Source organism: Rosa rugosa, chromosome 1 (genome assembly GCF_958449725.1).
Source record: "Rosa rugosa chromosome 1, drRosRugo1.1, whole genome shotgun sequence".
NCBI lineage: Eukaryota > Viridiplantae > Streptophyta > Magnoliopsida > Rosales > Rosaceae > Rosa > Rosa rugosa.
The window spans coordinates 61,467,917-61,540,005 of NC_084820.1; the positions used below are offsets into that span (position 1 = coordinate 61,467,917).

Consider the following 72,089-nt stretch of genomic DNA (forward strand, 5'->3'; position numbering starts at 1 on the left):
TTCTTGATAATCTACTTTATTCCTCATGTCATTTTCAGTCTGTATGAAAAGTTGGGAACACAAATGGTGAGATAATTGGAGTGCTAGCTTTGCATTTCAAAACCGTGTTTATTAAGCAAAAGATAAGATAAATTTTAAAGGGGATGGAAAGTGAAAAAACTAACATTAGTTTGATGGTTATTAACGATGGTATCTTTCATAGCATTATTATTGTCGGAGGATGTCATTCAAAACACTTCACTTCTTACTATTCCATAAAATGCCTCAAACACCATGTAAAAAAAAAAAAAAAGATAATGTGACGGCATCTTTACGTGGCTTTTATAGAGATAAACTTTAACTCTATATTAATTCTTTTTTTTATATTTGAATTCTAGCTCACCTACTGTTAATGGTTTTTACTATCTTGCTATTTTCTTTGTAAATTGAATTGACTTTCTAAAAACATTGTGTTTATATCAATTGTTCCAAATAAATAAAGAAAAAAAACAACTTAATAAGCAGTACTTGCTTGTCTTACTTGTCTTGAAACACTTTCTTGAACATTTGTACGGAATTTAATAAGTATGTATTTCTACGTACCTGGACAGCTAATTAGTTGCACGGAAAATAATCTTGCACCAATGATTCGAGTTATACTAACTAAATTGTACGTTCGTGGCAATCACCACCACCAAATAGCTAGCTAGTAGACATAATTTCCCATTAAAGCCCAGCAAATTTGTAAAAGTTGTACCAGTTGACTCTATCCTTGTTTCCCACTAATTATGGTCAAAAACCTAGCCACATACACATCGTAAACTCTCTTTGTTTGTTAACCTTATGATTTCTTCAGCGTCAAAACTTGGATGTGGATGGCACACACATAATTGTCGACACATGCTAATTCTTGGTATGGTAGGTCAATGTTTTATGTGGTTTCTATCAAGCTGTACGTAGGTGCTTAGTTAAAGTAGATAAACATTGGAATTTATTCTCATATATATATATGATTACAAGTTTGATGAGTTGGCCTAAGTTTCATGCTTTTCGCCTACTTGTTAGCTAGGATTGTATATCAAGCTAGCTACTAGCTAGTATTCCTTTTAGTTCTCTTCTTTCTTCCAATGGAAAATGATCTCAAATAATTTTTTTTTTTTTGTCATTTGTGCATTTGGATAATATGAACTCGAATGGTCTTATTAACTTCGATGTAGGGAAAAAAACACCATTGATGGGTGCAAATAATTTAAACTTCAATCTTAAAGTTTTTAACTTCACTCTCATCACATTATTTTGTCTGTCTACTCCGTCTTTATTTGTCTAGATTTAGTGTAGACCTTATTTAAAATTTTAAATGAATCAGAATGTAAGAGCACCCACTACCTAGGATCTAGGTCCTGGGTTCGAGTCACCATAGGGGTAGGAGTGAAATTCTTTGATCATCTTTTTAAAAAAAAAATGTGGTAGCTAATCCTACTTTTTGTTATAGAAACCTTTTTCTTATTAAATACTATCGTTATAGAAACATTTTTCTTATTAAATACTATGGAGAGGGAGTGCGTTCGATCAATAACTAAGTGATCAAAATTCCTTGTTTTGTCCAAAAGATGATAATTAATTAGATAGATAGAATTTTACAAAAGCCACGGTATTTTTGTCGTGCAAGTTAATTAACAAGAAAATTGCTCCTATTTGATTAAAAAAACACATAGCTTAGTTGATTCACTTGATTGCCGAAGTTTCAATATATGCAGATATGCTTATTTCTCCACAAAAGGCCTACGTAGAAATATAGGCAGAGCATGCAAAAGATGGAGGACTTTGATGTTTTAGAATCTCTTCAGACACACAACCAAAAAAAATTCATTAGACTAGAAATTAATTTGCAGAAGTCAATTTTTTTTTTATTATTAGAATAAATATACTCCCCTCCCCCTCTTTTTTTTTCCTCTCTTTTTCAATTTTCTGATCTCAATTTTCAAATTATTATACTAGAAGGAGGATGATCCCTCCTTCTCTCCTCCACAACCAGCATTCATTGTATATGAAAAAACAGTACAGCACAAAGTACCAGACAACAAAGTGCATAGCTTTTATCTATTTCTTTAAATATTAATTTTAACGAATATAAATTGTCGCCATTTTTTCAAGAAAATTCCAAACAAACTTATCGTGCATTATTTTTATAATCAGACCATTGAAACCAGAATTCAAAAAGTTTATTAGCATCTTAAATAAGGACGGAGACAGCCACACCAAACCTCACTCGCCAACTAGATATTACGTCACAGTAATGTAGGTGGGAGATCGGTCTCACTCTCTAACCAGTAAACCGGATCATGGACTTAGTTAGCTAGGAAATAAGGTCAGTGGCCATACATGGAATTTGTATGCTCGACATTCATACATGATATAGGAGAAGTCAAGACTATTACATGAATCACCATCTATTTATAAAAAAAAAGGTATATATGTTTGCCGATCCATGCAAGTAGTAGAACTGCTGCAAAACCAGGACACTCCAATACCATCGATACATTTCATTATAATTTTACATCAAGATGGCATAGCGCATGCTGTCACTTACCATTAGATGATTCATCTCCGTTATCTGAGCAAAATCACCCGACGCCCAAACCCCGTCAGCGCCATGAACATGAGGCTGAGAGAAGCAAGAAAGAACTGAAAATGGCAGGACACTACTAGAATTTTGTTCATAGACATCGGTTCTGGACCGATGTTAAACTAATTTTCGACCGATGTCTTAGTGGGTGTAGAGAAAAGTATAGACATCAGTATAAGCGCGTTTTCAACCGATGTCCCAGACAACAACCAACATCGATTCTAAAAAACAAATCGATGTATAATCGTTATAATCATCATATTTTTGTATGTTAGGTATGTCTAATTCTTCATATTTTCACATTTTATGCTTAAAAAAGTATATGTCGAACAATACCTACTTGAACATTTGCATCGATTTCTATTCCAGAAGTGATGTCCAGTACACTTGTAGACATCAGTTCCCATGAGTATTGTTTGTTCGTAAAACCGATGTTCACCTTTTGACCACACATCGGTTTGCTCCATTGTAGGTGATTTGTATGTTCATAATAGATTACGGTTTGGTGATTAGAAATCGATGTGCAGTAGTTTTGATTACATCGGTTTTGAGTTACAATTCGATATATTGATAATCATAGGACATCGATTTCATTTTTGATACTGATTTCTAATCTCTCAACTGACTTCGTTTTCCTTGGCATTACTGTTTTATTATGCTTTAATATACTTCACTTCATTTTGACAAGCATGATGTGAAAAGTTTGCATTTAGCTATTGCTGGGAAAAAAAGTGCATTTCTCATCATCCAAAATTAGGGGCTTTCCATTAATTTTCTTTCCAAATTCATGATTCAACATAATTCAGAAAATAAACCCCTAAACTTACAAAAGCTAGCTTGGAAACATATGAGCAACAATGTACAAAAGTTCCACACCAAGGTTTGCTTCAAAGCCAAAACTAGCTAGCCTTACTCAAAAAACATCTTGGCAGTCACAGTCCTACATCAAACTCTGTATATAATCAGCCACTTCAATGCACACCTCGTCAATTTGATTTTGGCTATATGATTTCCGCGTCTTTACCGCCCACTAGAAATATATAAACATGCAACACATAAGGCACAGTGATTGGGTAAACAAGCTAATGAAGATAATTAGTGTGGAAACCCTATGGACTATCTATAGAGGCCAACACTGGCAATATAAAGACTTGGAAGTAACTGGAACGTAAAACAGAAACAGAAACAAAATAATACCTTTTTTCAAATGCTTCTATAACATCAGAGACAGATTGGAGATTCTCCAAGGGTTCCCATGTATTAGCTATCTCTGGCCAGCCACGCCCGCACAAGCACAACACCAACAGGTTGATTCTTCGGATATTACTCTGACTCCTTTGTTAACTAATGTTGCTTCCACCTGATCAGCAGACTGACAGCTAGTTGACTCTAACGTTCTGCATACAAATTGCAGAAACAAGGTCATGTGTCACTTATCTGCAGCATACATCAAAATCCTACAAATGTAGATATTATTGATGAGCATCTGAACACAATCTAGACTGAAATCTGTCCAGCAACACTTGATAAAATAAGTACTCAAATAATCTGAAAATCATGTAGAATTTCCAATAAAAGGATCACATATAAACCTGGATAACAGGTGTTCAGCTTCCAACTCCGTCATAAATGCACTAATAAGTGCAAAGTTTGAAACTTTGATCTGTCAAGTTCAAGCAAAATAAACATTTACAAACCCTCAGACAAATATCAAGCAAAACCAAAAAAGAAAAAAGAGGCATTCAAAGCATAGCATAGCAGCACTGAGAACCATTGCTAAAGGCAAAAGCCTTATTATCATATACTTTAAATCTATCCCACTGACACGAGTGGCATTGTATAACATCCCTAATAGAAATGCATTTATAATACTATATGTTAGGTTACAACTGAATATACAGACACTATATAATGACAGGTGCGAGAACAGCAATGGAATCTTGTTCTTATGAATTGAAATCTAAGTTTCTGGATTTAATCAAGCAGATATTTGCCAACGTTTATTTCAAAGGAACAACACCTGCAAGGCTTTCTCTCAACAATATGATAGAGACGGCCAGGTGCATACAGCCTCCTTGGATCTTTAAGCATCTTCTTATCAGGTATACATGTGTCCCGCATACATCTTAGGCATAGTAGACACGGCAAACTGTAAAATAAATCCAACTTTCATAATACAGTGAAAATCTAGATACGTAAGGGCAGAAAAATGATGTCATCACTTAATTAAGTCTTGTTATACTAGTCTGCCCACTCCTAAAATTAAAGTCTCCATTAACCCCTTTCTCAGATTGAACAGTTTGATGGTGCAGTGACTAGTGATATATATTAGCAACACAAAATGATATTGTAAAGGGCATTTTAATTAGTTTCTATCTTGTTCTGCACTCTAGTATTATCTTTACTATCCATCAGCTCAAAGAAACAGTTGAAGACAGAGTATATATATATATATATATATATATATATATATATATATATATATATATATATATATATATATATATATATAGAGAGAGAGAGAGAGAGAGAGAGAGAGAGAGTATCAGGGAGATAAACTGAATAAAACAACTATGGAAATTCATTATATAGAAAAGAAATAATGATGATCCTCTGAAAACTTAATAATACGACAACATATTTTGATTGTTTTAGATGCATGCAAGTAACTTGGCTATAAAAGTATAAAAATTAGAAACGATCAAATTCTACAAGAAAGATATGCAGTACGTATTCTATTCTAAGGAAAAACATAAAGATACCAACCTTGCTCCTTTTGATCCGCTTGCATAGATCGCACAACAGTGCCAATAATTCTTTTAAAGAAAATTCTAGCCTTTAATTTCTGCAACATATAAATTTAATGAGGCAAAACCAGGACTTGGGGTTTATAAACAATGCTAGTGACTAGAAAGTTATAGCATATACTAGTAGAAATTGAACCAAGGGACACAAGTACTAGAACTGTTGAACCAGAGGATAAAACATCCAGTCATAAACAAACAGTCCAATTAGTCTATGATTCGTGGTGCCTGAATACAAATCCTGACCAGAAGTGAATGCCAGAAAAAAAAAAACGATCGGAGTATCTAAAAATTCTTTCTATAAATTCATTACCATGATTTGTAAAATACAAGAACAGAAACTGAATAGCTAAAAATGAGTATCATACAACTAACATACCAATCTTCTCTGCTTGCCGCCACCATTTGACGCAAGTAGTCCGTCCACATGAGGATGATTATATGATCATTTCTGTCTCATTGTTTTGTATCTCACCTTTGTTTCTGTAGTTAATCAATGAATGATACATGAGCTACTTTAAAGCCAAATACCAACACTAAGGATTGAAACAAATTGGGAGGTGGCTAATAAACCCTCTGTCTATACAACACATGGATGAGATAAATAGATAAATTAAGTCTTTTGCCTTTTTTGCTTATGGTTGTCACTGCCATCTTTTCTTTCCCATCTTCCTTTCTTGGGTCCCTAGCATTAGATTATAACAAATCAATTAGCAACTTCTGGTCTCTGCCTACCAACATGAAGTATAATCATGAAGAAATAAGTACAAAAAGGAAGCTAAAGTATACCTGAGCACTGAGAGACTTAAGGCGGTCCTTATCTTTCTTGAATCCACGGCAACCAGGGTTGTTGTTACCCATTGCAGCTCTCGCAAGCTTAACTCTCTTGTTGGCTTCTTTAGTTGTTGCATCCAACAGATAATCAGCCACAACTCGCAGGTGAGGAGTAGGGGGCTTCTTGCTCAGAACCTTGTCACTTTTTAGAGGTGAGAATTTCATTCCTCAAATCCTGAGCTCGGGATTCTCTCACGGCAAGTTTTGTCACACTCTTTGAGACATCCTGCATAATTCACATTTTAGCATTAATGACCGTCCACCCTATCTTTCTATCATCCAATGCAATGTCAGAATTAGGAATCACAAGAGTGCAACTTAAACAAGGTGATTAAGACAATTAAAAAATAGTACAGGGGTTCAGAGCCAGCAGAAAATCCCAACTTCCGGACACCCAAATACACCCAGTCACCAGATCTCAAACAAAACACCTAAAACCCATCAACCCAACTATAAATCCATCCTTCACTCACTACCCAAAACCTAATTAAGCAAAATTCCATCAATTTTCTTCAACAATATTCCAAATAAACCAACAAAAACACATCAAAATCGCACCTTGATGAGGATTGTGTCGCCCCTAAAGAGCTAGCTAGAGCTTCTCCATGGTCTCAGGGTGGACAGTGACGACGGAGTTGTCATCGTTGATGGCTTCATCGACGACAAGGAGATTTACTGCCTTCTTCTGTTCGAGAATCGCAGTGCTGAAATCCCTCTTGGTCCCCATATTGCAACAATTTTAAAAGCAATCGCATCATAAATCAAAATCCCTAAAAAATAAAAATTTCAGAAAACCAAAAAAGTTAGGTCAAAATCGAAAAGAAGAGGAATTGGATCTGAGGGATATGAAAAGTAGAAAACTGGATTGAAGCAACAATAAATATAAAACAAATCCAAATTCAAAATTCAAATAGGAATGAGGCAAATTGACTCACACTGGCTTTTGGGAGGAGGAGCAATGATGGGCTTCTTCGCTTGGGCAACCTGGAAAGTCGGAAACAAAGTTAGAAAAGAGAGATTTGCCAATCGGAAAGAAATTACCAAATCACGGGAAGAGTTGAATAGGGTTTCGGGCGGAAGCAAAATCAACTTGAATCCCTCAACTAGAAGAAATCAAATTCGAAACCGGACCTGTTTAACAGCGGGCTCACCGGAGCAGTGTCATATTAGAAGAGAGACAAAATCAGTAATGGTGGTGGAGAGAAGAGAGAGAACATACGCTGGTGGTGGTCGGAGAAAAGGCTTGAGGTGGCTTTGGTCGGAGAATGAGCTCGAGGTCAGGACGAAGAACGAGCTCCAGGCTCTGAGCTGAGGTCGGGGCCCCGGGTCAGGTCGGAGAAGGAGCTGTGGTCGGGGGCGCGGGTCAGGTTAATTGGAGAAGGAGCTGAGGTCGGGAACGCGAAGAAGGAGGCAGTGAGAGTTTATCAATTAGGGTTCGAAAGTTTCAGACAAAATGACTAAGTGTTGGAGGAATTAAAATTTTGGACCCCGCGTTTCTCAAACTTTTTAACTTAGTCCCTCCGTGTTTTTTTCAAAATTTTTGAACGAAAGTTTACACATCGGTTAATTTAACGACCGATGTTTATAACCACAATAGAAATCGATATTTCATAAGCCGATGTTTATATGTTTTTTTTACATCGCGGGCAATTCCGACCGATTTAATAGTGGTGATGTAAATGAACAGATTTCTAGTAGTGGGATCACAAGGCTAACTATAACCGAAAATCCCTTCCAACCGCGAGATGATGATCTTCTTATAATTGGCAATTCTTCTGCCAAGTTCCCGCCTCCTATGTTAACCATGCTCTCATCTGCTACTCTGGGGCTTTTCCTCATGTTTTGGAGATTTTGCCTTATTGCATGTGGCTAGCATATGCCACATCTTTGTTCGACCGAGGACCAGATGGAGCTGTCTTGCCTGAATAAATGGAAAACTGATCAATCAATGGGTTTTGGTTTTGGAAGGGGAAGAAGTTAAAAGATTTGGAACTAGCTAGTTAGGCCAACTATTCTATGTGGCTTTCGATAATGGCATATGCTGGTGGTGGTGGACCAGCTAGTGAAGGTGTTTATCACAATGGTTTATGAGTGCCTTTTAAAGACCTCCAGTTCACTACTTATATACAAACTTATGTGGTGTGTGGGGTAATATCAATGCCAACATTCCAACAAATTAATCTGCCTAAATTAAATTTCAATCAAAAAGTATACACAAATATTTTAAGCCATACAGGTCCGATCCTGTTGTGGGTTGAACTAGTACGACATAAATTTAGCATATAACATAAAAGTTATACTTTTGTTGTGAACACACCTTTACAGTTGTAATGTACAAGCACTAAGAGGGACATATGTATCTTATGTAATTATGTATGAAACTCAATTAGTCGGCAGAAGAGAGAAAAAAAAAAAGGCAAGTAGCAGATAGTATCAAATCAGACAATGGAAGACCAATCATTTTTATGATGGAGAGAATTTCAAGTTTTTCAACCTTTTGATAACTACTTAACTTGACCTATAAATATTATTTCTGGGATTCTTATAGCAAAAAATTATCACAATCGATGATGTATAATTGAGGAAGTCATCTCCTAGCTATCAGCTCAGGGTCCCAGATTTGGACAGTGTTGGAGAATCAAATACTACAAATTCTATAGTGTGATCAAAATTTTATTAAAGATATCAAAACTGAAAAATTACAACTCTGCCTGAACTAGTGTAAAAATTTGAAACCCCCGATTTTGACTCATTGTCAGAGTTTGACAGATAATAGACTTAAAACAGTTGAAATTGCTCATTTAAGTGACCTGATTGAGATTTCCAATAATAATTCCTTATGCTTTTTCGGACACTCTGCATAAATATTAATTTGAGTGTGTTTTATTGTCACATCTATTTTTACTACTTTTAAGGCAATTGTATGCATGTCATACGTTAACACATTGTAGAATTTTTCAAGTAAATGTATGTTTTTTTATTTTCTTAACTTTACCCCCTTTTTTCTTTACTCTTTCACATCCTTCGAAGAAATAATTTTTTCTCTTTTATCGATCATGAAACCCCATCTTATCCTCCACCATAGATATCAATGAGATGAGCATTAATAGTGTCATCGCTCTTGATCTGCCATTTACTTGTCTTTAATTAATTAAGCTGCCCATAGTTTAGTTCTAGGTACCTCCATGAAGATTCAAAACCAGGGACTTCCGCATTAATAAAGAAATTAAAAAATGAATAAAGTGGAAGAAACTGAAAAGTAATAAATTAGGTCCAAACTGAAGGAAAAAAAAGTGATAGACATTAAGTCAAGTCCATGAACCTGGATGAGGCTGGTGTGGTGCTTTCAAGTTTAAAATATCAAAGATGATGTCCTCTTTTTCTCTCCTTCGAGTTATTCTAGGGTTTCTTGCTGTGGTGACTCATGGCGGCTCTGAAATTTCGACCAGCATGGGCGGACATCCCTTCCCTTCTGGTTGCATTGACGATGGCGGCGTAGGAGCAATCCCTCACCTTCTCGTCTCGACTCTCGCAAGGGAGATCTCTCGACGGCAATTAACTTTAGTTGATGGTGGTCTTGTACCTTGGAATCGGAAGGGCGAGGGTGCTCTCCCTTCTACTCCTCTTCTTGGCGGCGACTGGTATGGCAGCGCTGATGGTGATGATGGTCGTTCTTGTGTCTTAGGGTCAAGATTCGAGGTGTGGAGCTGGGTTGTGGAGGGAGGCTCTTCTATTGGAGGCGGTGGTGCATCCAGACCGGGCTTCCTTCTCCATGATGTCGCTGTGGTGGGTGACCATTTCCTGAGGAAGACGATGGAGCTACATCCATGGATGAATGGGCGTCGGCGCTGGGTTTTGGTCTTTCGATCGGTGGTCAAGGTCTGGTCCCTTCCGGAGGCTATGATGGCTTTGCTCTGATACGGTCTTGTACTTCTCCGTACAAGGACCATGGTGGCTATGGTGTTCTCGCTGGCGGCGGCCTTGCTGGCTACAGCGACGGTGGTGGGATGGAGGCCACTAGAAGGATTCTTGGTGGCTTTGGGCTTTTGCTAGGGTTTCTCGTAATTGGGCCGGTTGGGTTAGCATGGGCTGGATTAACTTGGGCTCATAGCATGTTTAGGTTTATTGTTTTTATTTTAGCTTTGGGTTATTATCATTTTTCACGAAATGATGATGGCCCTATTATCTTCTTTATTTGAGTGGGGAAGATCGACAAGTAACAAGTAGCCTCGTAGGTAGTTTATTGATTTCGGGGTTACTTTGTTTTCTTGTTTTTGCGCTTAATAAAAAAAAGGTGGGTGTGCTAGGGGTATGTTATATAGTATGCTCGTGTGAGGGGTGTGCTAGAGTTGTGTGCTCTATGTAATGACTTCTACTGACTGCCCTCTGGGCAAGTCATTATTGTACTGCTTGCTGAAATGCTGAATGAGATTGACCTTTTCACCTCAAAAAAAAAAAGTCCATGAACCTGCATAACTAGTCAAATTTACAATTATATAACCTACCGGATAACTAGAGACCCTCTTTGTTCTTTCGGTATCTTGGTCCTGCTCAAGCTTTCGCATCAAAGCATTTATAGTATCCGGTGACATTCCAACCGAGTACACAGACAAGGTTGCAGTCTCAGGCCTAGTTATTAGGTCGACATGTAGTTCTTATTGACTTGTTAGAGAATGGAATGGCACATCGAAAATTTAAGAGAAAATTTTACAAACAGTATCCCAAATAAAAGTCTGTTCATTACTTATTTGGTACATCACATTTGAAAACTATCACATTGGTACCTCAACATTTAAACATGATACTATTGTCAAACCTTCTTAATAACAATGTCAAGTCTATTGCCACGTAAACTATTTCATGAGTAATTTCGTCTTTTCAGTTTCTCTATTTTTTTTTTCCTTTTCTTTCCCTTTTAATCACAAAATTCTCTCTCTACTGGATTGAATAGAGTTCAAGTTTGAGTCTTCTCTCACACAGTGCGAGGGGGGAGAGAGAGAGAGAGAGAGAGAGAGAGAGAGAGAGAGAGCTAGTTCTTATCTTAAGGCCTTATTTAGATCACGTCTTTTCTACACTCGTAATCTTAAGTTATGTGAAGTTTTGAGCTTTTTTTGTTTGCCCACCTGCTATTGGCTTATCTGATTGCACTATGCCAAAAAAGCTATCAGACAACAGAGTTCAGACGACAGAATAGTCATTTTCTGTCGTCTGAGTGTTTCAGACTAAACTCAGACGACACATAAATTAAATGTGTTGTCTGAATACAATGAGAAACCATGCTTGTTTCATTTTGAAGATATGGTCAGACTCAAACGACACTTAAATGTCGTCTGAAAAGATGAAAATTTTCTTTGCAGAAAGTTTAGATTTCCCTCCAACAAGATTAAAGATTTTCCCTCCCAAATGCCCAAACCCTATCGGTGACTAGTGAATGTAAAACTATTCAGACAACAGAGATAAGAAATTCTGTTGTTTGAAGAAGGTGAGTTTGACTTTTTTTATTTGAAGTCTCTTTTGACATAACACAAAACCTAGCTTCGTGTTTTTCATTCCCACAAACATTACCTCTGTCTAAAACTCTCTTACCAACCAGAAACTCGGTACCTCATAGCATCTGGAGGAAAACTTAGCCATCTATACCTCTCAAAAATCGGCCATCTCTCAAATCTTATCTCTCCTTACCCAAAACTAATCTCTCCTTCAACCCCGACATCCTTACTGTTTGCATTCAAGTCCGGCTTAATGGAGTTCTCCACCAGCGACTCAAGAGATTAGAAGAAGCTGGACTATTCTATTTTCGATTGGGTTATTGGTAAGAATTTTGCTTCATTTAGTTTAGGGGTTTCGATTGGGTTCAGTGTTCCATTTTAGGGTTTTTCTGGAAATTGGTTTGGGGTTTTTCATCGCAAATTCATTGTAGTTGTTAGGTCTTTGTTCGATTGAGTTTCGATTTTGCTTCATTTAGTTTACGGTCAATATTCAAAACGAGGAATAAAGAGACTTCGTCTCTCATTCTTTAAACGGAAAGTCTGATACCCAGTCATCTCTCAATCCCCTTGATTCAAAACTAAAAATCCGACCTCTCACAATCCTTTCTAAAACCCAGTCCTCTCTCACCCAGATTTCTCTCCTAATCTCCTTGACAAATCGATGATCGACGACGGTTGCATGACGGGCAGCGACACATCTCTTCTCTCGGTCTCTCCTCGAATGACGGTCTTCATCTCTCTCTCCACATCACTCGATATCTCAGTCTTTAATTCAAAATTTTGATCAGTTTACTAGGTGGGTTTTGATTACTAGGATTGGTTTTGATTGATTGCTCTGAATCTGGAACTGATTAAACCCAGTTCTTGGCTTATTCTATTGTTCTGTTTATAAATATGATTATATGAATTATGAGAAGTGATGTTATTTTGTTAATCTGTTATTCTCAAAGGGAAGTGATGTTATTACAGAAGCCAGGCAGGGAGTGTTATTCTGTTTTGAACTTTTGATGGGCTTTGAATTGAATCAATCGATTACTCTTGTTGGTTTTCCAGTCCATTATCCACTTAGTCATTAATTCTTCTTCCTTGCTTCTACGTTGTGAGTCCTGAAATAGTTTTCATGTTGTAATTGCAGGAAACAAAGGAAATGCAGTTTTGGAGAAGGAAAACCTAGAAGCGAGGGATTTAGCCACAAGGGAGGTAAGGGTGATGTGCTTCATTATGTTTCCTATTGTTTGGAATAACTGAATTGGTATTCTGTCATATTCTTCAATCGTGCTTCTTCTAGTCACTTTGCTATTATCATTCAATTTGGAGAACTTGCTTGTTTACTGACTTATTTCTTTAGCTTCTTTAAATCTTATATCTGTTAGAATGCCAACACATGTTAATGTGTTAGTTGTTTTGCATTGCGTCATATCTGAAATACATGTGCAATATATATGTGCCGAAACATTGAAGGTATTACACTCAATTTGTTTATATGGTGTGAAACCAAGTATTGTGAGTATGATCATAGTGTTTATTTGATTTGTTTGTGCCACTTGATTGATCTTTTTGATGTGGGTGTCAGTGTTTGGATTGAAAGACCAGTAATATTCATAGGATCAGAAATTTTGTGTGATTGTCAAGGAAAGTAATGCGACTATAACTTCAATGGGATAGAGGAAAGGTGAATGAGGAAAATGGTGAATAACAGTGCAAGAAAATAAATTAAGCATTCCATGCTTGGTACCTTCATATATTCAGCACAAGTAACAAGCAACAAGAAATCTCATCACTTTTGTTCTTGCTTTTTCCATTTTTTGCTGATACTCAGTAATCCAGGGTTTTTCCACCTATACTGATTTGAAGTGCAATTTTGTTTTCATTCAAGACCTTGGTTCACAAAAAAAAAAAAAAACCTTTACTTTACTAAGATCTTTGTTATTTGTGACTATATAGATTAGATTGCAGCAGAAAATAATTAGAATGCCACAAAAAGAGCTAATCAATTGATACTCCTCGAGCATAGCTTAAAGTATTGGGTGCATTTTAGTTTAGTTTTGTGTATGATCAGCATGATGCCACTGCAAGTAAGGGTACGATCACATTTGAATTGTGTGTTTGCTTTTGTAAAAATTTTGGTACTACTAGATTTGTTATTCTCTATTGCACGTAACTTTTAATACCATTCTATCGTTGTCACTATACTGTGTAAAAGTATGATAGCTGAATTGGTTTCAAAGTATTATTTCTTTTATAACATATTCAGCACCTGTTTCCTCTTCCTTTTTTTTTATTTTTATTTTTTTTTTTTTTTTTTTTGCGTTCTCTAATAACTACTTACTTGCATTTTATTCATTATTGACAGGTGATACCCACAATGGCAATCGTTTGAATACGAGATATCCAGCCTTTACAGACTGACCTACAAATCAAAGGGCGAGTCTGCAGGGTGTGGAGAGTGAAGAAATACAGACCTGTTCCTAGAAACAATGGTCTTCAGTTTGTTTTAGTTAATGAAAAGGTAATAGCTACCATTCCCTTCACAATCTAATTATAGCAGCAACTCATTATCATACCTCAACAATTACCATCATTCAGCTAATAGATACTTTTTATGTCCCATTTCTCTTACACAGAACGAGGCAATCCAAGGATCTTTTCTAGAAGCATACTACACCACAATAAGGACTGGTATAATAATCTGAAGTTTACTTTATCTATTCGAAATGAGATGGTACTTACTGTTTCAATCGGTTTCTAATATAAATAAAACTATATGATTAATTTCTCGCGTGATTCTCAGGTCCGATTGCAGCTGTCTCCGAATATTGTCTGGGTTTTCTTTAAAGCTCTGATCTGTGGATGGAAGTTGAGGGTTTCGGGGTTGTGTGTTTTTGATTGTGTTGTTTTTTGGTCAAATTAAGTTTTGGGTATGGTTTGTTTCATGTTTGATTGTGTAGTTTTGATTTTTTTAAGTGATAAATTTATTGTGTGTATTTGCAGCTATAGTCAAAAGATTGAATCGGTTTTTGTCATCAGAACGAACGAACTTGGTAATTTTTTTTTTTTTTTAATTCATGTAGAAACTGGTTGTTTAAATAGAGGTAAAAGATTGGAATGATGCGGACATCATTCATATGGTTATGGAAAGGACCGATCAAATAAATAAAGCATGTTAAACATTAGAAATCAACTATATAATCTGTAAACTGAGGTTAGATGTGGTCTACATATAAGCCATAGTTCTTTGTGTTCTTCTCTGTGTCCATTAATTTTATATATGAGAGCTTTAGGTGATATGAGTTGATGTTTCTCTATAGATAGGTGCTGCTCAATTTTTGCAAATTTCATGTTTTAATCTCTATAATGATCTGTAATTGTCATTACATTGTACTTCTTCTGTGCAAATAGAAGTCCTAAATAACACTCTTTAAATCTTAGTAAATTATAGTGACAGTATTTATTAATCTCTTCTAAAGTATCTATTTGTATTATTGTAGCTGCATTTTGGTTCAAAGAAAAAAAAGATTTACATGCTGCTTTTCTATTATGAAATCTGATTTTTGATTTGGTAAAGCTGTAATATTTTTTCCAGATATAAGCTTAAGCTATTAGGGAATGACTCAACTATATTTAACCTTACAATATCATGCCATTTTTGTTTCAGGTATGTCAATGTTCCTCAAGAAATCAACAGGCTGAGGTGCAGGGTGAACTATCACGCTCTTAAATTTCTTCCCGAGATAGAGCAGATGGCTGATTTATTGGCATCAAGGATGAGAAACCGCACTGGAAGTTCCAATCCTTATATGTATGTACATTCTTACATTTTAGCTTCTTAAGGAATAAGAAATCAATGTTTCGACACTGTACTTTTTCTTTTTGAAACATGGTTAAAGAACGTAATGGCTTGGTATATTGGAAGGTGAATTTGGTGTATTGGTGATATATCATAATAGTATTAGAATGGTTCTACAAGCAAATGATTGTTAACTTTTCTTTAATTAAAGGTAATAACTTTTGCTCTTCCAAGTGATAGCTTTTCTCTGATGATTTTCATGTATAATGTGGATAATTGTTTGCTTTTCAAAGGTGTTACTCTGTTTTTAAACATTGATTTCATCTTTGTATCTTTTTTATTTGATTTTTATGTTTCCTTAATCTGAGTTTCAAGCTTTTGATTTTTTTTTTTTGGTTTTTTTTTTGCTTTTATGATCATACTGGTATGTGTTTTTCATAATGACATACATTTTTGATTCATGAACTGCTCTTTAGTATACTATAATGATGAAGTTTTAATTTTTTTTTTTTCTTTTCATTCATAAAACATGCAGTAGAGTTTGTTATTAGGTCTCTGGTTTCAGTCTCTACTTCTCACCATTTAACAAATCTATTAATCTCTTTATGTTCCATTATTGTTTTCCAAAGTATCCTATAAGTCTCTCTCTGACAGGTTATGGAGGTCATGAAGATATTGGAGATTGACCTTGAAAGTGGATGGATTTTGCCCAAGTTATTTCAGGTAATTGATAATAACTTTTACTTGGTCAAATTAAAAGCATGCCTCCAGAGTTTTTGTTGTATCTTTAGGATTATTTGTGATAAATAAAGACAGCAATGTATGAAGTGCTTAAAGCTGTTGACTATGAGTATGCATATAAACTTTGTTAATTTTCGCTTCTTTTACTTGCTACCTATTTACCAATTTCTTTCTCTCTCGATCTGTTGGTATCATATGCCAAAGCTATTCATGTGTTATTTGATGTGCAGATGTTTGAGTTCTGTACTTCTGTATATATGTTTTTTTTTTGGGTCCAGGGCATAAATGAAATAAATCTAAGAGAAGATTTGCATTTGTTTCTTTAAAGCGGTTTCCCTTAACATGATCTCTCCTTCAAAAGAGAAGAACAGAGTGAAACTAATCCATATTAATAGTCTGTGAACTCTATGTAGCATGTTTTAGTGAAATGATCAATTTTGATTAAACATTAAAACTAATATATACATTAATAGTCTCTTTGAATCTGCACTACCGGTCACAAATTTAGACCGACTGTTTCTGGTTACAAATTTAGACCGACTGTTTTTGTATCCAGAATTAATTAAAGTTATGGTTCATCTACTGTTTGTTCACTTTGAAGAATCAACTTTGTTTTAAAGTGACAGGCAAGCAGAAAAACATGGAACTACATCATCATCATCAGCACCATTGTCAGCTGCTAAAACACAAAAACAATTGAATTGAAATAGCTATGTTATAGCTTTTGCTAGACTAATCAATTTCGTGCAGCTGCAACTACAACTCCAATCGGAGCCGTCACTTTTTTTAACCAACACCAACATTTTACAAAGCTGCAACTGAAACAACCAACTGGAGTACTTTGTCTCCTTAAATACACTCCAGCAGCTCCTTTTGATAGATTAACCTATCTCTTATATCCTTTTTGTAAAGCTGCAACTAGAATAGCTAGCCTTTTTATGCAGCTAGCATGTTTGCATCATCTCCTTTCGAATAGACTGCAGCTAAAATCTAAGATGTATGAAAACTGTTTTCACTATTTGAATGAAATGTGATGATTTTCCTTTTGTATGTTATTTTTCTAATTTACTCACAAGAACAAATTCCGCAGCAAAGCGCGGGTAGTATTTCTAGTATATATATATAAATATCAACTCCTTCCAATTCTGATTACTGTTGTGAAACATATCCATTTACATTAACTTGTATTTTTTTTTTTTAATACTTGCAGTGGGAAAGGAAAGCAAATCACTTCTACACACAAAAAGACATTGATCAGGTCCGGGCCGAGTGGGCAAAGTATGTCAGCCAATTTCAACAAAGCTAGTGTGTCGAGAAGATTCTAATTTTGGACATGCATCATCTATAACCCATATTAACTAGTTATGCAGTTGGTCTAAGTATCTATTTTTGGCCTGCAAGTACAGTTTATGATCAGTAGTATGAGATATCAGTGTTTTTTGGGTTACATTTGTTGATCATGCCAACTGCTATGGGTTATTGAACTGATGTTTATTAAGTTTAGCTCCATGATGGATGTATGTATAGCTGCAGGAACAGATTGATCAAATATTGGTATTTTTGTGAATGAATTTCATATTTGATGAATGCATTGTGTTGTTCCCAGATTTACATGATTATGGCACAACAGGGATACGAGTATGACATCTGGAATAGAAAGCAACAACAAAATGATGTTGTTGGACGCGTCAAAGAACAACAGAAACAAGAAAAAATGTGTTCATATTTGGGCACTCAAACAACAGATAATTGTCGTCTTCATGTCAAAACAAAGACAGAGTTGAAAATGAAACAACATTTAACTGTCGCTCAAATTAGCTTCAAGCAACAAATAATTGTCCTGTCTGTGCTCTTCAACCTTCAGTTAATTGTTGTAGAGTATAAACCACAACAATAGATAAATGTAACCATAACAACTTTTAAACCACACTTAATTGTAATTCCAAGTTATATGCCACAACAGATAACTATTACTATAAGTTAATAAAAACCACAGACAACTGTTATTTATATTCCCTTTAAACGTCATTTAACTGTCATCTGTGACTAAACTCAAACGGTAAATAAATGTAGTATTAACTAAGTTCAATGTACACTTATCTGTGACTATAATGCATATAAAACAACATATAAATGTTATCGTAGGCGACTAAAGACGATAGATAATTGTATTCTAAACTGAATAAGAATGACAGTTAACTGTTATTGAACTGGAATAAAACAACACTTAACTGTTATTATAAGTCCATTCAGACCACAGAAATTCTAAGGAACTGTTATTTGTTTCTAGATCACACGACATTTATCTGTCGTTTGAATTCACTAACCTCATGTCTCGATTTCATCAGACAACAGAAGACCTAACAAATTTCTGTCGTCTGATAAATAAGACGACAGAGGAAATCTGTCGTCTGATTCCCCAAGAGACGGCACCGTACTAGACAACAGAAATTTTTTTAATCAGACGACAGATCTCCTCTGTCGTCTGATAGCTTTTTTGGCATAGTGTTGGTTCAAAAGGATCTTGCATTTAAGTTGTAAGATGAGATATATTATCCCACAATATCCCATTAATGTTTTAAAGTTATAATTAAAAATGTTTAGTGATGGAATTTGGAAGGTCCAAGTCAATGTTCATCCAATTCAAGTCAAGTGCCATACTGCCATTGTTTATATTAAGAATCAAATAAGATAACCTACGGCTTTGCCTACTAATCCGTAATTACGTACCTGAAGATACTCATCTGTCTTCACTATTTTCTTTTCAAGTTTTGGTATTGGACTAAATGCGCTAAGTAGGTCTAGATTAGTAGTAGTTGCATACTCATATTAGTTCCACTTTTGACCCATGTTCAATCAGTTCAACGCCTAGAAATTCTTCTTAACCACTTCAAACCGAGGAATTAAATACTGCATATTAATTCTTTCTCATATTGACGGTTAGGGATCATTGTTCAGGATCATAATGCCTCATTCATTTAGAAGATCTCCATATATCCATCATGTTAGTTCATATGACTAACTTTACCGTCGAGGGCTTGGCTAGTTTTGACCACTCTCATCGGTTGTCGATGTTCTCCCGGTCAGTTAATCCTAGTCAACCTTGGAAATCTAATGTTGGAAAACAATATTTTTAAATTGAAGTTGTTCAATTTTTCATCCCTAAATCTTCATGGTGGTGGTAGATCAAATTTTTCATAGTTTGACTGGAAGAACATCATTCTTGGGGGATTGTGTGGTTACTGTGGAGGCTATGAAGAGGTTAATTATGGGCCATGTTCAGGCTGCTAGTAAGCTAGCCACAGGGAGTATGTATAATTCTGTGGTTGATCGAACTTCAAATGATTTTTTGGGGTTGGTTGTCATCCTCATCGGACTCCAAGGATCGTTGAAGTTAATTGGATTCCTCCAATTATTGGCTGGGTGAAGATTAATACCGATGGTGCATGGCAACGTGTTTCTGGAAGAGCAGGCTACGGTGGAGTGTTTAGGGACTATCAGGGTTCTTTTATGGGTGCTTTTGCTTCTAATCTTGAGATTCCTAGTTTTGTCGATGCGGAGATCATGGCGGTTATTCAGGCAATTGAGCTTGTTTGGGTTAAGGAGTGAAAGCATATTTGGCTTGAAGTTGATTCAACTATGGTACTTAATTTCCTTCGTGCACCCCGGCCATCTTGTTCCATGGAGACTCCGTGTTGCTTGGGATCAATAATTGTTTGCACCGTATCTCGCAAATGCAGTTTAAATCTTCTCATATTTTCAGAGAGGGAAATCCAGTAGCAGATGCGCTTGCTAATGTTGGTTTGTCATCATCAGGTTTGGTTTGGTGGAATGATGCTCCTCTTTTTCTTCTGGATCTTTGTCGATGAGACTCACTTGGTCTTCCAAATTTCCAATTTATTTGAGTTGTAGTTTTTTTGTCTCTTTTATTCTGCTAGACTAGATGTTATAGTACCTCTTTAGTTCTTCTGTTTTTGGCTAGGGCCATGGGCATTGTCCTCCCTTCTTCTGTTTTTAATATCTATCTCTTTTAATAAATCAGGTTGGGAGGCTCTGCTCTCTCCAATCATATTTTAGCCAAAAAAAAAAAAATCATTAAAAAAAAAAACATCATTCTTGGGGGATCGTGGGCTTCCTTTGAACGCCTACCTTGGGCACCACGTAAGCTTTCTATATACGAGGTTGGATCCATCCCGCATAATTGAATTTTGTAGCCGTGTGGTGTTAAACAATAACTGCTTAACGATCAACAGTAACGAGACTTGATTACAAAAGCCTTAACAACAATGGTGAGATCCCTACGTTATAATAGACCGGAAAAGGAGAAGGGAGAACCCACTAAATATGATCAAATTAGAACAGATGGAAATAACTCCCAACGAGGGTAATGAAAAAAAAACTTTGTTACGACTACAAATGGTAAATAATAACAATTCAATCAAATCTCTGAATATCTTTTGATCTTCATCCTCCAAATCGTGATTTCGAGATACAGTTGAAATGCATTCGTATGTGAGCATTTTGTGATTTAAAGTAAGCCAACAGACCAACAAAAGGTGCATTGATGTATGTGGTTGGCTCCGATTGTCCAACATTATAACGAGAATCTTCGAACCTAGCTATCATCTTCAACTGGTCCTCCCACTATTGCACCTATTAGCAGGTTTTGATTCGGAGCTTTAGTTGCGAAAAAGGGATTTCCTTCATGGCAATGAATGTGTTAACGGTGCTTGTTAATCGAAGGCAGGACTGAACCGCGGTGATGAATTCTCTGTGGAAACTTTTTCCTATATCCCACCATGTACGACATGCCTAAAGGGTTGTTCCCCGAGAAACGTCGCTACCTAAATTATGTATGTTGTGTTTGACATAGCTCCTGTAGTAAGGTCTCTTTGTTGCCTTCTACAACCACGTAGCTCCCCAAACCAACTCATCCATGTATCCATTGTAGTCGCAATAAAACGGGCACGCTCCATTGGGAATGCTATTGTTATAAGATTCTCTATACTTGTCTGCAAACTCGAAAACCTCTATGGCTCGGTTAAGAAGCAAAGCCGAGTACCTGTTGTCCGAGCCTCTAAACACCATGGAAGAAGGTGCAAGGGCGGCTGCAGTTTCGGCCGAGACTTCAGAGCCTGGCTTTTGTTTTGTTACTATGTAGGACTTTCGAGGAGTGTCCATGTCTTCGGGTCTTTCCCAACAAGTGTAGTCGCCATTTGGGTTACCAACAACGCCTATCACGGAAACAGGAACGTTTGTGGATTTAAGAAAGTATCCGTCCCCCATTCCTTAGCATGCTGGAGTTCCAAACCTAAAGATTGCCAGAACTCCAACACGCTCCATGACCACATTGTTGTTGTGAAGGCCATGGGAAAGTTGAACTTCACATTGTTTCCGGCATCATAGTAACTCCCTGTGAGATCCCTATGAACTTGAAACCGTCACGCAGGGCAGAATTTTTCCTCCAAGTCACTCGTTGGGTAGGCAGTAACCTTCCGACCTCTGTCCTTCGGAAAACAAAATACTCTTCGACAAAGCATCCGCGTAGTTTTGCGAATGCCCTTCAGAGCTTGTGAATGTTGCCATTGCCAACATCCCTAGTGATGCTACTATCAACAAGCTTAATATACTCATCATGACGATCTAGCTTGCTCGAAGTAACTCTCAGGCTAGGTACAAGAAAGTTAGATCTAATCTCAACTATATAATTAGCCTAGGCTTCCTAGCTAGCTAAGTTACGGAAATAGCTAGTGTCTGATTAGCAGAAGATCGATATGGCCCTTAACATGTAATATGTTGGATGATTATTAATTCTAGATTCTAAACAGTTACGAGCATAAAAAGTAAAGTGTTTTACACTTTTACATTTTTCCTTAACTTTTACATTTAAGGAAGGTCAATCAACAGTGTTTTAAGTTTTTATGATCATTTTAAGGCCATTCTTCATTTCTGCTCAGACCAAAAAAAAAAAAACGGGTTAGGCACATCGGAACAACCAGCCCAATAATCTTAAAGGTCAGGCCCTACAGTTAAACATTTATCTAACAGGTCAGGCCCAATAGATATCCAAAAAGAACACTGCAACTACAGTGTATGCACGCAAGTGTTTGATACTAACTTGTGAAATGTGAATAATCCGGAGAAGACGAAGGACTCTCCCACTGATCACTGAGGAGCCAACGGCATCTCATCGCTGCCTTCTCCCTGAAACCAACGTCGGAGCATCTCTGAATCCATTTTCCAGCATCTGACACGTCCTCTCTTAGATCTATCTTGATAAGTTTGATCACCTAATCTAATCCTCTAAATGAGATATTAGAATAGAAATCTTAGGCCAGCAAGACGAGCAAGGTTAGCGCCTATGAAACTATCCAAGTTTATGATGACAAATAATAACTAGTAAAAACAGTAATTAGTAGAACAAAAAAACCTCAAGATGAACAAAGGATCAGGTCCCAATTCAGAGAAGTAATAATTTAAGTCCATGCAAGAATTAATGGGCATTAATTTCGCTGTGAAACAAAAGGGGTAAAAGAAAAAGAATCAATTTCATGTGTACTATTGTGATATGAAAATTAGATTATCCATATCTACAATGTAAACTAAACTAACAGGCCACTTAAACTCAATTTTACGGAAATTGATGTAGGACGAGAATGAGCCAGGTTTAGCCGAAAAACTAGAAAAATAAAGAAGCGGCGTGGAATCAAGAAGAGTGATTGGAAAATAGGTAATTCACGCATAATGAGGTTACTAGCCGCTGCAATATCCAAGAAAATTAGGTTTTGGACTTTTCAGGTTTCTTGTGCGAAAAGTCAGGTCTTAATTGTGAATCAGATTTGATCAACTTTTAGCCAGAATGTCCATTTGAGACGCATGATACCTTTCCAGAATGGGAACGACGAGATCTTCAAGATACTAACCTGAGTTTACAAGCAATAAACCCTAAAAAGCAATAAACTCAGGTTAATATCTTGAAGATCTTGTCGTTCCCATTCTGGAAATGTATCATGCGTCTCAAACGGACATTCTGGCCAAAAGTTGATCAAATCTGATTCACAATTAAGACCTGACTTTTCGCACGAGAAACCTGAAAAGTCCAAAACCTAATTTTCTTGGATATTGCAGCGGCTAGTAACCTCATTATGCGTGAATTACCTATTTTCCAATCACTCTTCTTGATTCCACGCCGCTTCTTTATTTTTCTAGTTTTCCGGCTAAATCAGGCCCATTCTCGTCCTATATCAGAAATATGGACTTAAAGTAAGCCAAAACATCAACAAAAGGTGCATTGATGTATGTGTTTGGCTCCGACTGTGTACATTGTACACATTGTACCGAGAGTCTTTGAAAGAATCGTTCTCAGCAGGTCCTCCCACAATCGCGCCTATTAGCAAGTTCTGATTTGGAGCTTGAGTCTCGAAATATGGCGTTCCTGCGTGACATTCAATGTTGCCCGCTGCTGATCCATAGAAGGTAGCACCGAAGCGCGGTGGTGTATTCTCTTTGGAAACTTTGAACCATATCCCACCATGTATGACATTCCCAATGGGTTGCTTCATAGTATATAGTCAACCTGTCCTTTGGTGAAGTCGATCATCCTAGACGCAATGATCACGACGTTGTTGCCGCAGTTAACAACTTTATTGGCAGCTTTCAGCTAGTCAGCATAAACTGTAAGAAGAAGCGATAAGGAAGTTGCATGTTGCAGGTTACTTCCTCCGGGTTTGAACAATAGCCCACCGGGTGAGAATGTGACGGATTTCGAAGCAGGTGATTCGGGTAGAATCGAGCATACAAGTTGGTCCGAATTTGAAATAAAGGGACTGTACATACTAGGGGAGTCTCAACTAAGTTTGGCACTATCGGCTGGGCCCCATCGGTACTCCCAGGTACTATGCCATGGGCCGGGTTCACGACCCACCATGGCGGGGCTCATATGGGATACCACCCCGGGCACCCAGGGCCCGGGACAGGCCAGCACAGCCCAACGATTTACACAATAGGAGGGCTGATATGGCATCAGAAGGGCAACCTGCGTCCCACATAGAAGATAGGGGAGATTCCTTTCCCATGCTCGAGTATAAATGCATTAGCTCAACCACCTTTTACGGGTAATAACTCCCTTATCCACTATTTACTTATTACACATCTATAGTAGTTTCTCACTCAGGCATCGGAGAGGCGTAAACCGTCCGGTACGGTTTACCCCTCTAAGCGTGTGTTCTTGGTACAGGATTTAGGAGTTGGATCGGTACCCCAGACGGTATAGCATTCTGTGTGAGGTACCCGGAGAAAGCCACCAGAAACAGGGACTATTATCATCAGTCGTTACCAACTGAGATACAAGTATGATGATCCCAGCTTGCTTTCCATCCCATCCGAATTCAGTGACAGAACCACCTAGATTAGGCATGTTCTGTTTGACATAGCTAGTTCAAATAATAGGGATCCTTTGTAGCCTTGTACAACCATGAAGCACTCCAAATCAACTCATCCATGTAGCCATTGAAATCGCAGTAAAACGGGCACGCCACTTCCCCAATGTTGTCGTTATAAGATCCTCTGTACTTATCTGCAAACTCGAAAACCTCATTGGCTCGGTCAAGTAGCAAACCAGAGTACCAGTCGTCCGAACCTGTAAAACCATGGAAGAAGCTGCAAGGGCAGCTGCAGTTTCAGCGTTTCGGCAGATACTTCTTTGCCTGGCTTTTCTCTGGTTACTATGTAGGATGTTCGAGGAGTGTCCATATCTTCGGGTCTTTCCCAACAAGTGTGGTCGCCTACGGGGTCTCCAACAAAGCCGGCAACAGAACCAGAAGCATCTGTGGATTTAAGCAAGTAATCAGTGCCCCATCTTATAGCTTCCGAAGCATATGGAAGTTCTGAGCCCATTGATTCACCAAACTCTAGAACACTCCAAGACAACATTGCTGTTGTGAATGCCATGGGAAAGTTGAACTTCACGTTGTCTCCAGCATCATAGTAACCCCCTACCAGATCCATATGAACGTCATTGCCGTCATGGAGAGCTGAATCTTTCCTCCAAGTCACTCGTTGGGTACGCGGTAACGATCCCGACCTCTGCCCTTCAAAAAACAAAATACTCTTGGACAAAGCGTATATCGATCCGCGTAGTTGTGGGAAGGCGTGGCAGACCTTGCTAGTGCTGCTAGTATCAACAACTTTAATTGAAGCTGGGAATTGATAGGAGACATGACTAATTTACTCGCCATGAAGATTATTGTCTGAGTACTTCTTAGCTCTCAAATATCAAGTTTCAAGAGAATTAGACCAACTCCCAACTATATATAGCCTACCTAGGCTTTACTAGCTAACTTAGGAGATCACGTACCCTAGTGTGATTAGGAGAGGGTTATATTTGAGCAAGTAAATAAGTAATAGATTACGTACACATTTTTTTGTTTTTGTTTTTGGGTACATTGAAAGGAAATCAAACCCCTAATCTAGCCTACTCCTAACCAAATTCCCAACCCCCCCCCCCCCCCCCCCCCCCCCTCATCACTTGCCTAACCCCAAGGGATGCATCTATTTGGGCCAACCAAAAGAAAACAAAATCCAGAAGAAACTATATAAGTCAATCCCTAGAATATACCCTTTTCTTGGAAAATCTCTCACCTATCTCTCCCTCTTCAAAACCCTAAACCTATAGTTGCGTTAGATCACCTCTGCCACTCCTCTTCTGTTCATCAGGAAAGCGATGAGAGGGTCATCAGAAGGGCCTTCAGCCCTTAAACGTAAGCGTCAAGACTATAATTCTCAGTCAGACTCTCTGACAGAGCATGAGCGCAGAATCTATGATGCCATCCTCAGCAAGAAAGATATGGGCAATTACAAACAAGCCATTAAGCGAGAAACAAACCTCACTATGGTTCTGATAAACAAGTCCCTCAAAACACTTGAAGGCAAGAAAAAGATAAAAGAGGTTAAAGGGATCCAATCCAGGGCAAGGGGGGGATTGTACATGGCTGCAGAGTTTGAGCCCTCGAACGAGATAACTGGCGGCGCGTGGTATGAGAACGGGAACTTGAATAGCGAGTCTGTAAACGATATGAAAAGGAAGTGCGTGAGGTTCATAAAAGAGCACGAAGTTGCTACGTTGAAAGAGATTTTAGCAGAAGTCGGAACTACAAGGATTTTAGATGCTAAATTAGACCCCAAGGACATGAAGGAGCTTCTGGAGGCTTTGGTTTTGGACAATGAGGTCATGAAGGCTGGGGAAGACAGTTATAAGTGCTGCAAGAGAAGTAGTACTGGGGAACCAAAATTGGCATCCATGGCTGTGATTCCATGCGGAGTCTGTCCGAGGAAAAATCATTGTACCCCAGATGGCATTATTTCCCCGGCCATCTGCGAATACTTCAAGAAATGGTTGGATTTCTGATTAGATGGTAATACTTGCGGTGTAGTTGTGAAGAAGCTTTGTGCCGTAAACTTTTTGCTTATAGCTAGATTGTAGACATCATAATGTCTTTTTGTGTTTGAATCTTATTTTTCAGTCAAGTTGATTTCTCAACGCGTAATCTTGATTAATCAAGTTTTAATCAAGGCAATTTTATAGGGCTTTTATCATAAATGGGGTCTGAATATGTTTTCCACTAAATTTGTTCGAAACAGGACTTCAATTGGCATGCCGAAATTTTTAAAACCGAATCATTCTGATGTTTCTATGAGTTCTATCCATATTAAATTGTTTAATTTACAACATCATTGTGTTTTAGAAGCGAGGGTAAAATTCTCTCATGGTGTTTAAAAAATAATGAAACACAGATTTTCAAGCTCACTCAGAACTATTTAACAACTATAGTACTATGGTCGGTCTGATACTTCAAGTCAAAACACTCTTAACCAAACCAAACTGCTCCATTGTTAAGCGTTGGTTTCGACTTTAGGTCCACCCGTGGTCCTCACGGCTTGTAAAATACAGCGAATAGGATTAGACGTTATAACCAATAATTGAGTAAACTAAATGTGAAAGAACTAGATGCAGTGGCAATGTCCTCGTTAACTTGAAAACATAATAAGGTTGTTTTTGTAGCAAACTAGCTAGCAACAATTCTCTTAAGCTTAATAGTGAGTAATTAAGTAGGTTTAATACTTGCCGCTTACGAAACTCCCCCCCACTATAGTACTATGGCCGGTCTGATACTTCAAGTCAAAACACTCTTAACCAAATCAAACTGCTCCATTGTTAAGCGTTGGTTTCGACTTTAGGTCCACCCGTGGTCCTCACGGCTTGTAAAATACAGCGAATAGGATTAGACGTTATAACCAACAATTGAGTAAACTAAATGTGAAAGAACTAGATGACATGCCTCGTTAACTTGAAAAACATAATAAGGTTGTTTTTGTAGCAAACTAGCAACAATTCTCTTAAGCTTAATAGTGAGTAATTAAGTAGGTTTAATACTTGCCGCTTACGAAAAGCCCAAGTTTCGGGTGATGATCGATGTTGAATGTTATGCTTGGGTCTGGGACTTTGGTGTTGTTTGTTATTTATATTAATGATATATAATGAATTACCTATTCAGCTTCAATTATTAATAAATTGACATTTCTTCATTTGTAAATTGTAATTGTTTAAGGAAAATGAAATTGGGAGAGAATTTGATATGCTTCATTAATAATAGAGGATTACAAGCATAGAAGTAGAATTGTATATAGAAATATAATCGTACAATGATTGAATATCTACGAATATCTTTAACTTTAACATAAACCCTATTACAACTAGCACAAGTAACTTAGATTTTGGGCCAAACACATTCTGGATTTACTTGAACACTCCCTCTTGTGTCGCCCAAACGTGGTGCTCCTCTTGTTGCCTCATTAAAAACATTTCCGAGTAACAAAAACCATGTGGGACAAAAATAACCTCGATCGAAGGGAAAAAAGAGCACAACACACCCTTCACGTTTTGAGATCAACATGTGGACATCTCCCCCTAATGACTATAATCATGGAAGTTCGGATAACTTCCGCAAGCCAATGCTTGCAACATGTTTCTCGAACGTGGATTTGGGCAATGACGTCTTAGTAAACAAGTCTGTCACATTGTCCTCAGATCGAACATGGTTCACTTTGATCTTGAGGAGCTTCTATTGTTGCTGATTGTATAAAAACTTGGGCGATATAATGATATATGCTTGGTGTTGTCGCCTTTGATATAGCCTTGCTTCATTTGTTCAATGCAATTAACATTATCCTCACAAATGCTGGTAGGCTCATCTATGGTAGATCTCAAACCACAATTGTTTCGAACATGCGTAACTATGGATCTAAGCCATATACATTCACTAACTGCTTCGTGGAGAGCAATAATCTCTGCATGGTTCGAAGAAGTAGCGACTAGCTAGGGTCTGTTTAGTAGACCTCCAAGCTATCGCGGTCTTACCCATGGTGAACACATAACCAGTTTGGGAACGACCTTTGTGTGGGTCAGAGAGATACCCAGCATTAGCAAAACCTTCCAAAACACTTATATTGTTTTGGGATGGGGAGAGAGAACGCAGGCAACTGTTGGTGGCGTTCTTGACATATGATGGATATGAATCAATTGTCTCTCTGTAGGGATAGAACAAGCCCATATCAATCGCACCACTTAGGTATCGAAAGATATCTTTAACACCAGTTCAATGGCGTCGTGTTGGCGCAGAGCTATGTCTAGCTAACAAGTTCACGGCAAATGAGATGTCTGGTCTTGTGCATTGAAGCTAAGTACAATAATGCGCCTATTGCACTTAGGTAGGGTACTTCTGCCCGAGCACATCTTTATCGTCATCTTTTGGACGGAATGGATCCTTATTTGGATAAAGACTACGGACGACCATTAGTGTGCTTGAAGGCTTAACTTTGCCAGTATTGAAACGCCTAAGCATCTTTTGGGTATAAGCTGATTGATGAATCAAGATACCATCTTCACGGCGCTCAAGTTCCAAACCGAGGCAAAACCGTGTTCTCATCCTAAGATCTTTCATCTCAAACTCGGATTTCAAATGTTCGGTGGTTTCCCTTAATTTCTTAAGGGTGCCAATTATGTTCATGTCATCAACATAAACCGTTACTATTACAAATCTGAAACTTGTTCTTTTCATGAACACACATGGGCATAGTTCGTTGTTAACATATTCCTTCCCAATCAAGTAGTCACTTAGACGGTTATACCACATCCGTCCCGATTGCATGAATCCATATAGTGAGTGTTTCAATCTTATTGCAAACGTGCTCCGTGGTTTAGAGCCACTTGACTTGGGTAATTGAAGTCCATTCGAGACCTTCATGTATATATATGTATCTAGATCCCCATATAGATACGCAGTAACCACATCCATAAGCTGCATGTTCAGTTTTTCAGAACTACCAAACTGACAAGGTAGTGGAACATAATGAAGTCCATTACGGGAGAGTAGGTCTCCTCATAGTCGATTCCAGAGGGTTGTGAGAACCCTTGCACCACAAGGCGAGCTTTGTACCTTACAATCTCGTTTCTCTCATTACACTTTCTAACGAATACCTATTTGTGACCAACTGGTTTGGTGTTGGGCGGTATTGGCACAACTTGCCCGAATACCTTTCTCTTCGCTAGAGAATCAAGTATGACTGGATCGCTTCTTTCCATTTTGGCCAATCAACTCTACATTGGCATTCATCAACGGAGCGTGGTTCGATGTCATTAGTCTCAATAATCTCACGCGAATACATCATCAATGATGATGGAGCTTCTTTCCCACATCTCATGTACACTAGTGTAATTTACAGAGATCTCTACGTTCTCAGGGATATGTTCTGACATTGAGGCGTCCCCAAAAGATGTCTCTTGGACATAACCATAATCTGAAACATTCATGGGACATATTTTGAGTATTGATGATCAAATGATTTGTTTGTGCTTCATTCGCTCTCTTTCTAGGGCGAGTATCCTTTGAACCAACTAGTTTATAGCACTTCCTCGAGAGACCTGCGGCCATAGACGCCACATCACTGCCAATATAGGCAGTGGTGCCATCTCCTGGTACCTCCGGAGCGGCGCTATGTCCAGTATTTGGGACATCAATCCTTGCAAGCACATTTGTAGCAGGTATATGTGATTTCGTCACTTTAGCAGTATCAAAAAAAGTATCAGGTAGAGTATCTGCTATGTTCTAAAGCTCGATGTCGTACTTCAAGTTCGGACTGTGTGTTACGGGGATCGTGATGAGACATAATGGAGACAAACCACGACAATTCCTGTCATTCCTGCTAAACTTGTGTGTTCTTATCTCCCCCTAATGATGGGAAAACTGTCTCATCAAAGTGACAATCCATAAATCTAGCGGCGAAAAGATCGCCTGTCAAGGGTTCCAGCTAGCGGACAATAGTTGGAGCTTCATATCTAACATATATGCCCATTCGTCTCTGTGGACCCATCTTAGTACGTTGTGGCGGCGTAATAGGCACACCTAAAAATGCGTAAGTGCGAGATATCAGGCTCGTACCCAGTCACTAGCTATAATGCAGAATAAGGTTGGGTGGTAGTAGGTTGTAGACGAATTAGCGTCGCTGCATGCAATATTGCATATCCCCAAGCAGAAACAGGGAGATTGGTGCACATAACGACTGTCCAAGCTATCATTTGTAGTCGCTTAATGGCAACTTCCACGAGACCATTTTGGGAATGCACATGACGAACTAAATGCTCAACATCAATCCTTAGTGACATGTAATAGTCATCGAACGTTTTCGATGTAAACTCTCCAGCATTATCAAGTTGAATGAACTTAATTGGGTGGTCCGGGTAGTGAGCCCGTAGACGATAATTTGGGCTCGGAGTTTAGCATAAGTAACATTTCGAGTGGACAACAGCGCGACATGTGACCAGCGTGTCGATGCATCAACAAATACCATAAAGTATTTAAAAGGTCCGTAAGATGGTTGAATTGGTCCACAGATATCCCCTTGGATTCTCTGTAAGAACGGAATGAGTACTTTTGGATCTTTTGCGTAGAACGGTCTCAGTCCGAATTTTCCTAAGGAACATGCTTTGCAAAATGAGCGAGGGGCCTTAAAAGCAAACAATGAGGATTTTGGTTGGGTCTGAGCGTCTGAAACGCTATTCGAAGCAAAATTGGTGACTACATCACCCATCATGGCGTTGGGACCATGGGAAGTGGCATCCATGGCCATGGGGATTGGCATCCATGGAGTCATGGCCATGGGTGACGCCATCTATGTCATTGTCAAGGGGGACAATGGCGGCCCTAGGCCGACGGTGGACGACGGCTGGGCCAGAGGAGGTTGTGGTGGCGGTCACATAAAGTCCGGGAGTCAATCTTTCATTCTTGCTTCGTTTCGCTCGAAATAATGGATGTCTGTGTGAAGTCTTTAGTATACAGATCATCATATCACGACCAGGATGTCCTAGTTGGTCATGCCAAAGCCAATATGTGTCAGAATTTAAGAGATCTTCTCTTATCACATTAAGCTAGATTGACACATAAGCTTCTCTAATATGCACTTTCGTCCATAAGCATTAGAGGTAAATGCAAAGGAACTCTTTTTCGTTCTCTGTATGCGTTTCCGCATGGAATCCATTGGTTCTGATATCTTTAAAGCTCAATAAGATTCGATTTGCCTTAGGAGCATAGAGAGCTTCTGCGACATTAATCAAGGTGCCATTTGGCAAGAGGAATTGGACCATTCCATGTCCTTGAACTAAACCTGATGGCCCAGCCATCGTAGTCATAGAGGAATATGTAGGCAACATCTCCAAGAATAATTGCCTATGGCGGAGAATGGTATGCGTAGTCGCACTATCCACAAGACATTGCAGTTTTCTAGAATCCATTCCTAAAAGAAAAATCTCATAATTAAAAATGAGTTATAATGAAAAGAACTCAACTTTTATTAATAAACCAAACGGAATTACATCATTGTCTCTTTAATCAAATAAAATCTAATCCAATGAACTAGCTAATGCAAAACAATGGTAGTCGTCTAACTTCTTTCGGTAACTCCAAAGCAAATGTGACCAGGTGAGTAGAGAGATGTCAGTGGAGCAAGGCTCGCTTAAGTACCACTTATCTCAAAACCTTCCTAGACATCACACTTAATTACTTTAGATGAGCCTAGTTTGAAGAAAGACTAAAACCAATGGCATTTACTACACAAATAATATAGCAATTGCCTACATCTCTTGGAAAATAAAATAGAAAATTACATATAAGTGTCATTTTGAAACTTTAATTAGCTATAAGGCCATATAATTTTTTTTGTACATATAAGGCCACTTGTTTCCTCAAATTTCTCTTACCCTGACGATTTTACCCTTCTATCTAAGAAAACTAACTGCTTCATATTAAATTAATCACTCTCTCCTCTCTCTTCCCCCGATCAAATCCTCTGAGATTAATCACTCTCTATCCCCCTTTCTCACCGGCGAAATACTCCCTTTCTCTCTCGCCGGCGAAGTACTCCCTCTCTCCACCATCATGTCAGCGATTGGAACTGGAACTGAATCTCCAACGCAAGACATCGTTTCGCGACTGGATCTTCGATGCACAAACTGGATCTCAGACGCACGACACCGACTTGAACGGGATCTTCGACTCTCTCCTCTTCCTCTCAACTCCACCGACCACATCTCCGTCTCAGGCTCCTTGACGACTCCCTTCGACTCCCTCCCTCCACGGTTCCGTCCTCCAAGTCTAGCTCCAAATCGAACAGTTGTCGATCAACGCCACAGTCTCCAATTTCTTCTACGACGTTCTCCCTCAGAATCTCATCGTCGACGTTGCAGAGTTCGAGGCTACTGTTTCGAAGTCGAATCGAAGCTACTCCGGAAGCAGTGTGCTTCGAGTTTTAAAGGTAACTCACTGTATCAGAGTAGAGATTTGGCTTATTGGATTAGAAATTGGGCGATTGTTCATAATGGCTTCAATTCTAGAATTGAGTTTTGGATGAAAGATTATAGGACTGTTTATGCTTCTTCTTCTTTTTTTTGTTCCTTCTGGTTTTTAAAGGATTTCATATCGGTAATTATCATCACTCGGAATTGGTGAATCTTTGATGTTGTTGATGTCGATCATCACTCGGCGGCAACCGACTCAGAGTGAGTTGAATCAATTGCTGCTGTTCCGACTCAGTAGCAATTACAGGTCATGGTCACCAAGTGACTCAGTATTACGAAGAGTCATTAAAGGTTGCAGACAAAAAGCTTGATGTATAAAGATTGTGCTCTGCTGACGTATTTTCTCTTAGCTTTGGCCGTAATGATATGACAATTAAAAATTGATTTGGTCTTACTGTCCACTAAACTCCTCTATGCTTCTTCCCTCTAGATTTTCTATATTTTTGTTCGGATATCTTACGAATCAACAATCAATGATCAACAATTGTTTTTTCTTTTTGTCAGTGTTTTGTGCAGCTTTTAATTGCTTCTTCTAATCGGGGAGGGGACATATGAAGTCTTGGTATTGCTTGTGTTGTGATGTATTTTGATTGATGAATAATGAACCATTTCTTGTATGTTATTTGTTGCAGTTAGTAACTCTCTATAACTGTTATAGAGGCTTTTGAAAATAGTGATAGTATATTTCTATGTCTATGTTAGTATCTTTTCAACATGATGTCAATAACTTCTATTTTCATTTTCATTATTTCAAGTTAGCAGCTCCGTGTAATTGTTCTGGTGGCATTTCAATATACTGATAATAGCTTTATGTGTCTATGTTAGTATATTTTCAAGCTAATGTCAATAGCTTTTTTTTTTCAAATTAGTAGCTCTCTGTAATTAACTATTATAGTGATTTTCCATCATAGTGATTGTAGCTTTCTGTACCTATGTTAGTAGCTCTCTATGTTAGTGAGAGTAGCTCTCTAATGTTAGTGAGAGTATCTCGTTGGTGTTGGTGACAGTAACTTTTGTTGTTGATGAAAGTAACTTTTGTTGTTGGTGAAAGTAGCTTTTGTTGTTGGTGAGAGTAATTTTCTGGTATTGGTGAGGGTAGCGTTTGTTGTTGATGAGAGTAGTTTTTGGTATTTGTGACAATATCTTTTGTTGGTGGGGATAATATCTTTTCGTTTTGGGGAGCATAAGTTTTTTGGTAAGGAGTAGCTTTTGTTGTTGGTGATAATAGCTTTTGTTATCTCGCCGGAGGTTGCCGGAAATCTCACCAGAGTAGCTTTTGTTGCTAGTGATAGTAGTTTTTGTGACTTCGCCAGAGGTTGTCGGGAATTTCATCATAGTAGCTTTTGTTGCTAGTGACAGTAGCTTTTGGTATTAGTGACAGTAGCTTTTGTGGTCGCCGGAGTTCGCCGAAAGTTGGCCGGAGTTCTGTGCACGCCTATCTTAGCGATTTCCTTCCTCTTTGGGGTGAGTATATAGACCACAACATCCAAAATTATCCCTTTCCCTAGGGTTTCGCTCCTTGCGCCCTCCCTTAGGGGCACGACTATAGTTAGACTCCGCAATAGACTTGGTTCCCATGGGTCTAGAGTTATAATTCTTCACAAGTATGTTGTCATGCTTTTCAGCTATGTTCATGGCTCCAATAAGCTCATGAAACCTTATGATGCGTCCGACATTGACATCAATCCGATAATTCTTTGCAATCATCAATGCAGAGACGTGGAAGGTAGAGAGAGTCTTCTCGATCAACATCGTATCAATGATGTTCTTTCCATAGAATTCCATCAAAGACTTGATACGAAGGGCTTCCGAGTTGTAGTCAAGTACAGAATTGACATCACAAAAGCGGAGGCTATGCCATCTCACTTTTAAATCAGGAACCAGGGAGTCACAAACGTTGCCAAATCGCTGCTCGAGTTCTACCCATAGCTTTCTAGGGTCCTTTTCATTGAGGTACTCATTATTCATGTGCCTTGTCATGAGAATGATGGCTTTAGCTTGGTTTACTTCCATAGTAGCTCTATTCGCTTCCAAAGCGGTAGCTTGTTGAGGAGTAAGCATGTTCTGACTTGGCTCTTGGATCATTCTAGGATCCCTTCAACCTTAAGATGCTAGCGCACATCACGGACCCATTTGTGGTATCCTGCGCCTGTTGTCTCCAGTGGAGCAAAGTTCAACTTGTTCACGTTACTCATCCTCTAAAATTGCCGGAAAAGTCGCCGGAAAAATCATAGGAAAATTGTCTGAGGGTCATCTGAAAATTGGGATGGCCGGCGGTGGTTGTCGCTAGCCGGAGGAGATCGGAACTGGTTGGTGGTGGCTGGAGTTAATCGGTGGTGGTCAAAATTACCCTAAAAACATTCTGCCTGCGAAGCAGTCAGCCAGGCGGCCGATTTGGCAAGTTTTAGACCGATTCTTGGAACGATATGACCGGTTTTGGAATCTTCAGATCGAGGCGTTGCTGCTGACAAAATTTGGTGGCAATCAGAGGTCTGGAAGGTGGTGAATCGGCGGAGTTTTTGCTGTGGGAAGTTTGGAGCTTCTAGTGGCCGGTTCAGTAGGTTTCCGGCCGGTTCTGCTGCTGGTTCTAGATTCTTGGGGTCGAGGGCTTCAAGGTGTGCGGCGGAGGCAGAAAAGGTTTCAAGGTTTTGTATTCGGATTTAGGGTTTTAACTTCTTGAATCAGGGTTTGGCTATTTGTTTCAGAATTAGGGCTTCGTGCTGATAACGTGTTTAAGGAAAACGAAATTGGGAGAGAATTTGTTGTGCTGTCATTGATAATAGGGGGGCCTCTTTATATAAAGGATTACAAGCATAGAAGTAGAGTTGTACATGGAAACATAATCGTACAATGATTTGATATCTACGAATATCTCTGAGAATATCTCTAACATAAACTCTATTACAACTTGCACAAGTAACTTAGAGTTTGGGTCAGACACATACTCTGGATTTACTTTAATAGTAATAAATATATGTAAGAAAGAATTTACTTATTTTGAAAGTAATATGATGTCCGTTCAAACTGAAAAAAATTAATAATTTTAAAGTGTAAAATTTTGGCTTTGGGCTCCCACCAATTCAACCAAGTCCAATATAAAAGATGCCAACAACTAAATAAGAAAGGGGAAGAAAAGACGAGTAATAATGGTAGCAAGTATCAGTTTAATATCATTTCCCACTCTATTTAAAATGATATTGACTTGGGCATAGAAGTGTATTTCTTTTTTACAAGTCCTCTCTCCTGAGTCTCCTCATGATCAATTAAAAAGGTGGATGTGTCCATACTTCTTGAAAAAAAAAAATTATTGGATAATCTCTATCTCTGAATTTTTCTTGCATTGCGGTAATTTTGGTAAAAAAACTAAATGGGTTTTTGCTCATTTACCCCATTTCTAGGATTTTTTCTCACTTATCCCATTAAGTTTTTTTAAGAGAAATTTTGATAAATGACCTCTTTTTGGTGTATGAATTGATTTTTAGCCATGTTTTCTTAAAGAGATGAAAAATAACCATATAAAAAGATCAAAAGTCTCAAATACCCTCATTTAAATTTCTCTCTTTTTTCCCAACCGGCAGCTTCATCATTCATTCATGATTGGATTCAAGAACTGCACTGTCTGGGAAGACCCAGACCTATCTGCCAAAAATGGGAGAGAACGGGGGAAAAACAAGTTGGTTGTGTCCAATGAACACCTGTTACTGCTCTTGCATGTTTGATTGTTTGAAAACAGAGTCAGTCCCACAAACTAAACAAGCAAAAAACTAAAAACAAAAGAAGAAAAGCAAAACGTTGTGGGCCAATTTTCAGACAGCGACGGCAGAGGCGGAGGAAGAGCTGGCCGGCGCAGAGAAGAGGGAAGGTGGCAGCAATCTGAATCGGCCACTAGCTTTCGTCGGAGAAAACGCAGGAGGAGAGAGAAAACCATGGGTGTCCAGAGAGGATTTCTAGGAACTGTGTGTCGGCGCGTGACCTCTCCCCCGACATCAACGGACATCGCGGAGGCTCAGATGGACTTGCCGGAGGCCTATGAGCACGGTGGTAGTGGAGGTGAGTCGCGGTGCAGACAGGAAAAAAAGGTGGAGGAGAGAGAGAAAAGCCCAGATCCACTTTCTCTCTCCTCTGGTCCATGGTGGTGGAGGTGAAACACGGTGGTGGAGGTTTAATTACTCTACCGATGACCTCCATTCTATCTATCAGTCACCTCCAATTTATCCAACAATTGTTTGACGTCCAGTATGGGAATGGGAGCAAGGTTCTTGGATCGATGAGGTGTTAGGGAAGAAGAAAGGAGAAAGATAAGAAGAAAGGATAGGGGCAGTTAAGACTTTTGATTCATTAATATGGTTATTTTTCATCTGTTTGAGAAAACATGGCTAAAAATCAATTCATACACCAAAAAGAGGTTATTTATCAAAATTTCTCTTTTTTTAATTCCTCTTTACCCAAAAGACTCAAAGGAGGTCTTCCCTAATACCACATTAATTTTTTTTAAGACTATTTTACCCTCACCCCTTTGTTACATAGAGAGAGAGAGAGAGAGAGAATCCATAGGAGACTTCGCCGGAATCCGGTCACCAACCGCCGTCTACCGGACTTCTCTCAAAACCTCCTCAGAGGTCCCCCTAGAGGTTGTCAGAGATCTCATAGGTCGCCGGAAAGTTTATTGCCCCCCAATAGAACTTTCGGTCTCCGGAATGAGAACTAATCTTCCTTGAATTAGACAAATAAAACTTTGATTAAAGAAAAAAAAAAGAGGAGATTACATTGATTCAAAACGTCTATTGCCCCCAATAGAACTTTCGATCGCTGGAATTGGAACTAATCTCCTTAAATTTAGACAAATAAAACTTTGATTAAAGAAAAAGACAAGGAGATTACATCAATTCAAAATGTCTATTGCCCCCCCCCCCCAATAGACATTTAACAGACCTCTATTGCCCCAATAGAATTTTTTTTTTTCATTTCTCTTTCCTTCTGGGCCTTCTGCCCCCATTTTACCAAAAAAAAATTTATTTGGCCACCCACACATGTTTCTCTTTCTCCTTTCTAGACTGTGAGACCAACAGACGCAGCCCGAGCTCCGGTGAGAGCTTTGGTGCTTTGGGTCAAGCACCAACAGACCCGACCCGAGCTCTAGTGAGAGTTGCTGCAGGTATCGCGGTGGAGAGAGAGAGAGGCTGAAAAGCTCTTATCCATCTTTCTCTTCGGAATCGGAACCAGAAGCCTCTTGTATTGTGCTGGACATCGAAGTCAGTGGCTCCATTTTCAGAGGCGAAACCAACCGGAACCGGAATCGGAAGCCTCCGGTGAGAGATGATGTGCTTCTGCCCGTGTTTCGACTACAACCACCAGTCCACCATCGGACTTCCGACGACGTGGACTGGTCCTGCTGATCTCCTCGACCTAAATTTTGTTTTGAAGACGCGCCTGAATTAGAGATCAGAGAGAGAGAGAAACCGAAGGTGGAGATCGGGGAAGAGAGAGAAGAGAGAGAGATTTGAGGCAGAGATCGGAGAAAAGAGAGGATTCATTAATTAGATTGAGAGTAGAATAGTCATTTCTCTTTAAATTGGGTTAGTGGGAATAAAAATCTGTTGCTGGGGTAAGTGAGACAATTTTGACTCATTTTGGTGATTTGGGTCAATGACCCAAACTAAATATTACTCATGTAAACCATTGCTAATGGTCCATGAAAAAAAAAATACCTGATCTGAATTAAAAAAAAAAGATGCAAAAAGTAAACTTATTAAAAACAAATATCTTCCAAATCTTAGCGCGTAACAAATTATCTTACTTTCAAAATCACATATAAGATAAGCAATATTTTTCACCCAAAGTTACGAGGATTTGATTACTAACTTCAACCATCAAGCTTAGCCCCTAGCTTTTCAATTTCCTTTTTTGTTAATAAACGCAAATTTCTGTTACCTAAAAAAAAAAAAAAAAAAAAAAGAAGAAGAAAAAAAAAACAGCACATAGTTGGTGAACAACTAGGCATGGGGCCATATACGACGATTCCAACGTTCACTTGGTCCAAAACAAAAAGGTCTGAACTTTCCCGATTCGATTAACCCAAAAGACGACTCGGTCCAGCGAAGCTTCTCTTATTTACGCGTCAACCAATTCTTACTTGTTCCCCCTTTCCTCCTCAACCCTCAAAATTAGGGCTTCCTTGATCTTCCCCCTTTTTTCTTCCACCACGAAACGAATCTCATTCCCTAATTCCAATCGTACCCAAGTACCTTGCTTTGATTTGGGGGGTTCTTCTTCTTCTTCAATTTTTGGGGAAGAAGAAATTAGGCGAGGAACGATTCGATTGGACTGGCTTCAATCATGGATCTCAATTTCACCAAATCCCAAGCCCCTCTAGTCCTTTTCACCGTCTTCATCATCCTCTGCTCCTTCCCCACCGTCCGATCCGACCCCATCATCAAAATGCCCACCGACGCCTGCCCCGGCTCGTCTCTGTCACGGTCCCCGGCCGTGTGCCCCGTCAATTGCTTCCGGCCCGACCCGGTCTGCGGCGTCGACGGCGTCACGTACTGGTGCGGGTGCCCGGATGCGCAGTGCGCCGGGGTCAAGGTCGCCAAGTTAGGGTTTTGCGAGGTGGGGAGTGCCGGTTCTGCCCCTCAGGCCTTGCTCTTGGTTCACATTGTCTGGCTCATCGTCCTCGGCTTTTCGGTCTTGTTCGGCCTTTTCTGATTTCATTGTGTATTGTTTTATTGATTGAATTTGGGGATTTAATGGCAGCAGCTCTCTAGCAGAGTTCTTGACTACATTGCGGATTTCGGATTTTCGGCAGCTGCCGCTGGGGAATTTCGTCGAACACTTGATGTGCATTCTGTGTAGCTAGCTCACCATTTGTGTAGGAGATACATTTGTTGTAATTGGGTTCTGTTAACATTTTCATAGGGAGGGTTATTGGGAAGAACCCATGAGAAGTTGAAAAATTATTTGGTGTCATGATACATGTAGAGTAGATAGGTTATGATGATGATTCTGTAAGTGTTTGTTATAGATAGCATTGTGAATTTTTTTTCCCCAAATGACTTTATTCATTGTATTGATTGATTCTGTCTCTCTGCAAGTTTTATGAACATGATTCTAGTAAGATGATGCTTGGAGTTCTCTAAATTCTAAGTTAAACACTTCCATGCTTCCTGAATCAGAAAGAAAACAACACCACATTCTAATTTCGGCGATAAATTTCCTTAGATGTTGCCAGAGGTTTCAACTTTGATCTACCAAATTTGGGAAAACAAGAGTATGTATAAGCAAGAAAAAAGAGAAGAGAAATGCTTGTGATAAACTGATATGTTGGTGGTTGCTGGCAATGTTGCAATGTGAGCTGTTGCACCCACACAACAAGTAGTTGGTACTTGCAGGCTTGTGACCCTTCAATGATTTATGCTCTTCTTTACAGTTTACGTACAAGCGAACATAATGTTTCTGTACTAATAATTAAAACATATAGTTTCGAGCAGGCTATGGAGTTTGTTCAATTTTGCCAGACAAGTCTGAACTTAGTTGTAAGGAAGAATTGTGAATACGCATACTCGTGGTTGAAACCCGAAAGAGTTATGTATTTCAAATATTTGTACAATCTGTCAAGGATGTACCCTGAAACAGAAGGAAATCAAGTGGATCTGAAGGGCTTTTTCTCGAACTAGAGGATTGAAGGGCTTTCATTGAACTAGTACAAATATCCTGTATAAACAAGCAGGGTGACAAAGGTCTGTCATTCAACGTTGGTATCAGATGGTGAAGAACTTTTGAAAGGATTTGGATTTCGACACCAGTTTACAGTGGTTGCAAAAAACCACAAATGCTATAATGAAACTCAAGAAATCCTTGCTTGTCATCCATTGCAACCTCATCTGTTGCATGAGAAAATAGAGGGAAAGATTTGAAGGACCTCATCTTCAACATCGTGTTTACATCAATTCTCTCTGAATCCATTTTTCTAGGTTGAGAACTTGAGATGGGGTTGAGTTTGCTATACAGCCAAGGATCCCTCGACTACATCATTTGTCATTTCAAATTTAGTCATATTCTTCTCTTTTAGGTTTTAGAGAAAAAGAGGGCCATTTCACTAAGATTTCTTTTTCTTTTTCTTTTTTTTGGCTCATTTTAAAGAATCGCTTGTGATACCCACTTTTTTATCACATATTGATATCTCGACCATTTAGCTTTTAGGTATTCATGAGTAAATCACTTTTATAAATTTTCTGGCTAAATTGAAAATTATGAATTCATTACCATGATTTACTAATATGAACATGAATATTTCAGATGTGCAAGATTAGTCCGTCCATTGACTCGATCTAATTTGATACCTAATGATTATTAATTTGGCTGAAAATTTGCATAAGTAATCTACTTATATAGAGACCTAAAAATTAAACGGTCGAGATGCTGATATATGATAAAAAAAAAAAGGGTTATTATCACAAATGGTACCTGAACTATACCTCAATTTTATCGATGGTACCTGAACTTCAATTTTGATCACAACCAGTACCTGAACTTTTCGATTTCATTTTAAATGGTACCTAGAGCCACCTCCAGTCACTATTCCAACTAAAAATGGCATGTAAAGGCAATCATAGTGATGATCTTTGATGATTTCAAGGGTTGCAATCATATATAGTGATGATTTTTTTGGTAATAGACTTGCCTTGAACTTTTTTTAAATTTTTTTATATTTTAGATTTGGCTTTTTTGGCCGGAATAGTGACCGAATGTGGCCTTAGGTACCATTTAAAATGAAATCGAAAAGTTCGGGTACTGGTTGTGATCAAAATTGAAGTTTAGGTACCATCGATAAGATTGAGATATAGTTCAGGTACCATTTGTGATAATAACCCAAAAAAAAAATTAAAAATAAAGGTGAGTAGCACAAACCATTCCTTAAAATAACCAAAAAAAAAAGAGAAAAAGAATCCCTCACACCCTTCTAATTTTATCTATATTAAAACAATGAAAATCTATATTATGCAGAAAATTGAAAGGTAACCAACCATCATGTCGAGTCATCATCAACCAAATATAATGGATTAATATATACATCGTTTATAAAAGAGTATAATATACTTTCATGACATCTAATTTGCTAGACATGGATGTGCAGACTCGTCCCCGGACTTGGACAAAACAAAGTGCCAAAGTACATATTCATAAGTTCATAACATAGAAAATTGCTTGTGGTTAAATAGCCTCACTGGTCAGGGGTTACTTCTGAGTATCAGTACTTCTCAAGCGATCCAAGACATACTTTTCGCCTGTTAAGTACTCGACCAGGCCTTCAAAAATCATCGGAAAGAAACAGTAATCACCACACATGCCGAAACACAGCCAAGACTTGAAGCAAACTCACAAGTATTTTAAGAGATAAAGATCCTTAATCACACATCTTAATCCTGCCAAATTGGATGATATTCCTATGTTTTCAAAAGAATTTATTCTAATAAGGGTATTTCAATTATGACGTACCATTGGTATAGTTTCGACAATCATGATGGCCAACCCTTAGATGAGTTTTCCAGACTTTGTTAAATTCACTAGCTTTATCGATGGCACCTGCTTTGGAAGATCCAACAAACCAGCATTTGGTTCTTGGAAGCTTCGATAACTTCCTGGTTAGAATAACTCCTAGCAGAAAATACAGAGCCCATTAAGAAACACAGAAATGAAAACAACTAAAAGAAATTTGAAACCCCAAGTTCAGTAGTGAAAGTGAATAAATGTACTCCAACCACAATTCTATGATTCTTGCCTTCCCAGCTTCACATTATATGTTAGTCATTCGCAAAAGGCAATGGCATGTGCAGATTTTTGCACGAAGATCATAAGTATGGTATGTCAAAAGTAGTTTCGATAAATGATTACGCAGCTCAAGACTTAAAGACACTACCAAGGATTCAATGATCTATTCCCTCAGGAGTAGTATATATAAAGAACCATGTCTAATATAATGGTTTGCATTGTATATCACAGTAACTCGAGCAAAAGTAGTTACGCTAAGGAATGAACTCTCTTTCTTGAACAATATTAAAGCATTATATGGATAGCACAGACTAAATGTAGTAGGTTCTGTATGCTGACCTGGTATTGCTTTACCAGATAGAACTGCAAGTGCTGCATATATGTTTTCAGGATCTTTAGGTTGAAAATCAAAAACCAAAGCCTGCAAAACAAGTCTCGATAAAATTGAAGTTCAAACTTTTCTACTGAAGGAAACACAATCTCACATATTGCAACCATGTTACAGAGACTGTCCAAAACTAAAGTCTCAAACTTTCAATTACAAAGCTTGATACTTGATTCCAGTCTGCGATTCCATATAGTAAAAAAAATCAGTAAATCAAATATCTTTGATTAAGGACCTCAAAGATTCAAGGACCAGGATGAGACAAAAGCCCAAAAGCTTATTTTGACATAAAGAAGAAGCAGTAGCAACTATATATAATCATGCACCACTAAAATTTTTGATACAAACCAATAAAGCAAAACCAAATTGTAGTTAACTAAACCAAAGAAGCCAGTTACTAAGAGAGTCCAAGTGAATCGAAATGGTGGGAATTGGAGGGAGGAGTACCTGAGAATGTGGTGGTGGTGAGGAGGGCTTAATGATGACCATGAAGTGCTGCAAATCCCAAAGATTGAGAGAGTAAGCAGTAGAGGTGAGGAGCTGGGCAGGTCCTTTTGCGGCTCTTAGAGGCACTGCTGCAACATACACCTCATCTCTATTACTGCTGACTGTTGGTTTCATAAGAAGAGATGACGCCATTTGCTTTGGGAAACAACTGAACCAACCGTTGGAGACGTCTAGCAGTTGAAGAATTCTTTCTACACTAAAACAGAACGGGTGGTATATGTGCTTCCACTGGTCTTTGACGGTTATGCCCCTAGCTACTCTTTTGTATGTATCGCACCACTCTCACGGTTTGGTTCTGCTTCTTTGCTCGAGTTGCTCTGTTTCTTTTGGATTTTGTGGTTTGATGCTTGGTTGGTTTCTGTAGTGGGAAAAAAAAAAGAGTTTTTAGTGGGATTTGGGCAGCAGACAGAATTTAGAGTGGAAGTTGAAGCAATAGGCCATGTGCGCCACAAAAATTTGGTTCGTCTCTTGGGATACTGCGTCCAAGGGACTCACAGGTACCACTTTTGTTCTGAAGCACAGAAGTTTGTATAATTTATTGAATCCATGATTTGAACCCTAGCCCAAAATAGTCAGCCCAAGAGCCTCCAAAGAGTAGTCCAACTCCAGAGCCCATCAAGCCCGCCTGATCTCAGCCCATCCTCCCAGACGACATGTCGTACACACAAGCCCAGCAGCTCCATCCATGCCGCCCTGATCTATGCCGCCGCGCCCTCCTGCCACTTCGGCCCAAACCGCACCACAGCACACGCCAACCTGAAGCACGCTGGTCCACCTCCTCACCCTCTGCCCACCATCAAAGCAGAACCCATGTCGTCGGCCTTGCATAGCTCAATCACGACGCCGATCGAGATGCGACCAGAAAAAAAAAAAAAACCAAGCCTAGGCTTTTTGCGACTACATCGAGCACAACCATCCAAGGAAACCCTTGAAACCATATTGGATCGAATACCCTTCCGGCAGTAGACCCTAAGACGTCAGCAAGGCCGGAGGCCATCACCCATCGGTCGCCGCCAGATGAGGTCGAATTCTCACAGAAGAAGAAAAACCTGTTTTTGGGTTTTTAGGGTTTCTCTCGAGGAAGAGAGAAACGTGGAGAATTGTTCTCTTCATACACAAGTAATCAATATGGTCATTTACAAATTGTCAATATACTAATCATATTAAATAGTAACCTTAATACAATAAAAAGTAGGATATTTCATGATTTTTGAGATTAAGGATATTTTAGGTATTTTGGGTTGTATATTTAGTAAATTATTAGAATGAGAAATTAAATGGGTGGTGTATTAAGTATGGAGTGTGTATTAAGTAATTAGAGATGTGTATTTAAAACTTTTCTAAATAAATTGCTTGAAGGAAAGACACCACACGGTGACTTTTTTTTTTTTTTTTTACGTTGAAACGGAGACACGGTGACTTTGATCCATATGCGGTTCATCATAGATCGTAGTATCGTACCCATCAAATTCTAAATAATAACATTCTCTTTTTAAAAGAATTATAAAATAAAAATGGCGAATTTCTTATAACTCAATATTTATAGTGAAACTCCCCATATATTTAATCTCTTTTTGCATATGAAATCTTCATTTGTAATTAGTTGAATTGAAAGTTCCAATATGTCACATGCAGCCTCAGGTTATTGTTTAAATGGGATGACTAGAAGCATCAACTGTCAAATGCCCCTGAACCCAAGAGACGATTCATTCCTTCAAAATCTGAAAGTAAACTGGTAAGGCAGTGCACTTGATTTGAGCTATTGGGGCAGATCAATTAGGAGAAGTATGAGTTAAGGTTACCGGTGCTTCAATAGGTTCTGTTAAGTTGCATTTTCCATTTCCCATAGGATCCTAGGTAAATGTGGAAATTGATCTTTATGGAAATTTGAATAGACTTCTTCTAAATAAGAGTAAAGTATCTAATTGTTAGTTTCATAGGTTACTAATGGTGCAGCATATATGCGATAGAATTCTTCATTTTCTTCATATGTCTAGCAACATTTGCTCACTACTTTTAGGCTGCAGAAATGACCAAGAGAAATATTCTTTAAGCCTTCTGTTGTTTTGCAGGGGAAGAGAGGGTTCTGAGATCACTCTCACAGTCTGAGTCCTTAGCTGATCTATCAAAAACAATACTTGAGGCAGCCATATTTAGTTTGTGCAACAGTTCTTATTCTCCCATTTTTGCCAAACCACAGCTAATCTCGTTCAGACAGACAAGCACTTCTCAACTTCATTTCAGTTGTTCCTCATGGCTGAAAAGTTAAATTCATGGTGTTGGCACTTCTCAACTTCATTTCAGTTGATCCTACTACGCCAATCTGCAATTCTTAGGTTGGCACCACCTGTACATTGAATTGGCACACGTTTGCTTGCTTTTCAACTCCATGGTGTTGGACACCAATTCCTTCAAACACTCTCGGCAAGCTGGATGCTCTCATGATCCTTAGCCTTCACGGTGAAGGCTTCACCCAAACCGTCTTAGTGGGAGTGTTTCCATCTCATATTTTCTCCCTCCCTTCGTTGCGCTACATATACCTTCACAACAACAAACTTACAGTAGTATTCCCTCTTCTCTACCTCCCAACCTCACCGTACTAGATTTGTCTTCCAACTCCCTCACTGGCAGCATTCCAGCCACGATCCAAAACTAACACATCTCAACGGGCTGAACCTCCAGAACTTCTGACTTGGTTACTGTTGGTGCTAAGGTGTGAATGTGTAGTGAGATAGAGTCCGTAATTTAGAGGTGAAGGAGACTACTTAACTTGTGAATGTTCCTTTCTGATTTTGGTTTGGGTTGGTTTATTTTCTATTTTGTTTTCAATTGGTTGGCTATTTGGATTTTTTTCGTTATGAAACTGAGAGCTTCATTTGATTTCTGTTAGTTGTTAGTTCGGTTAAAGAAAAAGCTTTTTTTTTTTTTTTGAGAAAACATTTTTTCATTCAGTTACCGAAACCATATATTTGGGGGGGACATAGAACAAATCCCCAAGAGAAGACAGTTATAGGTACTATGAGCCTATAGGAGCTCAACTATAACCGCAATACACCAATTTTCAAGGCTACTTAGACCAAATTTACTCGAGATTCTCAGTAAAATCTCGTAATCAACAGCATAAAAGATTATGTCTTCTTCGACACCATGTCTATAAAAAGCCAAGACCACGTGCAAGGATTGCATGTTAGCATATTGACAACAAGAGTAAACTGAACATAAACCTAATCGTCCCCGAGTATGACATCATAACCATGGCACCACAAATAAACCAACCCAAGCTCAAGAGAGTGGGGACTTACTAACCCTAACAAAAACTAAAACCCCAACAAAGAATAAATCCCAGCCGCCGCCCTCTCCTTCCTTTTTCCAAAGCTCTGACACCGGCCTAAGAGCAATCATCAGAGAACCAAGAATTGCCTAGCTGATCTTCTCATCTCCAGGCCAGCACCCCCCTCCACTCACCCAGCCATCAATCCTTTACCATAGGGCCTGACCATCACCAACATACCACTGTCCACATCCAAGGTGAATTGATCATCGACACTAATCACCACTCCACCAGCCATAGCCACCGTGCATCAAAATTAGAGAAGCCCAGCCGCTGAATCCTTGTCTCCCCGTCCACCATCGTGCTCCATGAACCGCCGCCATCACCAAACGGAAGCAAAAGAGATCCCACACGAGACCACCCCCAAAGCAAATATGTCCCCGCCCGGCTGCAACTACCATACTTCGACTAGGCACTAGGACATATAACAACAAAGAAACCCAAAGTTTTTACTCCGACTTTCTTGGAGCTAAAACCCTATTCCCGACTCACTATAGAACTCCAAAAGAGAAAGCAATTGATAGTTGTTATACTATTCACAGCAAAGCGGACTATCTAATTAGTAAATTACGAAAGAGACAACCAGACTTGAAGTTAATGAAAAGGTTTTGAAGGCCCAAGAACACAATGCACAGTTTAGGTTGTCCAATACTCCAATCGGTAAACTATAACTAAAATTCTATGGAAATTAATTATTTCAAAAACAAAATTAGAAAGATCTTTTAATTATTTATAGTTATCTCGATGTGAGGTTGTTTTGATTTGTTCACTAAACATCACACTTCTAAACTCTTGGGTTAGAAGAGTCCCCCACCTGATGATGAGAGTGGGTAGCAAATCTTAATTTTTTTTTTTATTAAATAAACAACTCATATACAACAACTAGTATATTGTGAGTCGAACTCACAACCTCTCACTTATAAAGGGAAGACTTATGTCACTAAACCAAATGGTACTGGTCACAAATCTTAATCTTTTGAAATTGATATATGATGTAAATAAATACTGATTACTTTCCTACACTCACATGAAATATGTAAAAGTAATAGTATGAAGTGTTCACAAGAATTTATTACTTCCATTAAACATATTGAAAGTGCTTTTGACAGTCTTAAACTCACCTTCAAATGGTCTCTTAATGAAGTAGAGTATATGGAGACATAGAGTGAACTTTTAATGTGTATAAGAGTATATGGAGTTACTTGTGTCTAAGCAATGAAGTAATCACATTCAAACGCAAGGGTTTTCCGAAGAACACTCATATTTGTAGGTAATACATCTGTCACATGATAAGAGTTTATGCAAGTAAATAACACATAAATTTGAACATGTCTCATTATTCTGATCTGTAGAATCGCTGTAAATCCATATGTAATTAGGATTCTTATTTAATTATGATATCTTATAATTATAGAAAATCCTGTAATTATGGAAAGATTGTTTCCTATTAGAGTTAGACTACTCCTTTGTACTTATATATATACCCTCATTGTGGGATGAATATTATCATCGAATTAACCCTGAATTGAAGTATTCTTTTCTACTTGGTATCAGAGCAGGTTCAATCCTTTGAACTTGCACTGCATCCTTTGAATCCTAAATCCCGAAGAACACCACAAACCGCTGCGTACCACCACCGTTGAAATCAAACCATCCTTGAATTTCAAACCACCATCACCCTACCTTTTTTCGGAAAAAGAAGAGAAAAAAAAAACATTCATATCCATCTTGAAACCCTAGAAAATCCAATCCTGCGAAAATCATAAATTCCTCAATGGTGCAATTAGAGAAACAGGCTATGGGGCATTCGGTAACTACTGAATTTTCTGTTATGGCTCAACGCAAACAGGGTCCTCCTCCAGGCTTCTCAAGACCTTCTCCACGCCGTCCTCTAGGTAAACCAAATCCATATGCAAACAAAAAGTGCATTATCTGTGGGGAATTAGGTCATAGCAAGGAGCAGTGCTATGAAGTGATTGGTTACCCTGATTGGTGGGACTTCACCAAGAAACCGCGAAAAAATCTAGGCAAGGCCGTTGTTGCTACTACAGAGGAAGTTTACCTAGACAATGCCTCCGCTAATGTAGCGCAGTCAGGTTTGAAGGGTAAGATTACTTTTAATAGTACATGGATAATTGATACAGGTGCATCTGACCATATGACCAATGACCCTAGTCTTGTGAAAAACCTTAGCCGTTCCCCTCAAAATGTTGTCTCTACTGCTGATGGTACTCCAACTCTAGTCACCGGAGAAGGTTCTATTGCTTTATCTGATACCTTAACCCTTGAATCTGTCTTAGTTGTTCCATCACTAGCTTATAATCTCCTGTCTGTTGGTCAAATTATTTTAGCTCTTGCATGTATTATGACCTTCTATCCGTCTTTCTATGTGTTTCAGGACATTCTGACTCGGCAGATTCTTAGTTATGGTGTTAGAAGGGGGAAATTATACTACCTGGATCTGACAGAGACTGGAGAGAAACATAAGCATCTTTTGGGACAAGCTAATCAGATCAACGGGGTAGAGAATGTGAAGGAAGTTGTATGGTTATGGCATCGCCGTTTAGGTCATCTATCTTTTAGTTATCTTAAGAAGCTGCAACCTCATTTGTTTTCAGTTGTCAGTGATTTGGATTTCCATTATGACATTTGTGAACTGGTCAAGAGTCACCGTAGTTCATATTCACCAAGTCTTAATAAAAGTCTTGTTCCTTTTATGAAGATTCACTCTGATGTCTGGGGTCCTGCGAAAATTCATTCTCTTTCTAGAGCTCGGTATTTTGTAACGTTTATTGATGATTGCACTCGCATGACATGGGTGTCATTACTAAAGAATAAGAGTGATGTATTTGGGATGTTTACCGAATTTCACAAAATGGTGGCAACTCAGTATCAACAATCCATCAGAGTGTTTCAGTCTGACAATGGTGGAGAGTTTGTGAATGGCCCTATGATTGAGTTTTGCCGGTCACATGGAATTCGTCATCAAACCTCCAATTCTTATACTCCTCAACATAATGGTTTAGCAGAACGGAAGAACAGGCAGTTGATGGAAGTTGTTCGTGCTTCCTTGTTTGGTATGAATGTAACTCGGTCCTATTGGGGAGAAGCAGTGAAATCAGCAGCATATCTTATCAACCATACTCCTTCACGGGTGATTGAATTTCATAATCCTCATCAGAAGCTTCATACACTTTTGACCATCCCTTCTATGCCTAATTTAGAGCCCCGAGTGTTTGGGTGCACAGCTTATGTTCATATTCCCAAGCCTCAAAGCAGCAAGCTTGATCCCCGTGCTCGTTAGTGTATATTTGTTGGTTATGCTGAATTCCAGAAGGGTTATCGATGTTATGATCCTTTTACTGGCACTATACATGTCTCTCTTGATGTTGCTTTTCGTGAATCCAAGCCTTATTATTCAGGGGGAGTTTCGGAGTCTTCCCTTGAGGGGGAGAGAGGTTGTGAAGGAAATCCTCGAGATTTATTTGAATTTGAAAAATTTGAAGAATTAGAAGCATTGGAATCGAGATTTGGAGTTGGAAATTCTCCAGCACCAGTTGACAATGAAACTGAAATTGGGACAGTAGGAAACAGAAAAGAAAAAGAATCTAGGGACATTGAATCTATTGGCGGTGGACTAGTGGGATCCCCAACTTACCAGGATAGATGCGGTGTAGAACCATCCCTTGAACCGAGCCGACATCATGATCTGTCGAACAAGACAGACGCATCACGCTAAGACGTCAGCTTGCATCCCCAAAGTGACAACGACATCAACTTGCATCCCCAAAGTGAGAACGACGTCAGCATGCATCCCCAAAGTGACAATGACGCTTCAATGCGTCTTGGAATATATGAAACGTCATAAGCTGACCAATTACCCATTGACCAGTCCAACTGTGATACACCCAATGAAGAGAATATAATTCATAGTTCTCATCTGTCAGAGTTTTTCCCCCTCTCTACATCATCAACTAAAGAATCCGCTGCGAATGTTCCTCCTCATGTACCTTTAATTTCGAATGAATTATCTGGGGTAGATAATATTGATTCTAGGAAATCACAGAGGGTTATCAAGGGTATTCCTAAGAAACAATATGAGTCAAACATCAAAGCCAAAGCTAAATATCCTGTAGCTAATTACATGTCTAACCATAGGTTGTCTGGGTCATATGCACTTGTTCTTGATCAATTATCTACTGTATCTATTCCTAGTAACGTGCGGGATGCATTTACGGATCCAAAATGGACAAAGGTGATGAATGAAGAATTAGAAGCACTTCAAAAGAATGCAACATGGGAGTTAGTACCTCTGCCGGCTGGAAGAAGATTGTAGGATGTCGTTGGGTGTTTATTGTGAAGCTTAATATCGATGGAACTATTGATAGATACAAGGTGAGGTTGGTTGCCAAGGGATATACACAACGCTATGGGATTGATTATGAGGAGACTTTTGCACCTGTAGCAAAGATCAATACTGTCCGGATTCTAATCTCACTTGCAGCAAACAAAGATTGGCCTTCACACCAGTTTGATGTGAAGAATGCGTTTCTTAATGGGAATTTGGAGGAAGAAGTATACATGGATGTGCCCCCAGGTGTTAAGAATCACCCAAGCGACGTTAGCAAGGTGTGTAAATTGAAGAAATCTTTGTATGGCCTGAAGCAATCTCCAAGAGCTTGGTTTGGAAGATTTTCAAAGTCCATGAAAGCCTTTGGGTACAGACAGAGCAATTCTGACCATACCCTATTTATCAAACGCAAGAATGGTAAGATTACAGCTCTTATTGTGTATGTTGATGACATGATTGTTACAGAGGATGATCCGAAAGAGATGAATGAATTGCAAAAGTATCTGTCAAAGGAGTTTGAAATGAAGGATCTGGGACAACTGAAGTATTTTCTGGGTATTGAAGTTGCAAGATCTAAGAAGAGGATTTTGCTTTCATAAAGGAAGTATGTCCTTGATTTACTTGCTGAAACGAGGATGCTGGACTGCAGACCAATGAAGACACCCATTGAGATGAATCACAGACTTGCTATTTATCCTGATCAAGTTCCAACTGATAAAGGGAGGTATCAACGTCTTATAGGAAGGTTGATTTATCTTTCACATACTAGACCAGATATTGCTTATGTTGTGAGTGTTGTTAGCCAGTTTATGCATTGTCCTAGTGAAGAGCATATGGATGTAGTCTTTCGTATTTTGAGGTACTTGAAGATGGCGCCAGGTAAAGGGTTACTCTTTGAGAAAAAAGATGAATTAGAAGTTGTTGGATATACAAATGAAGATTGGGTTGGTGATAAAACTTACAGACGTTCTACATCTGGGTACTTTACTTTTGTTGGAGGAAACCTTGTCACTTGGCGTAGCAAAAAGCATAAAGTCGTTGCCAGATCAAGTGCAAAAGCTGAATTTCAAGGTATGGCACGTGGAGTCTGTGAAATGTTATGGATCCGTAATGTCCTGAAAGACCTGGGTTACAAGCTTAAAAGGCCTATGGATTTGCATTGTGATCATACAGCTGCCATTGAGATTGCACATAATCCAGTTCAGCATGATAGAACAAAGCATGTGGAGGTTGACTGTCATTTTATTAAAGAAAATCTTGACAGAAAGGTTATTCGTTTTCCATTTGTAAACTCAGAGGAGCAATTAGCTGATGCTCTCACTAAAGGAGTGTCCAGTAAGATATTCGATAGCTCGATTGACAAGTTGGGCATGATAGACTTTTATGCACCAACTTGAGGGGGAGTGTAGAATCGCTGCAAATCCGTATGTAATTAGGATTCTTATTTAATTAGGATATCTTGTAATTATAGAAAATCCTGTAATTATGGAAAGATTGTTTCCTATTAGAGTTAGACCACTCCTTTGTACTTGTATATATACTCCCATTGTAGGATGAATATTATCATCGAATTAACCCTAATCGAATTGAAATATTCTTTTCTACATGATCATTATGGTGTAAGTGCGTGACTGAGGCGGCAACCAGTCCATTTCCTTTTGGTTTTAATCTTCCTCACTTTCAAACCATATATGACATCTTATTTAAGGTCCATAATCAAGAAACATGACATACCATTTTGTGTATTGCGAAGTTATATTGAGATAAATTAATTTTGAACGTTAATTTGTATAGGATTAAATTCAGTTTACCCCCCTGAGGTTTGGGGGTAACTTCATGTTAGTCCATGTGGTCTTAATTTAATCAGAAACACCCCTGAGCTTTCCAATTTAAGTCAGCCGTGTCCAAACCGTCCAAATTGGACATTAACTCTAACAATGGGCCCACTTTATGGGGTAAAATTGTCATTTGAAGACAAAAAAACTGGCGACAAAAAAAATCTATCTTCTTCTTCCTTCAATCCCACTCCGGGTCTCTCTCTCCTCTCTCTAACCTGTTCTGATCTTGATTCCCATTTCACCTCCCTCTAAACTCCCTCACCCAAAAACTCCAAACCCTAGAGTCCTATTCCCCAAACCCTTCTTCCTCTACATCAATCCCACAAACCCCAAAACCACAAGACCCATCTCTTCTCTCTAATCGGGTCCGATCAGTTTTGTGTCTCGCGGCGTGCGAGCTTTTTAGAGGGTCTGAATCTGTCCCCATCACTATGTCGATGTGGGTTCTAACAAGAAGCACATTCGCAGCCTCTCTCCGTAAGTTTTCGATCTTCTACTTGGTTTTGCAATTTTGACTGCCTTGAATTGCACCACTCATTGGCTTCGCAAAACCCGTTTATGAACAAACTAATCTCCTTCCATGACGAATTCTAGAGTTTATGCCAGCAGGTGCGCTGGGTTCGCTCCGAATTGACTGAATTCTCACCGGAAATGGGGTTTGTTGTTACACTTGAAGTTTAATTACTTTGAGGTTCAGACTATGAGGTACAGGAAGTTGAAGAGTTTATCTACTCACAATTTCGAGGCGGTTTTTCCTGGAGATTCAGTGGCCAAACTTGTTGTTGCAAATGGTGTCTTCAACTTCTTGAACTTATACGACACTTTATTGGTCTGGAGGCTTGTGTTGGCCGGTGGACCTCCGCGTACCCAATCCTCATCGACCATGCTCTCTCTTGTCTCAACAAGCGTGAATTCACTTTCAAGATCCATCTCATCATCTTCCTCGAAGATTTCTCCGGCTCGCACTTCACATCCGACCCAGATTCTCTTCTTGTTCTTCATTTTGTGTTCTTGGTTTTTTGTTTTCCTCATTTACTGTGTCTAATTTAGTGTTCTGTAGCCACCAGGTATGAAGGAAGTGTTGGTTTTGTGAGATGAATTTGATTATGTGATGGTTTTCTAGTGGCTGATTTGGTTTTGTAAAACGGGTTTAATTTTGTGATTGGTTTCAAAACGAGGGGAGAGTGATTATTGTGTGTTTTGCAGCTTTTGCCCTCTACTTACTGGTTCAGGTATCAAGGAAAAAGATAAGGGCTAAAAATGTAATTTAACTCTTCAGGTGGGTCCAAAATGTGAAAGTTAACGTCCACATCAGCATTTAACATTCAATTTGGACGGTTTGGACACGACTGACTGAAATTGAAAAGCTCAGGGGTGTTTCTGATTAAATTGAGACCACATGGACTAACATGAAGTTACCCCCAAACCTCAAGGAGGTAAACTGAATTTAATATCCATTTATATAAATAGGAGTATGCATGCTTACCATAACGCCAAATGTTGTTTACACATCTCTGCTCTAGGGTGGTATAATACAAGTGGGGAGAATTTATTTATCTCTTCATATTTTCCAAGTACCACATACGTTCTCCCAAGATTTGAAAGTTTCTTCCAGCTTCATGTGCTACAACATAATGGACTTCGCTTGAAAGGAATAGAAAGCACAAGAGATAATTAAGTTAATTAAAGAAGAAAAAATGATCAATATAGACATCTAGTACATCAAAATGCACATGACACAATGATCGATCTCTTATTAATTACTCAAATGCAACATTACATGATAATTTTCAATAAAACATACATGCACCTCAATACAATTCATGATCCAGCCTTATAACTCAGAAACCAAACCAAACCGCATACATCTTAGCAAAAGCTAAGCATACACGTACAGGTAGGTTCCATACACCCTTTTTTTTTTTTTTAACCTAGTTACTCTTTATTAAGTACTTATTAGACCCACTCAATAAAACACATTGGACTGGTCATCCTGGACAATAAACACAAAGCCACTATGATCCATTACATGACGGGCTTCATTATCATTACTCAGCTTTCTCTACTGGGACTTCAGTATCAACTTTCTCCTCCTCAGCAGCAGCTGACTTCTCTTCCTCAACTGCAGGCTTCTCTTCCTCCTTGACTACTGCGACCTCTTCCTTAGGCTCCTCAGCTGCCGATTCCAGCTCGGGTTCTGCTTCCGGTGCTGGCGCCACCGGAGGAGTAGTCTCAACAGACTGAACATCATCACCAGTACTGTTCTCTTTGGTCTCCTCCACAACGTCGACGACTGGTTCTTCTGGCTCCGGCTCTACCTTATCAGCCTGATCAGGAGTAGTTTCCTCTTCAGTAGTCTTCTCAACTGGTGCTTCTTCTGACGGGACAACTTCCTCTAGAGCCACCTCCTTTGTCACAACTTCAACTGGGGTTTCAGCTTCTGGAGCCGCAGCTGCTGGCTCATCCGAAGCCACCTCAGCAGCTGGCTCCTCCTCCGCCTTCACAGGCTCCGGTTCTACTTCAGCTGGTTCTGCTACTGTCACTACTTCAGTAGTAGCAGCAGTGGTAGTCTCTTGAGCGTTAGCTGGTTCCTCATGTTGATGAGTTGTGTTCTCTGCAGCGAAAGCGGTCTGTGCCGATTGAACCTGCACATACATAAAACTTTACCAAACGGAGTAACGGACCCTAAACACAAGACAAACAGATATACGTACAAAATAGTATAAAAGGATGAGGGAAACTGATTACCTCAACAGCGGCCATGGGGATTAATAGAGAAAAACTGAAATTGCACTAGAAAGAAGAAATGAAGAGCTTAGAGTAGGAGCGCTAAGAGAATGAAAATGGTTTGGGGTGAAGGAATGACGAATGGGATGGTTTAAATAGAGGTGGAGTTAAGAGGCCTCTCTCACTTTCAGGCCGATGAGAGGGTCCCACATCTAAGAGGTTGTGACTTGTGAGAGTGATGAGGGAGCTCGAGGAATCTTGGGATTTGACACCTCCTCATCGGATCACACTGCTTAATTGGCATGTTTAATGGAAAATTGGTAATAATGCTGAAAGAATAAAGTTTGGCTACTGGGTTAAACTAATAATAATAATAATAATATCTGTGAATATAGATTAATGGTGGCTGTAATTATCTTCGATCGGATTGGGGAGGGTCAAATAATGGAGGCCTAGGTCATTTTCTTTCTTTCTTTCTTTCTTTCTTTCTTTCAGCTAAGCCATCGATCATCACCATCATTTTCTTTTGAAGTTTTGGTTCTGTGTGCTCCTGTGCTTTGTGCAGTCAGACTTTAGGGGGTTACTTTTTTAAGGACAATTCTTAAGTTCACCCATTGAATGAACGAGCATAAATACTTCTATTGTCTATTAACATACTTTTACTTAATAAAGTTATAATCCAACGGTCCATATCTTAAATTAGCCTTTAAAGATCATCTCTGTAAAAAATTAATCAAATCAGAAATCGTTTAATTATCTAATTGAATCAAACAAATGGATAGTTCTAACAATATTTACTACTATTATGATGAGTCGTCCAGTCTATGTCTTCAATTTGATTGATTTTTTATAGAGTAAATCTTTGCATTACGTTATACAACATTAATGGTTAGATTAGAAAATTATAAAGTTATGGACAATTCTTAGGTTCACCCCTAGGGTGAACTAGCATATTCACCCTCATTGTCGATTAACATACTTTTACTTAATAAATTTATAATCAAACCATTCATGTTGTATAACATAATACAAAGATTAGCTCTGTAAAAAATCAATCAAATTGAAGACCTTTTAGTTATTCATTTCTATGAAATACATGGACGGTTCATCATAATAGTAATAAGTGTTGTTAGAACCATCCATTTGTTTGGTTCAATTAGATAATTAAACGATTTCCGATTCAATTGATTTTTTACAGAGATGATCTTTAAATGCTAATTTAAGATATGGACCGTTGGATTATAAATTTATTAAGTAAAAGTATGTTAATCAACAATGGGGGTGAATATGTTAGTTCACCCTAGGGGTGAACCTAAGAATTGTTCTAAAGTTATTATGGATTAATCGCAAGAGAGGGTGAATATGCTCATTAATTAACTCAAAGGGTGAACCTAAGAATTGTCCCATTTTCAACTATCTTCATTTATTAATTACCGTTCGTTGGATATCTCTCACTCTCACCCTTCTTCTTTCTTTCTTTCTTTCTTTTTTCCTTCTTTTCTTGTTTCTTTTTCAAAGGCTAATTACATATGACTGCTTAATATCATGTAAGATGTGTTTAATTAATTAATATCTATGAACATAGATTGAAATTTATTGATGATAACGTATTTGGTCTAAGTAAACAAACCCGGAAATTTATTTTTTCATTTCTTGTTTCTTTTTCATTTTCGTACATTGTTCCTTGCCATGACTTCTTTAGATAACGTATTTGAATTGGTCTAAGAAAACAACATTCTCGATGACCTCTCTTTCAATCTGAAGGTAAAAAATATATTACTCAACCATGCATCTATTTCATTCCAATTAAGACTAAGTACATTCCAGTTAATTACTATAGGCATCTAGGTTCTTTTTTTTCCATCATATATTTTGATCTTTGAGTCTCCTTGATAGTGTCATACTAACCTAAACATTGACAAGTAACCAAATTGTGAAATCATGCTTAGCATCGAGTTTCAACCAAGTCACGAGAGGTACTTATTATAGGCATGCAAGGGCGGTGTTAGTCTGTTAGATGTACCGTAATTGCCATTGGCTTTAATTTTCTACCCGGAAACGGATAAAATTCTGACGTGGATCAACATCAACGTCCGATACGTTCCATCACAATTCACTTTTTTTTTCTGCTTCTTATATTCCAAGTATGACCAAATGCTAGTGGACCCTAACTAGCTAGGCAATGCAATTTTACTCTTGAGACCCACTTTTCTGTAGCTAGCTAGGTTTCCTTAGCTGAATTGGAAAACAGTCATACCTGCAATGATAGGTAATCTCATCAGTTAATGTTGCAAACATATAGGTGCCTTAGTAGTGCCCCTCCTCAGAGAAAATGTTACACAGTGATTATTTCAGATAACGTTGCTTCTTGTTACTATGTCATTCTTGGTCATGTAGTGATCGATTTGGAACCTACTGTAAGATGATATCAATTGCCAGAATCGCATCTCGATGATAAAACAACCTACGTTCATGAACACATAAGTGATTAACATTAATACCCCAAGTTTAGCAAGGAATTTAACTTGACACTATTGGCAAACCTATGAATAATTAAGGTCTAGATAGTTGCTTTGAAAGAGTTTGAGCTTAGTTAGAGGTTTAAAGTTTTACTTTTTCCTTCTTTCTTAATATTAGCATAAACATTCTTTGTGGCTCGAGAATCAATTACTAGCACAAATTAAGAAAATTCCTTATAGCAGTTCACAATCCGAGAACAAATCTACCCCATGATCAATGTAACTGGAAACTTCGTACGCTAGCAGGCAAATCGAGTATCGATCATGGCTTGGGGTTGCTGTAAAGACTTGCGAGCATGATTGCTTCTACTACGTGCCGTTTCGGTCAGATTTATTTCAGAGTTTCCGATCCCAAAGGCAAAATTATACTTCTTACAAAGCTGGCACAAGCATAGTCGACTTTTCAGTTTTTTTTTTTTAAAACGACTTTTTAGGGTTTGGGCGGTGAGGTGGGCCACCGGAGTGGATGGCCCTGGAGGTTCACAGCAGCTCTGCAGTATTTTTCTTCCAATTAGGGGTTGACACGTGGCACCCAGTACACCGACACGTGGTGAGATGATGGTTCTCTGTCAGCAATGGATCGAAGTGATTTGGCTCTATTGTCCGTTTGATTCACTCGGGAATCATGGATGCGTTGACAGGTAAGCGGGAATAAAGGGTTTTGGCCGGTGATCTTTCAAACTCCATTGTTTTTAACTCCTTGATTTACAGCTTTGGATCCAAATGAACAAGGTCAAAAGTGGAGATGATCTTTCACTATAGGTTCACTGAGGGTGGAAATGTAGAATGAGGTGTTAATTTCATGGTAGGTTTGATACTTTCATTGTAGCCATCAGTGGCGGCAGAATTATGTGCAATTTTTGACAAACCAAAGAAGAAAACAACATACATATCAATCAAATCATAAATTTGTTAAGAGAACCATTGCAAGTGGCTTAGTGGTTCTTGCCTAGTTAGGTGTGCTCTGATAACATAACACCCATGGATCTACAAGCTTGAATCTTAAGCAAGATGAAGAAGATGAAGATGAAGTTGCAGAGAGAAAAGGCTCCAGAAAATATCTTCAGGTCTTTTTGTATTAGAAAACCATAAAAAAAAATTATTTCACGCCACCCTATTTATATGGACTAGTAGAGTCCAAGCCAACTAACTTTCCTAACCAGTAAGCAATATTACAGCCTGTAAAGAGAGCAAAACACACAGTAAGTAAGTCCAGGGGAAAGCACTAGGCTTGGTTCTGTTAACACCTCCCCTCAATCTCAGTGGGGGTGAGCACACTGAGATTGCAACAATGCTCAATAGTTGCCAGAACATTCATGGCAGTGAATGAAGGTGGAGGAGCAGCACAGTGAAAAGAGCTGTTGGATTTCTGATGACAAATAGAAGCAACGTGCCCTCTTTTCCCACAAATTTGACAATCAACAATAGAGGTTGAAGCATTATTGTCAGTCCTCCAGTAGCAAATGACAGCTGTATGTCCTCTCTTGCGACAAATCTGGCACACTGGTATAACATTGTTTCCACTACTGTAACCACTAGAAACATTGTTACCATAATTCCTTCCTCTATCATCTCTCCTTTTATTATCACCAAAGCTTCTGTTGCCTTTGTTACCAGAGTTCCTACAGGTGAATTTACCATTGAAAGTCTCATTGTGGTAATTCCCATTGTTGCTCAAATTCTTATTTTGAATGTTACACCTGCCATGAGAGAATGAAGTATTTGGTCCCTGAGAGAAAGAACCTTGTTGCATTGGTGCATTACTGTATGTGCCACTGTTATTAGAGAATCCTTGCTTCTGAGAATAATTGTGCTGAGGAACAGAAACATAGCCACCATTTTGAACCATTTGACCACCATTTTGAATCATAGAATGACCATTCTGTGTTGCATAACCACAAGGTGGAGCAGATGCTGAAAATAAATTTCCATTTCCAACATTGTTGCTCAACAAATATCCAGAATTAGGTGCAGATTGTGAAATACCAATACTTTGGGTGAATGGAACCATTTCTTGACAGTTTGGGGCAGCAGTAGGCACATTATGAATTGAGCTTGATATCATTTTGTTCTGTGGGATCCCAAAATGTGTAGTGGAAACAGGTGATGGAGCATAATAATGATGAACATTGGAACCAGAAGATGATGTGGTGAAACGATTATAAGTAGGTATACCAGATAGCACACTAGTATTGGTAACATTAGGCAAGAAACCTGACATTCCATATTGCACACTTCGAGAGAAACAGTTACTGAAATTGCCAGCATTGGAAGAGTTCTCGTTGAACCTTTGAGCAGACTGTGCAGTATGAGCAACCATAGTAGAAATGGTATTTTGAGTTGTTTGAAGCACCATTTTCTCAAAATCTCTCTCAACAGCCAACAATTGAGAACGAAACTCTTCCATAGAGACAGATCTGTCCATGGCTTTAATGACCACTCTGATGTTGTTATACTCGGGAGGCAAGCCGTTGAGAGCAATGATCATAATGTCTTCATCAGCAAAGTGCACACCTATAAAAGCCAACTCGTCTCTAGCATATTTGACACGTTGAAGATACTTGTCTATAGAATCATCATTTTTCTGTAATGTATGTAGATTTGTCTTGAGTTGCATGACATCAAATCTTGAAACTGCAGAATATTTGTTCCTCAAATTGAGCCAAGCCTCCCTTGAATTTCTACTGCCAACTAAAGAGGACAATACTTCATCAGATATAGTGGCAGAGATAAAACATAGCACTGCCTTATCATTCTTGTTCCATTCCTTAAATTCCCTAGTAATTTCAGTAGTTATCCCATCATCAGCAATCAAGAACTGAGGTGGAGGTGGACATGTACCATCAATGTATCCCATTAAATCAAGACTCTGGAGCAAATTTTCCATTTGAAAGAACCATGAAATGTAATTATTGTGATCAAGCCTCAGAGTAATCAAATTCTGCATACTGGAAAGAAGATAAATGACGGGCACTTGAATATCTCTGTTCATGATGAAAATGAGGACGAGCCAAGATGAAAAATGCAGGGATAGACTTCAGTTTTTCAATATATGTTTAAGATGAAATTTCTTCAAGAAACAAGTGACTCTTTGAGATCGAGATAAATGTCAATATTCAGTATCAATAATATCTTCAGCAACAAGATGGCATAAGGCATTTGACCTCAAGAAATACAAGAGGAGTGACCCTTTGTGGGATTGTGCTCCAAACTTTCACACTGAATCATCAAGAGAATCTACCCTTTGTGGGATGAGAATAATACGCCGGAAAGATCACCAAACTTATTATCCCAGACTAGCATTTATCAACAGTAATGTGATTTCATCTACTCAAACCTTTGTGAGATTAGCCTCAAAGAAATCAATTCTGCCAATCAACAATAGCAAGTACCTTCCTGCACTTATATTGCAAACATACCAAGGCTAGCACCACTTCAAGAAAACCTTCAATTATCTCAAGTTGTCTTGGCACTGAAATAGTATCACTTGTACAGCAAAACTATCAATGAAAACTGCCAGTTGCAGAATTATCACTTGGACACCAATACTGATAAGAACTGTTGCACTCCAATACTGTAATTACTTCAAACCAATACTTCAAGCTTCAATAGGAGTCACCAATTATGTCTAAACAAATAGTGAAGAGGAACCATCCTTTGTGCAATTTCAGAACATGTGCAGATGTCTCACTATGATATAGCATACCCTTCGTGGGATTTCTTAAATGGAGAACAACAATCATACTGAGAGTGAATTGATTTCAAATTGTGAAACTGTCACGGCTTCAAAACTTGTTATAAATCAACATATTATCCAGATTATACTCTTCCAGATGCACAACACACACAATCATGTTATCAGAATCTCACAACAGTATATGAATCAAATCAAATCATCCTTCAACAATCTCAATATCAGATATCACGAGCTATAGACCCAATAGTCCAGCAAACTTCAAAAAATAGAGAGAATCGATAAACCTGGAAGTAGAATCAGCTGTAGAGTCGTGTGTGATATGTAGAAGAAACTAGACATGAAGCACGAAATCTTGATTTGCAGAGGTGCAGTGAAATTGATAAATCGGAAGCAAATTGAGCTTCATAGAAGTAACTCGAACACAGGAGAAGCAGAGAATGAACCTCACAAGCTTGCGTTATAGAGAAGTAGCATGAATTGCAAATCTAGTGTTTCATGTCATCAAATCATGAAGAACTAGAGATGCGGAAGCGAGACGACGAAACAAGAGCAGCAAAAGCAGAAGATGAAGCCCAGGATCAAGAGCCGAAGCTTTGATACCATGATAACATAACACCCATGGATCTACAAGCTTGAATCTTAAGCAAGATGAAGAAGATGAAGATGAAGTTGCAGAGAGAAAAGGCTCCAGAAAATATCTTCAGGTCTTTTTGTATTAGAAAACCATAAAAAAAAATTATTTCACGCCACCCTATTTATATGGACTAGTAGAGTCCAAGCCAACTAACTTTCCTAACCAGTAAGCAATATTACAGCCTGTAAAGAGAGCAAAACACACAGTAAGTAAGTCCAGGGGAAAGCACTAGGCTTGGTTCTGTTAACACCCAACCTAGGTTCGAACCCCGAAGCTGACAAAGTGGCGAGGCACTGTGCTGCAATGCACAGTTTGAGCATTTCACATGCGCCGACGGGGTTTATCTTGGACCTAGGAAGTCTTTGAGTTCCTCTTGACAAAGTCAAAAAATAAATTTGTTAAGAGATCAGCAGAGTTTTACTGCACCTTCATTAACATGTAGCAACCAAATATATATATATATATTTTTTTTTTTTTTTTTGAGTTAAGGGGGCTGGTGCGGCTACCATCAAACCTTGATTAATGAAACTGCAGAATACAAGGGAGGGACGTAGAGCCTGAACCCCTGATTACAATAAGCATAAACATAAAGAGAACATCTTGAAATAACATCGGGAGTCTCCACTAAGGCTATGTATTCTGACAAGCACCAATTAGCAAAGAGTGCACAATTGGGTACTCTATTTGCTTTAACAAAGCGGTGACATAACGGAAAGATTAGTCTATAACGAAGAAGCATCATTACAAATATCACAGCTTTCTCACTATGTTGCCGCACGGAGATATATCTAGCGACACTCAATTTCATCCTGCCACTAGGAGGTTGCGTCCATTTGATGTAAACAGCTCGCTGCCTCGCTAAGACAGCTAAGGCACACTGAAGGTGCATGCTGGGACCAATCCCACTTCGCCCTACCAGTAAGTGATAGGGGCTTATTGCCGGCATAAAACCACAATTAACTAAATAGAAATAACAATAAAATATAAAGGAAAATATATTTATTCTTTATGATGTTAGAAATTTAACTCACCTAAAAATTTTCCTTGGTTCCACTTTTGGATCGACAATAGAATTTATAAGGAAAATGTTCGCAGTACATACTCTATTAATCTTTTTTGTGTGATCTCAGAGTTTGTTTATTCTCATGAGGATATCTGCTTCCCAAAAGTCATCCTAGCTTTGGGAAACAATCAAATGGCCAACGTTGGTTTCGATCAAGCAATTAATGTCTTAATTTCTTGTTTATAGGATAATGTCATACATATTGCAATATTGCTACAAAATGATACCATCATACAAATATCTGTTTATCTAAATAGAGCCATCTTTCTTGGATGCAAGGATTTCCTGTAGTGTTTGGGTAGGGGATTTGGAGGTTCCAAGAGATTTCAAGGTGATGAGATTATAAGGTGATGGGATTATGAGGTGATGGGATCTTAAAATGAGGGGATAAAAGTGGTGAATTATTTAAATGACTTGTTTGGGTAATTTTTTTTTAGTGAAGGGATTTAATTATATGGGATTTTGTAAACATATTTATTTTTTGACGAGATTAATCTTTTTTTATATTTAGCTATTTTTAATTAATTGCAATTTTTTTTAACCAAATAGATGTAAAACAAGAAAAAATTGTGCTTCACCAATTAATTCCAAAACTTCCATTAAAATGAAAAAATCATGAAGAACTATAAATTTGAAAAATGCAACAACTGAAATTTCACAGTCACAATTCAATTTTGATATTGCTTGAATTCATAGACTTAAAATGCCAACATTTTAGTAACATTATAGTTAGGGCTGTCAATTCCGACACGACCCGATAGCACGACTCGAAACCAGCACAAAATAAAGCGGGTTGAACCCGCACGATAAGCTGGTCGGCCGTGGGTCAACCCGCCATGACCCATTTAATAAATGGGTCAGCCACGGGTCAACCCGCCAACACGAAGTGAACTCGTATAACTCAGTTATGTTGTACTTCTTTTTGAAATTTTGGACGTTGGGAGTATTTGATCATAGGATTAAACAATTTGAAATATTTTGTTTTATAATTATTGTATTTGATTATTTATGAATTATATATAATTATTTATATTCTTCGTCTTGTGGAGTTTTTAGTGAATTTAATCAATTTATACATTTTTTTAGTTAAATGAGTCGAATTGTTAACCTTTAAATGAGTCATTTTGTCTAACACTACACGACCTATTTATTAAATGGGTTAAGCGGGTTGGAAACGGGTAACCCGTTTAATAAATAGGTTGGGTTTGGGTTTAAATTTTTGACACGATTATTAAATGAGTTGGGTTTGAGTTTGTCTCTTGCGACACGATAAATACCGACACGAACTCAACCCGACACGACTCATTAACAGCCCTAATTATAGTGATAACATCACAACAAAACTTCGAAATTATGGAACATTTGCAAGGTCTGCTTGTTCTTGCTGCGCTTGTTGAGCTTGATGCCTTTGATAGTCAAGAAACATATCCATCACCAATTGATTATGAAATACAGTCCACTCATTAGTGGCTTCAACAGTTCTAATCTCCTCTTCGTTGATTTCGCAAAATATAGATTCTTTAATAGATACATGCCTTGTTCTTCGTAATCCACCTTTGTCATATAAGACTTGGCAAAGTTTTGAAAATCCATACATGCTAACTCTTAAGTTTTTCATACACTCAACTTCAGATCCACTTAATCGATTCAAATAGAATCGTCTATGTTCATCCCAATCAGGCAATGGCTCTCTTCTTGTGAGTAACTTACAATGGTACCAAGCTACTATTGCTGCTATAAATCCAGTTACAGCAGCCAAAAAGGCTTTCATTTTCCCTATCCTTTCTTCATCCTCCACCACCTCTTCCTCCTCCTCCTCCTCTTCTTCTCTAGCACGCTTTCATTTTCCCTATCCTTTCTTCATCCTGAGTTCCTATTTTCTTCTCCATGGTCATAGTAGCAGCGAAACACATTATTTCCAACCTGAAAGGATGTAATTTTAGTCAATAACTTTAATTTGAGAACAAAGGAATCTCTGACAAAGTAACTCTTAATGTAAGCCAAAAAAGGAAGGGCAATCATTGGAAATGGGAAAGAAAAACGAAAGAAAGAAAAAAGAAAAGGAGACATATTAGAATTTTCTCGTAAAGAAAGACCACCAAGAATTGCTCTAAGAACAACCTTATATATACACTCCTTTTAGCTACTTTTCAACCTATGCAAATTAACTAACAGATTGTCAGATTCCACGAGCCAGTAGAAACCTGAGCTTTTTCCTAACATAATCAATCTTCAACAAACAATCATCCCTCCTACCTAATGAACTTCTAATCCAGCTTCCTTTTAAGTTACACTCTGTTTTTCTAAGCAGAGTATCACAATCTAGTGTCTCTAAATCTTACCCAACCTCATCAAATTGTAGGTACTCACATCTATCATGTCTCTACAATCAAGTTTGTTATAATATATTTAAAAAAAGTGTTGAACCTATAACATCAAGTAGAAAAGAATACTTTGATTTAGGGTTTTCAATAATAATTCTATTCATCCACAAAGGGGTATATATACAAGGACAAGAGGAGTCGTCTAACCCTAATAGGAAACAGATATTCCTATAATTACATGATAACCTACCTAAATAGGAATCATAATTACATAAGATTTACAGCGATTCTACACTCCCCCTCAAGTTGGTGCATAGATATCTATCATGCCCAACTTGTCAATCGAGCTGTCGAATATCTTCCTGGACACTCCTTTAGTAAGAACATCAGCTAACTGCTCTTCTGAGTTTACAAATGGAAACCGAATAACCTTTCTGTCAAGATTTTCTTTGATAAAGTGACGGTCAACCTCCACATGCTTTGTTCTATCATGCTGAACTGGGTTATGTGCAATCTCAATTGCAGCTTTATTATCACAATGCAAATCCATAGGTTGTTTAAGCTTGTAACCTAGATCTTTCAGGACATTACGAATCCATAACATTTCACAGACTCCATGTGCCATACCTCGAAATTCAGCTTCTGCACTTGATCTGGCAACAACTTTCTGTTTCTTGCTACGCCAAGTGACAAGGTTCCCTCCTACAAACGTGAAGTACCCAGATGTAGACCGCCTGTCAGTTTTATCACCAGCCCAATCTGCATCTGTGTATCCCACAACTTCCAATTCATCTTTTTTCTCGAACAGTAATCCTTTACCTGGCGCCATCTTCAAATACCTCAAAATCCGAAAAACTGCATCCATATGTTCTTCACTAGGACAATGCATAAACTGACTGACAACACTCACAGCATAAGAAATATCAGGTCTAGTATGTGAAAGATAAATCAACCTTCCTACAAGACGTTGATACCTTCCCTTATCAGTTGGAACTTGATCAGGACAAATGGCAAGTCTGTGATTCATCTCAATGGGTGTCTCAATTGGACTGCAGTCCAGCATCCCCGTTTCAGCCAGTAAGTCAAGAACATACTTCCTCTGTGACAGAGAAATTCCCTTCTTAGACCTCGCAACTTCAATACCCAGAAAATACTTCAGTTGTCCCAGATCCTTTATTTCAAATTCCTTTGACAGATACTTTTGCAACTCATTCATCTCTTTCGGATCATCCCCTGTAACAATCATGTCATCCACATACACAATAAGAGCTGTAATCTTGCCATTCTTCCGCTTGATAAACAAGGTATGGTCAGAATTGCTCTGTTTGTATCCAAAAGCTCTCATGGACTTTGAAAATCTTCCAAACCATGCTCTTGGAGATTGCTTCAGGCCATACAACGATTTCCTCAATTTACACACCTTGCCAGCTTCACTTGGATAATTCTTAACACCAGGAGGCACATCCATGTACACTTCTTCCTCTAAATTCCCATTAAGAAACGCATTCTTCACATCAAACTGGTGCAAGGGCCAATCTTTGTTTGCTGCAAGTGAGATTAGGATCCGAACAGTATTGATTTTTTCCACAGGTGCAAAAGTCTCCTCATAATCAATTCCATAACGTTGTGTGTATCCCTTGGCAACCAACCTAGCCTTGTATCTATCAATAGTTCCATCAGCATTGAGCTTCACAGTAAACACCCAACGACATCCTACAGTCTTCTTTCCAACCGGCATAGGTACTAACTCCCATGTTGCATTCTTCTGAAGGGCCTCCAATTCTTCATTCATCGCCCTTGTCCATTTCGGATCCTTCAATGCATCCTGCACGTTACTAGGAATAGATACAGTAGATAATTGATCAACAACAAGTGCATGTGACCCGGAAATCCTATGGTTAGATATAAAGTTAGCTATGGGGTATTTAGCTTTGGCTTTGATATCTGGTTCATATTGTTTTTTTGGGATTCCCTTGGTAACCCTTTGTGATTTCCTAGACTCAACACTTTCTAACCCAGAAGACTCATTAAAGTTTAGGGGTACCTGAGGTGGATCATTCTGAGCGGAATCTTCAGTTGGTGATGTAGAAGGGGAAATATCTTGTGTGTGAGCTTCAGATACGTCTGGATTTTGATTCAAATTCTCCAAACCCGTCATATCAGGAAACGATCGATCGTTAGCTTCAAACGATCGATCGTTTGTGGTGTCTGCTTCTGCCTCAGTCCCTGTTTGTTGTAACGATCGATCGTTCTCTCCAAACGATCGATCGTTTGTGTCTGTCCCTGGAAACGATCGATCGTTTGTCTCTGGCGATCGATCGTTTTGTCCACTGGAAGTTTCTGTCTCTGGAAACGATCGATCGTTTGTCCCTGGCGATCGATCGTTTTTGGCTGTTCGTCCTTCAAATCGCTCCTCCAAATTTTCCAAGTCTTCAAAGACATCAAAATCACAAATAGGATTCCCTTCACAACCTTTCTCCCCCTGAAGGGAAGACCGAGAAGTTCCCCATGGGTAATATGGCTCAGATTCACGGAATGAGACATCAAGAGAGAGGTGTACGGTGTTAGTGAGCGGGTCATAACATCTGTAGCCCTTCTGAAACTCGGCATAACCTACAAACATACACTTCTTCGCACGGGGATCAAGTTTGCTTCGGTGTGGCTTTGGTATATGAACATAAGCAGTGCAACCAAACACTCGGGGTTCCAAATTAGGCAGAGAGGGGATGGTCAAGAGTGTATGAAGCTTTTGATGGGGATTCTGAAACTCAATTACCCGGGAAGGAGTACGATTGATGAGGTATGCTGCAGACTTCACCGCTTCTCCCCAATAAGACCGAGGTACATTCATGCCAAACAATGAAGCCCGAACAACTTCCATCAACTGTCTGTTCTTCCGTTCTGCCAAACCATTCTGTTGAGGAGTATAAGAGTTGGAGGTTTGATGACGAATCCCCTGTGACCGGCAAAATTCAAACATAGGGCCATTCACAAACTCTCCACCATTGTCAGATTGAAACACTCTAATAGATTGTTGATACTGAGTAGTCACCATTTTGTGAAAATCAGTAAACAACCCAAATACTTCACTCTTATTCTTCAGTAATGACACCCACGTCATGCGAGTACAATCATCAATAAATGTGACATAATATCGAGCTCCAGAAAGAGAGGGAATCTTTGCAGGCCCCCAGACATCAGAGTGGATTTTCATAAAAGGAACGGGACTTTTATTAAGACTTGGTGAATATGAAATACGGTGGCTCTTGGCCAGTTCACAAATGTCACAATGGAAATCTAAATCACTGACAACCGAAAACAAATGAGGCTGCAGTTTCTTAAGATAACTAAAAGATAGATGACCTAAACGGCGATGCCATAACCATACAGCTTCCTTTGCATGCTCTACCCCATTAATCTGATTAGCTTGCCCCAAAAGATGCTTCTGTTTTTCTCCAGACTCTGTCAGATCCAGGTAGTATAATTTTCCCCTTCTAACACCATAACCAAGAATCCGCCGAGTCAGAATGTCCTGAAACACACAGAAAGATGGATAGAAGGTCACAATACATGTAAGTGCCAAAATAATTTGACCAACAGATAGGAGATTATAGGCTAGTGAGGGAACAACTAGGACAGATTCCAGGGTTAGGGTATCAGATATAACAATAGAGCCTTCTCCAGTGACCGGAGTAGGAGTACCATCAGCAGTAGAGACAATATTTTGAGGGGAACGTCTAAGGTTTTTCACAAGACTAGGGTCATTGGTCATATGATCAGATGCACCTGTATCAATTATCCATGTATTATTCAAAGTAACCTTACCCTTCATACCTAACTGTGCTACATTAGCGGAGGCATTGTCTAGATGCTCTTCCTCTGTAGTAGCAATAGCCGCCTTGCCCGGATTCTTTCGCGGTTTCCTGGTGAAGTCCCACCAATCAGGGTAGCCAATCACTTCATAGCACCGCTCCTTGGTATGACCTAATTCCCCACAGACAACACATTTTTTGTTTGCGTATGGGTTTGGTTTGTCGTGAGGACGGCGTGGAGAAGGACCTGAGAAGCCTGGAGGAGGACCGGGTCGGCGTTGAACAGCCATCACAGAAGATTCAGTTTGCACAGAACGCCCCATAGCTTGTTTCTCTGATTGCACCTTGCGAATGTAAGCATAGCTCTGCTCCAAGGAGAATTTAGGCTCCTTGCGCAGGATTTCTCCACGCACCTGATCATACTCTTGGTCAAGTCCACTCAAAAACATGTGAACACGCATCCGGGACATGGCTGAAGTTTCTTGAACGACAGCTGCAACATTATCATGTTGAGAGGCCGCCCTTTGATCAATCTCCTGGAACATTGCCACTAACTCATTGTAGTAGGTCGGGATTGGCCTTCCATTCTGTTTTGCTTCAAAACACTTTTTGTTCAACTCAAAGATTCGGGTTTCATCAGAATCATCATAAAAGGTTTTCTCTACAGCTTCCCAAATATCTTTTGCAGTAGGAAGACGAATATACCGGTTCATGAGAGAGGATTCCATGGAGTCAATGAGCCAACTTTTCACCTTTTCATTGTCTGTGGCCCAAGCTTCATACTCTGCAGAATTCATGGCGGGTTCAGCCTTTACTCCGGTCAGATAACCAACCTTCCCTCGTGCTCCAATGCGCATTCGCATAAGAGGAGCCCATATGGTGTAGTTGGATTCATTCAAGACAACACTTGTGGGGAAAGCAGAATTGTCTTGTTGGGTGGTGTAGTGGTGATGGATGATCGGTGAGGCTGACATCATTGTCGTCTCGGGATTTGACTGTTCGCCTTCAATTGCAGGTCCGGCCATGGAGGAATTTGGGTTTTTTTTTTTTTTTTTTCAGGTTTGGTTTTTCTAGGGTTTCAAAAAATTCAGGGATGACTTGATTTTAATGGTGGTGGTACGCAGCGGTTTGTGGTGTGCTTTGGGATTCAGGATTCAGGATTCAAAGGATGCAGGCAAGTTCAAAGGATTGAACCTGCTCTGATATCAAGTAGAAAAGAATACTTTGATTTAGGGTTTTCAATAATAATTCTATTCATCCACAAAGGGGTATATATACAAGGACAAGAGGAGTCGTCTAACCCTAATAGGAAACAGATATTCCTATAATTACATGATAACCTACCTAAATAGGAATCATAATTACATAAGATTTACAGCGATTCTACACATCACAATTGGTGTGCTTAGTTGCTTACCTTGAGCTTCTCATTGTCCTCCGTCACTGTCTTTCCATCTTTTTTTTTTCCTCCAGTTATGATGTCTGTCCTAAAAGTTCTCAGCACCTTCCAGTCGAAAAGAAAAAGCTTATGCTCTTCGATGTAGGCCTCCAGAGTCGACTAAAATTTCTGGCAGAAAACTGCTATATATAGGGCGACAATTAACATGATCCAGTGCCTCACTTATCATTTGCCTTTCTCTGCTACTAGTGAGATCGGTGTCTTAAGGTCCAATTCTCAGTTATATAATTGCCCAGCCAGTTCAAGATCTTGTTGGTCAGCTCAGTTAACAAACACAATATTTCTAATTTGAAAGCTAAGATCAATAATTCTAATTTTCATTTTACTCTACAAACACATGAAAGTTTACAACTATTTCTAGTATCAACACCTATTGATATATACCGTATCATGCCTGGTCAATGAAAAAGAACAAGTTATTTCTTCAATAAGAAAACAATGTCCTATTATCTGAGACACGTATAAGAAGCACTAAGATGCCTATAAATAGTGATTAAATGGAAATGGT

At 38.7% G+C, this 72,089-nt stretch overlaps 4 protein-coding genes, 3 long non-coding RNA genes and 3 pseudogenes across 7 annotated transcripts; 3 read left to right on the forward strand and 7 right to left on the reverse strand.

Annotated features, from left to right (window-relative positions):
- Positions 1–3,316: 3,316 nt before the first annotated feature.
- LOC133743811 (uncharacterized) lies at positions 3,317–6,029 on the reverse strand. Its single transcript, XR_009863280.1, has 6 exons — positions 5,789–6,029; positions 5,372–5,450; positions 4,626–4,754; positions 4,198–4,268; positions 3,803–4,002; positions 3,317–3,635 (listed from the first exon to the last, which is right to left on the reverse strand). It is a non-coding gene; the product is annotated as an uncharacterized LOC133743811 (long non-coding RNA).
- Positions 6,030–6,035: 6 nt separating this feature from the next.
- Positions 6,036–7,496, reverse strand: LOC133743816 (uncharacterized). Its single transcript, XR_009863282.1, has 5 exons — positions 7,463–7,496; positions 7,179–7,374; positions 6,802–7,013; positions 6,199–6,469; positions 6,036–6,094 (listed from the first exon to the last, which is right to left on the reverse strand). It is a non-coding gene; the product is annotated as an uncharacterized LOC133743816 (long non-coding RNA).
- Positions 7,497–11,820: 4,324 nt separating this feature from the next.
- On the forward strand, positions 11,821–14,642 carry LOC133712416 (uncharacterized). Its single transcript, XR_009847389.1, has 6 exons — positions 11,821–12,055; positions 12,365–12,528; positions 12,868–12,932; positions 14,086–14,241; positions 14,357–14,411; positions 14,524–14,642. It is a non-coding gene; the product is annotated as an uncharacterized LOC133712416 (long non-coding RNA).
- A 6,430-nt stretch (positions 14,643–21,072) lies between these two features.
- LOC133732221 (endoglucanase 1-like) lies at positions 21,073–21,846 on the reverse strand (annotated as a pseudogene).
- Positions 21,847–23,499: 1,653 nt separating this feature from the next.
- On the reverse strand, positions 23,500–24,094 carry LOC133732231 (endoglucanase 2-like; annotated as a pseudogene).
- A 79-nt stretch (positions 24,095–24,173) lies between these two features.
- On the reverse strand, positions 24,174–25,496 carry LOC133732240 (endoglucanase 4-like; annotated as a pseudogene).
- Positions 25,497–25,981: 485 nt separating this feature from the next.
- Positions 25,982–26,665, forward strand: LOC133732250 (uncharacterized). Its single transcript, XM_062159751.1, has one exon. It carries the CDS (start codon positions 25,982–25,984, stop codon positions 26,663–26,665), a length of 684 nt encoding a protein of 227 aa, XP_062015735.1.
- A 12,559-nt stretch (positions 26,666–39,224) lies between these two features.
- On the forward strand, positions 39,225–40,249 carry LOC133743822 (uncharacterized). The gene has a single exon (XM_062171863.1). It carries the CDS (start codon positions 39,503–39,505, stop codon positions 39,869–39,871), a length of 369 nt encoding a protein of 122 aa, XP_062027847.1. The 5' UTR covers positions 39,225–39,502; the 3' UTR covers positions 39,872–40,249.
- A 1,958-nt stretch (positions 40,250–42,207) lies between these two features.
- LOC133743828 (uncharacterized) lies at positions 42,208–44,656 on the reverse strand. The gene is made up of 4 exons (XM_062171876.1): positions 43,767–44,656; positions 43,274–43,355; positions 42,662–42,820; positions 42,208–42,471 (listed from the first exon to the last, which is right to left on the reverse strand). Exons 1-4 carry the CDS (start codon positions 43,956–43,958, stop codon positions 42,401–42,403), a joined length of 504 nt encoding a protein of 167 aa, XP_062027860.1. The 5' UTR covers positions 43,959–44,656; the 3' UTR covers positions 42,208–42,400.
- Positions 44,657–55,080: 10,424 nt separating this feature from the next.
- LOC133743836 (uncharacterized) lies at positions 55,081–56,252 on the reverse strand. Its single transcript, XM_062171888.1, has 2 exons — positions 56,095–56,252; positions 55,081–55,991 (listed from the first exon to the last, which is right to left on the reverse strand). The coding sequence occupies exons 1-2, from the start codon at positions 56,107–56,109 to the stop codon at positions 55,395–55,397; spliced, it is 612 nt and encodes a 203-aa protein (XP_062027872.1). The 5' UTR covers positions 56,110–56,252; the 3' UTR covers positions 55,081–55,394.
- Positions 56,253–72,089: the final 15,837 nt, after the last annotated feature.

Coding starts and splice junctions, on each gene's coding strand:
- LOC133743828 (XM_062171876.1), bottom strand. CDS start 43,958: ATGGCGTCATCTCTTCTTATGAAACCAACAGTCAGCAGTAATAGAGAT. Junction 43,356..43,766: donor CACCACCACCACATTCTCAG/GTACTCCTCCCT, acceptor CTTGTTTTGCAG/GCTTTGGTTTTTGATTTTCA. Junction 42,821..43,273: donor ATCTGGTAAAGCAATACCAG/GTCAGCATACAG, acceptor ATTTTCTGCTAG/GAGTTATTCTAACCAGGAAG.
- LOC133732250 (XM_062159751.1), top strand. CDS start 25,982: ATGAGAGGGTCATCAGAAGGGCCTTCAGCCCTTAAACGTAAGCGTCAA.
- LOC133743822 (XM_062171863.1), top strand. CDS start 39,503: ATGGATCTCAATTTCACCAAATCCCAAGCCCCTCTAGTCCTTTTCACC.